We start from the raw sequence: 70,500 nt of genomic DNA on the forward strand, positions 1-70,500 counted from the left end.
ACTAATTTGACAAGCTTGATGGATTTCACAGTATGCATATTTTTACTACCGGTACCAATAACGTTTAAGATTACTGATAAATTTTCAAGCATTTTGCATTTTTTGGAATTTTTTCAATTATTGCTGACTTTGCTGTAAACAGCCCTTTAAGTAGAAAGCAAAATACAAAGTTTGGAATTTTTTATGGTATTTTCATTTGATTTAATTATTTTTCCTACTGCACGTAAGCGGCAGTTAAACTCAATTGGTAAAAGCATCCAACTGGTATCTGAATGTATAATTATAAGCACAGCGGTTACCTCAGTGGTTTGATTCTGGATCAAGAGGTTGAAGATTCGATACCTACTGCCGCTGTTGCGATTCTATTCATGCATAACTTACAAAGTTTTGTCCCTTTACAGTATATTATGTTTGATTTTTCGTCATGTTGATGAAAACAGTTCGTGCTGCATGGGATGGGGCAGCGCTAATCAAGAAAAAAATTATCGTTATCGGACATTATCGGCGATAATTTATCGCTTATCGTTATCGCTTAACTTTTTTTTGATTTATCGTTTATCGTTATCGCTTTAGGCATTTTTCGTTTATCGATTATCGTTATCGCTTAACTGAAAAATGAGTTATCGCGCCCAACACTGCCTACAGTGAATGGAATAATTCTCCTGCAACCACATTTCAACAAAACTTCACTCTGCTAATCTCATTAGTCATTACCTGTTCTCAGGCCCGGATTTAGGGGGGGGGCAGAGGGGGCAGTTGCCCCGGGCCCCCCGACCTTTGAAGGGCCCCCCTATGTGGAAAAAATGTGATTTTGTGTTATTTTTTTCCTTTTGGCCTTTAAAGTTTCTGCAAAATGCTGTGCAGTACTGGACTGATGCTACTGTGGACGTAGAGACCCAGCTAGAAATTTCACGTGTATTACACGTAGATTCTACGTACCTTGGGTCGTGTATTATACGTTAATTTTCACGTATAATACACGCATATGTGTAGACACTATTTCACGTGCATTACACGTATATTTGGTGGTGGATTTTTCGTGTTTTACGCCCGCATTACACCTAATTTCCTCGTATCTGACAACACTAATACACGTGTTTTCCACGTATATTTGGTGGTGGATTTTACGTGTTTTACACCCGCATTACACCTAATTTCCTCGTATCTGACACGTAGATTCTACGTACCTTGGGTCGTGTATTATACGTTAATTTTCACGTATAATAAACGCATATGTGTAGACACTATTTCACGTGCATTACACGTATATTTGGTGGTGGATTTTTCGTGTTTTACGCCCGCATTACACCTAATTTCCTCGTATCTGACAACACTAATACACGTGTTTTCCACGTATATTTGGTGGTGGATTTTACGTGTTTTACACCCGCATTACACCTAATTTCCTCGTATCTGACACGTAGATTCTACGTACCTTGGGTCGTGTATTATACGTTAATTTTCACGTATAATACACGCATATGTGTAGACACTATTTCACGTGTATTACACGTATATCTGGTGGTGGATTTTACGTGTTTTACACCCGCATTACACCTAATTTCCTCGTATCTGACACGTAGATTCTAAGTTCCTTAGGTCGTGTATTATACGTTAATTTTCACGTATAATACACGTATAAGTGTCGACACTATTTCACGTGTATCACACGTATATTTGGTGGTGGATTTTACGTGTTTTTACACCCACATTCTACCTAATTTCCGCGTACCGTATCTGAAATCAACAATTTAACACATTTGTATTTATTTAACACATTTGTATAACACATATTGTTATAAGAGGCTACTGTCCAATTGTGACCCTTCTAGCACTCATCCGGGGAGTTAACGCTTGTTTTGAACTTTATTTGGAATTAAAGAAGAAAAAGAGCAATAGCAGTGGTGGGAATCGAACCCGCGTCAATGAAAGCCAACCAGCTGACAAAACCCCTAAGCCAACCAGCTGACAAAAAAACCATCACTTAATTTGCTTTCTATCATCTTCTTTTCGCCATTTTTACGTCACTTAAACCGGAGCTTATGATTGGTTGGCGGTTTCATTCTAGTCCTTTTTAGTGGCAGAATTTCGACTTGTTAAAGTGGCTACCGTACCAAACCTTAGTAAGTAATTGTTTAATATCAGTAAGCGAGACCACTTAAATTTACACTAAGAACTATCGTTATAAGATCACATTAATTTGCGACTAAAAAATGTCATGAAGTTTTCTTTTTACATAACGTAATAAAAACGTGTAAAGACACCTACAAAAACACATAATCTAACTTATATCCTAAAAAATGCGGAGGAGCGTGGTTGACACCAATCCACTTGAGTGGAGAATTCTTTCTGTTTATACCGTCCTTGGGAGGTAGTTTTACCTAACACAGATTAAAAATTGCCCAAATGAACGAAAGAACTTCAACACGTTTAATATACGTGGAAAACACGTGTTACTTTTCAACAGATGGAAACGTGCAATACACGTGGAAACAACATATAATCAAAATACAAAAAATTCCGATAAAACATCCTTCTGCTCGGGTAAACATTTTTTCTCTTTTGTATGCCCTCTTCTGGGTGTGATTTTACCTTATATACCTAAAAAATTAGTCAAATAATCATAGGATTTTGAACACGTGTAATATACGTGGAAAACACGTGTTATTTTTGCAAGAGTTATATTCAAAAAATAATCCCTGATAAAACTTCTAGAATCATATTTACACACTAGTCATACTAAATGATAGCTAAAATATGTCTCTAAAAAAATGTTTTTTAAACAAGTGAATTTGTGTTGGTGTACACAAACTCCTTAATAACACCTGAATTCTACCTAAGATACCATACTACCTAAAATCAACCAAAAATCAATGTGTAATATACGTAGCTTTCTAGCTGGGGATGGTTTTTCGCGCCGTAGGCGCGAAAAATTTTTTTTGCACGGGGGCCCCCCGATCTGAAAGTGCTCCGGGCCCCCCATCAGCTAAATCCGGCCCTGCCTGTTCTGCGTCAAAAGTTTGTAGGCCGACATGTAGGCTATGCGAAAATACCCAGAATAACATCAGAGGCTTTGTCAGTCCAAGGATAATGGTTCGAACCAATCAACAAACCAATTGTGACTGAAGCAAACGCAGCGTCTCGCACATTAAAAAACAGCTTTGCTACTGCAGTCAATACTTTTTTGTAAGAGCTGACTTTTACAAAAATTTAGCGCTGCTATCGCTTCCGCTGTTTCTACTAAAAATAGCGCAAGTTTGCGGCGCTACGTAGGCTAAGTGGCACGCCACTCCCAGCAGTGCCTATAGCCTACCTGTGCAATTAAATGAGACAAATAATTGCGATGAGCTGTCAAAATGAGCTATCAAATAATAATAATGATAATACATATATTTAATTTTGTAAACCAGAGTGCTTATTCATCTTTCAATTACATATAGGCTACAGGAAACAAAATGAAAAAAAAAATAATAACCATATCGAAGTTAAGAGTTAACTACATCAACAGTGATAGACACACAAAGTAAACAGCTAGGCCTGTGTAGGCCTATTTATTATTATTTACTTGCATCAGACACAAAGTCCATAAAATTCAAAATTTTAACAATCATCACACAAAATATCCGACTAACACAACACCATGTAGGCTACATCAAACAACATACAAAATACTGTTGTAGTGAATACAAAATGTAGAATTGAAATAGTAATCAGAAGTAGGCTAACATTGCGCAAAAGTGGATTAATAGATCTTTTGCAGCGTTCTACAAATGCATAGCATTTTTTTTCTAAATAGAGCATCAAAAGTTAAAACGTCGTTCTGTACCTAATACACTCTAGCACTATCGTATCTCGACAAATCGTAAATAATTCTGTACGAGTCGTTGTAAGCAACTCGTATGTGATTTAAAGTAGGCTACACATTTTGTAATTAGGCCCAGGCCTACACCATAGCTGAGAACCATACATTGGCAGTGATGTACGCGCATTCAAAAAATATTGACGCCGTCGGCGTAAACGCAAACGTTCGAAAAACATACGCCGTGCGTCAACGTAACTTGTAAAAAAAGTTGATGGCGTCGGCGTCAGCGCATACACTAGCGTAAACTCATTTTGTTTGCTAGGTGCCAAACATTCACACAGTATAAACCACTCGAAACAAACAAGTTTTATTTTGAATTTCCACGAAGAAACACAAGCATCTGAAAGAGTTCATCTGACATTTTGCTGCGTTTTGGTTTCAATATGTCTTTGCCCATTGAAAACATGCTTTCAACTTATTCAAAATTTGGAAAGTTTGATAAAAAAAAATACAAACAACAGCTAAGACATTAAAAAGTATGCGTTGACGCTATGCGCTAAAAAGCCGCAAAACTTTACGGCGTAGCCTCAAGCGACAACTATCCAAAAAAATGTGGCCGCAAGCGTTAGCGTAAACAAAAAGTCTACGCCGCAAGTCTACGGCGTAGCATTTGTGGCGCATACGTACATCTCTGTACATTGGCATACAATATGATATTAGTAGCGGAATAATTTTGCTGCAAACATCCTTTTAAAAGCAACAACTTCACTTTGCACGTCTCACTTGGTGACCGCAAGTCTCTCAAAATGTGTCTTTCAAATCTGCCAGGATAAAACCAGAATAAAACTATCAAAAAGGCTTTTTTAGTCTGAAAAAAGTCCACAATAACTTGACTGAAAAATATCTGCAAACTGGCAACATAGCGCTAATTGTTTTTGTGCACAAAAACAAACATAATTATTAATTAGGCTACACAAATCTAAAAGAACTGCTTGCTCTTGATATTTCTTGGTAATTTTTAGTTCATTGTTTTGTGATGTTATAAATAGATACAGTACGCACAAGGTCCACCAATACTACTACGCCTGTAAGTGTAAGCAAGTGTTTAACTTAGGGACAGTGGAATACCGGGACGACTCACTTTGCTGATTTTTTGTGATATGGACAGCTGGCTGCTGGAGGGTCATTGCAAAATTTAAAATTGGCAAAACTGCAAAAAGTTTTCTTTGCTTTTATGTAAATTCATTTTTATCAAATAAAATGCTTTATTTTGCGTAAAAATTTTGGGTGTTAGAACATCAGCAGAATCTTAGCCTACTACAATAAGTGTGAGGCTAACTACCGTTACGGTACCACTGTAGTGTAAAATCTATCGCTGCATTTTTATGACTAGAACAGTATTAAGTAAACATGATATCACATATTTCTACACATTCATTTTTGCAATACACACTTTTTAAACACAGCCAGGTATACATGGTGCACCTGAATAGTGAATAATATGCAACACATAGCATAGCCTAGACAATAGACATCCAGCTTCAATTGCACCAAATTTTGTTATTACACTATGACCCTTCAGTCGTCCATCCTGATTTCGAGTGAGCCCAGAACAATCTCCTACTTTTACCATCCCTAATTTAACTAACAAAATGTTAAGTTTCCAGTGATGTGATTGTGCCTTTAGCTCATATCAGGATATAGAATCAGAATCAGTTTATTTGTCATATAACACAAACATAAGAACAATACCGGTAAGAGATATGCCATAAACTATTATGTGCCACATGACACCAGGAGACAGCAAAAAGACCAGTTGGTCAAATGTGGCGTTTAAACTTTCTTTTAAAAGAAGTTGAAGAAAGACCTTTGTATTCATCTGTAGACCTGCTGAGATGTATATACCTAACTGTTAGCTCCATTAGAAGTGATATGAATGGTTGAAAATGGTAGTTCTGCCTGTTGTTGCATTTATGCTGTAACTTGTTATGTGGGTGTTTTGGTAGCCTGCAGTTATTATTTAGCATTTAAAATTCTTTCACTGGAAAGCAAGTGCCTTGTTTGCTGTGTTATTCTTAAGATATTAAGCTATGAGTTGAGTTGTAAATATCTTTGTATGGTGAATTTATATTTTTTTAATTGTATTAGTCTGGTTTGGTTGGTTGGTTGGTATGGTTTTTGAATCTTTAATCTCAAACTGACAAAGCCTTGATAGGTTATTTCTGGTAGTTTCGCATACTTGTAAAGGGTTTTGACACAGGGCCGGTTACCGAGACTGACAAAATAAAGTTTCTGATTGTTGAAGTGTTGTTGCTGGGGAGTTACTTCATCCATTAGGTGCCGCTGAATGGAGAGAAATTTTTACAATGTTTTGATTAAGCGCACACCCCAAGAGTTGAACCAGCGCTGCTTGATCTTGAAGCTTCATTCACAAAGTCACACGCGCTAACCAACTGAGCTATCGGGGGTAAGTAGTCTGGGATAGATTTAATTTATTATGTTACCATGAATTATTCTCATGGTATATATATATATATATACTTTTTTTAATTCATAACTTTCACACTAATAAGCTGCTCATAAAAGTCTTAACAATCAACATTTCAGCTGAATAAAATTGACTTTTATTTAAGGTATGATTAGTTAAACCATACTTGGTATGATCAATCATTCAGCTGCGTCATAATTAATGAATCAGTATCCACTTCATTCTCAATTTTAATATTATTTGTGTTTTGTTGTGTTGATGGGTTGACTTTCTATTTGATTTTAAAAAGTAGAAAGCTACATATAGGAAAGTGCTATTTTTTATAACATAATTTATTTAACCATAATTTAACAATGGAAGAAATAGATATTTTCCCACTTCCACCCTACAATAGCAAACAACCTGGAATTTCTGACACCTTGCTCTATAATGGTTCACGTTTTAAAGGCTATCAAACAAGCAAAGGAAGTTCATATGATGTTGAGGTACGGTAATTTTGTTTCTATTTCTAGTGATCCTTCCATGCTTTCACTTCTCAATAAAAATATTGTTTTTGAAATCTGTTATCTGAAAAACACTTTAAATGAATGGAAAATATTATGATACACTCTATATTTTTAGATATTAAAAGAATGTAATTCATAAATTGTTTTTAAATATTGCCATCTTGGACTGAAATACTTCCTGTTAAAGCATCAAAACATTGCTGATTTGAATGCTGAAAAATTGTAGTGGTTTATAGATGAAACAATGATGTAAACGTGGAGTATTTTTGCTTTTTTGTATTGACTGCATTGTGTGGTATTTATTTTTGTAAATTTATGATTCATAAACCACTCATTTGATATTCCTGCTGCAGTGCTGCTGGTTGGTTATAAGAAAACCACTGCATTAGCTAGCGTCCTGCAGCTATCTTCGGCACAATATGTACAATATGAGCCAATTATTTTCTTTTATTGTCAACAACTATTATGTTTGTAACTGTTATTATTACTCAACAAAAAAGAAGTTTTCCTGCAAAATTAGTGTTTTTTTTACTTTCAGTCTAACTATTTTTACATTCAGTCCTAAAAAAGTTAAAAAATATAGAAGTTTGTGAGTATATATGCACTTTCGTCACGTCAGCAAATCATCTTGTTCAGTTGTTGTAAAAAAGGGTTAGTGAGCTATTTTCAGTAGGACTTTTTTGCTACATTTTTTGTTGTGCTCAATAATGGAAGCAGCTGACTGGGTGACCATATCTCATACGTCGTGATGCATCTGTAGTTGCAGCGAACTGCATGTTGTCACAAACGCAAAATAAAACATGATTATGACACTGACACTTTTGATTATGACACTGTCTGCTTTGAAAAGCGCTGAGGAGTAACACATTCTGCGATACAGCGCTATATAAAAACCAGCACTATGTATATCATCATCATCATTGTCAGCCATTGTTGTTCCACTGCAGGATGAAGGCCTTCCCCATATCTTTATAATTTGGTCTGTCTTTGCACGTTTCTATCCCGTGTTTGTCGAATTGGTAGAGTTTATCTCGCCATCTTGTTTTCTGTTTTCCTCTTTTGCGTTTATTGTGCATATTATATCCTCTAATTAATGTTTTTTTGTCAGGTCACCTTACAAAAGGTTGATCTTGAAAACTCGTACTTGTGTGGATATTTGAAGATTAGTGGTTTAACTGAGGAATTCCCCACCATGACAACATTCTTTGATGGAGAAATTATCAGTGAAAGATATCCCTTTCTAACCCGCAAATGGGAAGCGGATGAAGAAGTTGACATTAAACACTGGAAAAAATTTCCTTCATTTGTCCAGTTTCTTCAAACATTCAACAGTGATTTTTTTGATTATTCGGAACTGCGCAGCAGTGATTATGTCTTCATGAGGTGGAAGGTGAGCAACTTCTTAGGCCTATATCTGCTTTATTTTAGCTAGCCCAGCTGTTTTACAGATTGTAGTGCTTTTTTGTAGATCAGTATGTACTTTTCAACTCGCGGGATGGTATATGTATTTGTGCAGCTTAAAATTGTAATGTGGATGACAAACTTGGTGCTAATGAGAATTGCGCATCATTTACGTTTTGTTTAGAGATGTACCGATATATCAGTATCGGCAAAATTTGGCTGATACTGTGACCGATACTAAACATGTAAAAAAGGCGTTTGCTACAGATTTTCTACAGAAGCGAAGATATAGATTTTTTAAAGTAGTAACTAACGTCACATTGATGTAGAAAAATCGCAACCTGTTTAATTTTTTGATACTTCACACTCCCATGACTTCTTGCGCGCACCTTTTGGCATTGGTTGGTTGCAGTGATTCTTTCACTCAAACAAAGCATTTTGTTTTAGCAGTTTTGCGTTGTTTGATTCTAAACTTGTGAAGGAGACTCAATTTCTCCAATATTTAACATTTGTGTTTCTTTTTTACTTTCAGGAGAGTATAAAACTTATAAAAGTTTTTCATCCATACGACGTCATGAATGAAATTATATCTCAAATCGGCATAATGACGTGAAATCATCTAAACATTTTATCGAATAAATTAATGAATTAACAAATTCCATCGTCGCAAGTGGTTTGCTGGTTTGGTGGTGGTGAACAAATACGTTCTCACTTTGAAGTTCAGTGGAACAAAATATCCATTAATCGATGTGTAATATATGTAATCAAATCTCATATCAAGAATAAGTCGACATGATTTTTAAGGTTTACATCAGCTACGGAGATCAGAAAAAGATAAGATTGTCATTTTAGGTGCAGCAAGACCAATTATTGTTTGGTTTAGTGAGGATTCGTAGTCCCATTGGTTTCAATTTGAGCCTACTTACTCTGTCATGCCTACTTACTCTGTCATGCCTACTTACTCTGCCATGACATTGTTTAAGCTTGATGAGTTTATTACAACGAAAGGTGGAAATTAAATCACAAACTGATAGAACCAGCTTACTAAAAACAACCAAGTTACATTTTTTTTTAAACGAAAAGCAACGTAAAAACGATGCAAAATTAAACATTTTTGCTACCTGGGTAGTCTTGGCCTGGCAAAAGCATCTCAACCAAACGACAAGTGCCCTTAGGTTGCACATTACTCGTCGATTATTTTTGTACGACTATACAAATGACTTGGTTTACATTTTACATCTCATTATCAATTATGATAGCCTATTTGGAGAGTTTGCGCAAACCCTGTATTAATTTGTCAGAAGCCCAAATTATGATGTAATGTTTCTTCCCTTATACCCCAGTCCTTAATTACGGTGGCCTTTCATTACTAAAACCTACTATTATGAGTATGACACAACAATGCGGTATTATAGAGATTGGATTCTTGCATCTTTAATTAATTATGCCAATTCAAAGCTTTTTTTAATTATGCAAATAAGGTAAAACTTAGCATTTGATTTAATTCCATGCAAATACCAAAATTGCCTCTTTTTGTAACACTAAAGTATCGGCCAAAATATCGGTTTCGGCCTAAAAAAGTGATATATATCTCTATTGGCCGAAATATTGGTATCGGTACATCTCTAGTTTTGTTATATGCAATGATTCAAGTATATATAACCCTAGTAAGGTATTGGAAGCTCTAGCTGGGCGTCTTTTATGCCATCATGCTAATTAAGCCTTTTCATATTCATGACTGATTCCGGTAGCTGGAATATTTTAACTTTATTTGTCTTCTTTAGCAGTTGACCCAATTTTTAGTGACTTACACATTACTGCACAGTCAACATGTGCTGTTTTGCTGCTTGTTGCCTACAGAGTTACTAGTTTTGCGATTTTTCTGCGGAATTGGGCTAGGTTTAATTCGTAGTTGCAGGAAAAATTCTGCAGTTTTACATTCTTGGGCTAGTTTTACTTTTTGGTTGCATTTTTGGGCTTGTATTTTGGATTAGCCATCTGGTTTATTAGTTCATCATTTAGCAGTGTGTTGGTTGCTCAAGTTTGTATTACAAAAAGCGTGTGGTTGTTTTGTAATACTTTTGCTAGTTTGATCTGTGTAGCTGATGATATTTTGCATACCGTACTTCTTTCAAGCAAAAGCATTGCCTGGTGTCTCAAAGTGCTCGAAATGAGATTTTCCTCGGCTGCGTAACCGAGTGGTAAGAACGTCTGCGTGACGTTCGAAAGGACGTGGATTCGACACCGCTCCAGAGCACGCGGCTGTGTCTCAGCGAAAGACACTTAAAGGCAAGCCAAAATAAGGGGAGCAGCTGACTCGAAGACTATATGTCACTTCGCTGCTTCCTGTCGTCTGTTGTATCGCATCTGTGATCGCAGCTTACTGTACGTTATCGCAATGGGCGCAAAAGCATGATTATTATTATTATTATTCCTGGTCGAAAAAACAAAAAAAACAAAAAACAAATTTAAATCAACTTATTTTTTGTTTTGCCAGGCTAACTTATATATAAATTCAAGACAAATGTACGACTAGTCCAATTGATGTCAAGTTATCTTGTTGTGTATCGCGATTTCGAATAATAAATTCTCTTCAGCACAACTTTATAACAGGCATAGTAAAATCTTCAGTAGGTCAGTTTAAGAATGCAGCAGTTAAGTTTAGAAAGAAATCAACAATAGTGTTTTTCGGTTGCTAAGAAACAAATAAATTTAGTCTGCGAGCAGTAGTGACAATATTATGTAAATTATGAAGGGAATTAAGTCATACATTAGTAAAACGGATTGCCTTTTTCATTATTTTTGCATTTAATTGATAGTGACTGTATCAATTTGATCCGTTATAGGGCAATTTTGTGTCACTTTTGTGCGAGGATGGCTTGCCTCCCCAGAATCCCTCCCTGGCGTTGTCACTCCGTTTTACTAATGTATGACTTAATTCCCTTCATAATTTACATAATATTGTCACTACTGCTCGCAGACTAAATTTATTTGTTTCTTAGCAACCGAAAAACACTATTGTTGATTTCTTTCTAAACTTAACTGCTGCATTCTTAAACTGACCTACTGAAGATTTTACTATGCCTGTTATAAAGTTGTGCTGAAGAGAATTTATTATTCGAAATCGCGATACACAACAAGATAACTTGACATCAATTGGACTAGTCGTACATTTGTCTTGAATTTATAATTATTTGGCAGTGCATCCTATGGATCCGTAATTGGGCCTCTCTCTTGCATCAGCTTGCTGGGCGTGCAGTTGTTCTCTTGCGTTATATTGCCTTTTTCATTATTTTTGCATTTAATTGATAGTGACTGTATCAATTTGATCCGTTATAGGGCAATTTTGTGTCACTTTTGTGCGAGGATGGCTTGCCTCCCCAGAATCCCTCCCTGGCGTTGTCACTCCGTTTTACTAATGTATGACTTAATTCCCTTCATAATTTACATAATATTGTCACTACTGCTCGCAGACTAAATTTATTTGTTTCTTAGCAACCGAAAAACACTATTGTTGATTTCTTTCTAAACTTAACTGCTGCATTCTTAAACTGACCTACTGAAGATTTTACTATGCCTGTTATAAAGTTGTGCTGAAGAGAATTTATTATTCGAAATCGCGATACACAACAAGATAACTTGACATCAATTGGACTAGTCGTACATTTGTCTTGAATTTATAATTATTTGGCAGTGCATCCTATGGATCCGTAATTGGGCCTCTCTCTTGCATCAGCTTGCTGGGCGTGCAGTTGTTCTCTTGCGTTATATTGCCTTTTTCATTATTTTTGCATTTAATTGATAGTGACTGTATCAATTTGATCCGTTATAGGGCAATTTTGTGTCACTTTTGTGCGAGGATGGCTTGCCTCCCCAGAATCCCTCCCTGGCGTTGTCACTCCGTTTTACTAATGTATGACTTAATTCCCTTCATAATTTACATAATATTGTCACTACTGCTCGCAGACTAAATTTATTTGTTTCTTAGCAACCGAAAAACACTATTGTTGATTTCTTTCTAAACTTAACTGCTGCATTCTTAAACTGACCTACTGAAGATTTTACTATGCCTGTTATAAAGTTGTGCTGAAGAGAATTTATTATTCGAAATCGCGATACACAACAAGATAACTTGACATCAATTGGACTAGTCGTACATTTGTCTTGAATTTATAATTATTTGGCAGTGCATCCTATGGATCCGTAATTGGGCCTCTCTCTTGCATCAGCTTGCTGGGCGTGCAGTTGTTCTCTTGCGTTATATTGCCTTTTTCATTATTTTTGCATTGATTGATTGATTGATTGACATTTTATTTGTTGCGAGTATAAACACACATATTCAACAAAATTGGATAAAACAAACGATAACGTAAAATGTATTATCTGTGGATACTGCAACGGGTGGCTGCGAAGTGACCTGGAAGGTCTTCTAGTCGAGCAGCCACCCTCAACAAAAGAAAAAGTAACAAATTAAACATCAATGAAGGGAGGCAAAAGAATCTAAAACATAAATTTACGGTATAATTGCTTGAATGAACACAAAATACATCATGTAATATAAGTTCTACGTAGTCCTGAAGCCATCATCATTGGTAAAATGATAGTAGTAAATTTTTATAAATTTTTTTAAATGAATTAGGTGATTTTTTTCTTATTTCTAATGGGATTGAATTCCAAATTTCCACTCCTGTATACTTGAAACTACGTTGAAGTTTTGAAGATGAATATTGAGGAACATAAAAATTATCCTTGTCAATTGCATTTCTGGTATTGCGAGAATGAACATTTTTTGCTTTTTTAAAATAATTAGAAAAAGTACATGGTAGTGAATTGTTTTCATATTTGTGCATTAATTTTGAAGTTTCGAGTTTGAACAAATCTTTTATTTTAAGAACATTTAGTTGTTTAAAATATGGAGTCACGTGATCCGACCATCGACCTCCCGCGACTATTTTTATTGCTTTGTTTTGGAATGTTTGGAGTTTGTCGACATGTGTCTTAAAAGTGGAACCCCATATTGTTATTGCATATTGTATATGAGGATGCACAAGCGAGTGATATAATTGAAGTCTTGTTTTCGGAGGAATGAAAGATTTCAATTTATACAAGATGCCGACGGACCGAGCAAGTTTCAATTTTATATCATCGATGTGGGGTTTAAACGAAAGTTGATTGTCAATAGTTATTCCAAGATATTTAGCGTGGACAACTATTTCTAATTTATCACCGTTGTAGAGAACATTGATTTTATCAAGATTACTGTAGTTTTTTTTTGGCGGAATTACTAATAAATTTGATTTGGAAGCATTGATAGTTAACTTGTTGGCATTTATCCAGCTATTGATTTCGACTAGATCCGAGTTGAGCTTGTTTTCTAACAGACTTAAGTTTTCAGCTTTGACAATGAGACACGTGTCATCCGCAAACAATCTTGGTATTGATGATATGCTATTGGACAAATCATTTGTATATAACAAGAAGAGCAGTGGGCCTAGTGTGGATCCCTGCGGAACGCCGTACTCAATAAGCTGATGAGTGGAAGAGTAATTGTTAATCTCAACATATTGTTGACGGTCATTCAAATAGGATGCGACAAGGTCGTTTGCTACTCCCCGGATGCCATAGTGGTCAAGTTTGCGCAAGAGTCGTTTATGGCAAACAGTATCGAAAGCCTTTTTTAGATCCAAGAAAGCAAGCCCTGTAAAATCGTTGGTCTTCATTTGATCATAGGAAGTGCTGATGATATCGAGAGCGGCATGTGTTGTAGAGCGATTAGTACGGAATCCATATTGCGTAGGAATGAGTACAGATTTTTTACCAATAAAACAGGAAATCCGTTTAAATATTATCTTTTCGAATACTTTTGAGAAGCACGATAACAACGAGATAGGTCGATAGTTAGATACATCTTGTTTGTTACCAGACTTATAAACTGGTATAACTTTGGCAACTTTTAACTTGTCTGGAAAAATGCCATATGAGAATGAATAGTTGATCAAAGCTGTCAAAGGAGGTGCGATAATGCTTGTTACAGGTCGGATAAAATATGGCGATATATTATCATAACCAGACGCTTTATTAGTATCTAGAAGACGTAATTCATAGTCTACTTCGGTTTCATCCGTTGGTTCGAAATAGATGGAAGATTTGACTCGATTATTTAGGTACCTGAGATAATCATCATCATTACTGGGTTCAACATTATCGGCCAAGTGTTTTCCAATTTTACAGAAATGATTATTGAAATTATCAGCTATGATATTTGGCTGGGAGATCTGTGTTCCTTCTACATTAATAGTACCAACAGTGGCTTGGGATGATTTTTTATTTGGTAAAAGCGAGTTAATAGTTTGCCATGTTTTCCTGGCATCATTACGATTTGTATATAGTTTTTGTTCGAAGTAATGCTTTTTTGCTAAAGATTTTACTTTTGTTAGTTTATTAGAGTACTTTTTGTAAAGGAACCTACTTATGTCATTGCCCTTTAAGAAATGAGTTTTATACATCTTTTGCTTATTTTTAATGGACACATAAATTCCTTTAGATATCCAGGGTTTTCTATACAATTTAGCCTTTTTACGCGAGATTTTTCTAAGGGGTGCATGATTATCTATTACATTTTTGATTATTTCAATTAGCTCGGAGAATTTATCGTTTAGACTTACAGATGATATAGCCGTAAGGCAAGGCATGAATTTTTCCACACAATCAGAAATTTCTTGGCAATAACTTTCCAATTCAAAACTTCGTTTGTCGCGTGAGTAGGTTGTTGAATACTTAGATGAGGAATTGCGACTCGTGATGAGACAGAAAACTGGATAATGGTCAGTCATATCGTAATTAATAACTCCCGGCGTTAAACAATGAGAGATGTCATTGGTAAGAATATGATCGATGATGGTCGACGATTTTTCAGTAACTCTCGTGGGTTTAGTTATTAAGGGATAAACTCCGTTGCTTGCAAGCATTGTAAGATAATTGTTTGCAAGGGGACATCTGTTTAAGTCAGAAATGTTTATATTAAAATCTCCGAGTATGAAGTATTTTTTCTTCGAGTTGTTTAGTTTGGACAAAGTAGCATCAACAGCTTCAACAAAGTTAGTTTGACTAGTTCTAGGGTGGCGATAAACTGCTCCAATTATAAGCTTACATTGAGAAGAGTCTATATCAATGCTAACCCATAGGTTTTCACAGTCGTTACTTTCAATTTGATATTCTGTTACAATGTTAAATTTATAAGTATTCGAAATATAAATCAATACTCCTCCTGCCGAGGTATGAGAATTTTTAAACACATAATCATAACCTGTTAGTGATATGTTTACACATGGCACATCTCTAATCCGTGTTTCACTTATACAGATGACGTCAGGGGCTTTCTTAAAGGATTCAAGAAATTCATGTAGTAAATCAATGTTCTTTTGTATTATATGGATCGGATGTTAACGTGCAATACCAGTAGCGATTTTTGTCGATTATTACTGAAGGTTGGAGTATCAGGATCATAGTAATTGCACAATTTAATATTAGAAGTCAATGAGGACGTAAGTGAATCATTCAAGTTAAATCTATTAGGAGTTCGTAGAGTTGCGTTAGCAATTTTAGTAGAGTCTAGGTACATGCGGCGCTCACGCAGAGTGCCTGAAAGTATTACAAAACATAAATAAAAATTGGTGCCTCGAGCGCTAGGCTCATTTATGTCAGTTAGCTCGACTTATGGTAAGAAACAAACAGAACATTATAATACACAAGGAAAAAAATAACAATAATAGCAAACTTGTCAGCTTTCACCACAGCACCCATGTGGTCCAGGCCGGTATAAAAAGAACCAGTAGAACCACACGGATGCCACGGTGAACACCAACAGTTATCAGATATAATACTAAACATAAACATGTGGAAAAATAAATCCTGAGAAAATTAGGTACAAATTTAGTTCGAGGTTTCGTTGGATAGGTGCTTCACACCATTGACATACAAACAGTATTTACCTTCTGTCACTGACCAGTTTGTTTTCTTTTTTTCCGCTTTTGCTTTTTTGAATATCGGCAAAAGTTTCTTTTTTTGTTGTTGAAGTTCTTTTGGTAAATGTTCAGTCACATATACGTATGAATTTTGAGCATCGGTTTTCCTTTTTTCGTTGAAGGTTTTTAGCTTGTAGAGAGACTTCATAAGTTCCTGCTTGTCAAAAATGTTGGTGAGTTTGACAATGATTGGTCTTATTTGTTTCTGCTTGTTAGAATAGATTGGATGCTGAGGAAGCCGGTGTATGTCTGTGAGTTTGAGAGATTCAGGGTTTTTGTAGTCAAGAGCAGTTCTCAGAAATTTTCGAAATATGTCATCAGTTTCTTGTCGGGTTTCCCACGCCTTGCTCTCTTGCTCATTTAAGCCATGGATCAGAATGTTAAAGCGTTTGCTGTAGAGGTCCTTCATGATCAAATCTTCTTTTGTTTGCAGTTCATAACGGGTCACTGAATTGGTTAGGTTTGTAATTTTTTCTTGCAAGAGTGCATTTGTTTCTTTGTCTTTGTCCATAAAGAATTCTAATGTTTCGATTCTCTTTGATAATTCCACTACTAAACTTTTATCAGCTTTGTTTTTGATACTCGTCTCCAGGTGACTGTGTTTTCGGTCAATTATTTCCTCAACTTTATTCAGTCTTTTATTCAGGTTTTGAAATTTGTCACTCATCTCCTCAAATTTGGATGTTAGATTGTTCAAGCTGTACAGAATAGTATCAAGCTTTGCTTCAACTTCTGACATGCTGCTTTGCCTTGAGTAATCGCGTATTCAGAAAAACGAACAAGCTAACTGACGTGGGTTAAAGGCCCAGTCGCGTGAGCGCTACCACTGCTTTCTAGAAACGTCCGCACGCCAGCTTGCAAATTTCAGAATGATCATTTCACTATCATTTCACTATCATTTAATTGATAGTGACTGTATCAATTTGATCCGTTATAGGGCAATTTTGTGTCACTTTTGTGCGAGGATGGCTTGCCTCCCCAGAATCCCTCCCTGGCGTTGTCACTCCGTTTTACTAATGTATGACTTAATTCCCTTCATAATTTACATAAAATTGTCACTACTGCTCGCAGACTAAATTTATTTGTTTCTTAGCAACCGAAAAACACTATTGTTGATTTCTTTCTAAACTTAACTGCTGCATTCTTAAACTGACCTACTGAAGATTTTACTATGCCTGTTATAAAGTTGTGCTGAAGAGAATTTATTATTCGAAATCGCGATACACAACAAGATAACTTGACATCAATTGGACTAGTCGTACATTTGTCTTGAATTTATAATTATTTGGCAGTGCATCCTATGGATCCGTAATTGGGCCTCTCTCTTGCATCAGCTTGCTGGGCGTGCAGTTGTTCTCTTGCGTTATATTGCCTTTTTCATTAACTTATATATCTTTTAAGTTTGGTTTTGAAATTTCATTCTCAGACTAAGAAAGCCTCCGAAAAGTTCTTTGCAGTTTCGCTAACTTTTAGAAGCTTTGAACTACTGACTTCTAAAGCCTGGTTACTGTGAATGGCTGCTCAAGTGAAGTTTTCAATTATTGTTGTATGTAATTTTTTCGTACACCAGTTGCCGGTGAATGGAGAACATTCCACAAAACCCGTTGCTGAAGTGTACACCCCAAAAACTCATCCAGTTCTGCTTGATCTTGTGGCTCAACCTACTGAGTCATCCGGGCAATATCGATATGTTAGGTATTCTTACTTAGGTCAAGAAACTCCACTCAACAAGAGATGTAGAATTAATACATTTGAAGCGACCTCCAAAGTCATGCCATTCAAGCGAAAAATTCAGTTGGGATGAAGAAATCTGCAATAAACAACCTGAAAAGTTTGACGCTGCTGCTGACCTTCGTAAATGGAAAGAAACAGATTGTGGAGCAGCCTATTACCAAGGCACACTTCGCTTGATAATTTTGATAATTACCTTCCCACGCAGCAGAATAAAAATCACTGCTTTGAATGTTGAACCCTTTTGGCAGCCAATAGTCTCCGAGACCGTTAAGTCATCATACAGTACTGTATTCTTAAAAACGATTTCTGTCAACAAGCATTTTTTAACTGTGAATTATAGGTTTAAATTACATTTATTATATTACATTTTATTATTTATATATATATATATATTACATTTTTATACTTTATCATATTTAAATATTACTTCAAGGGTTTTTTATTACATGCATTATTTATCTATGTGGTAGCTACATAAAATGTTTGGGGCTTTTAAACTATGCGTTTACTTCGAACACTGTTCCAGATTTCGAACAAAAAAGTCCATGTGCAAACCTCATCACTGTTTTGCAGCACTCGATCTTTTACAAGTCTGTTATTTTATTTCTAGGAACATTTTCTTGTTCCCAATCACAAGATCGAAAACATCCACGGAGCATCTTTTGCTGGATTTTATTACATTTGTTTTCAAAAATCCACAGCCGCGATCCAAGGTTTTTATTATTACCGGACTTCAGAAATGTTTCAGTCTCTAAGTCTGAAACACGCTCCTGAAAGCACAGCGTCCATTTACCAGTTTAGATGAAGGACATATGTTATGAATTCATTATGACACCAACCTTGATCTGTTCCATGACGTGTTATCATTATGCCGCTAAGAATTTTTTCACATTTGTCAAGCCTTGTCATGTTGAAAGATGTATGGGAGAACGGAGTTAACACGAACCCACCCAACACCACTTCCGAAAATACGTATATTTTCCAACATTGCTTTATTTTATAGTTTGTACGAGTACACACAAAACAATGGTTGTAGGGTTAAACATTCTTCAAGAATAAGCATTTCTATCTTGAAAACTGCTTTTTAATGGTTCATAAGTCAACCCGTCAGCTGTACGTTTAAATAAGTTTTGTTCCAACAACGAGCTTCCTCAAACCACGAAGAAAATAAAAACTTAGATTTATCGACTCTTGTCACTTATTTTGCGATTGTCATTTTTCCTTTTAAACTGCGGCTTTGATTTGCCACTTTTGTGTGTAAGTTGTCGCTCTGGCTTATGGGCGTGTTTTGAAGTCTTTCAAAACTGAAATACTTCCAGTTCAACGTTGTTCTTTTTTTTGTTCACGTCACTCAGTCTTTCCGTATGACAAAGTACAATCAAAGTTATAGGTTTGCAGTTTGCACAAATTAGTTTGACCTAATTTTAACGGGTCTGCTACTATTCGGCGAGTCCGATTCGGCGAGTCCGATTCGACTAGTCCGATTCGGCGAGTTCCCTATTCGGCGAGAGCCCTTTTCGGCGAGTGCCCTATTCGGCGAGGTTTTGAAATTGTTGAAAGGAAATTATCGGGTACCGTAGCCTAATTATAATTGCCGTTTTTACATCGTTTTAACGTCGCTAAACGTTGAAATCGTGCAGAAAGGAATAAAAATAAAATGTTTGAACTATTAAATTAAAATTCGTCATGTCAGTTCAGTTGTTTTTATTTCTGACCATCATATGAAAAACAATACACGTCAACATAGCAAAGGTAGAAGCGACAAAACGCGAACGTTAAAACGTGCTTGAATTCGTCATGTCAGTTCAGTTGTTTTTCTTTCTGATCATGATATCAAAAACAATACGTCAACATAGCGAAGGTGTAGAAAAAAGTAGAAGCGACAAAACGCGAACGTTAAAACGTGCTTGTGACCGAAGTAAGTTATTGAGTTGAAAGAAATTTGGCACGGTCGCAACACTTTCAGAAAAATTTAAGATATGAAGGAAAAATAAAACAAAGAAAATGTTACAAAAAAAAAAAAAATAGATCATGTTTATGTCTATAAGTTAGTACTTTTGAATAGTTAAAATGATTAGTTTGGACCAACAAATGTGTGGCCTACAGCTTGGATTGAAAGAAAATTATCGGGTACCGTAGCCTAGTTATCCCGACCAGCAAAAAATTGTTCCAAGAACACAGTTCATTTTTACATTGTAGTAACAGAATGAAAAGGCTAAACTAATGTGTGGCCTATCGTGTTAACGTCGCTAAACGTTGAAATCGTGTAGAAAAGGGAGCTTTTGCTGACTAGGATACTTTGAAACTGAGAAACATTCACAGAAGCCCTACGATTTGTTCCAAGAACCCATTTAGCATAACATTTCATTTGTACATTGATTCAACGTCTGAATACATTATCTTAAAAATGCAACGTATCGTAGGGCTTCTGTGAATGTTTCTCAGTTTCAACGTATCCTAGTCAGCAAAAGCACCCTTTTCTACACGATTTCAACGTTTAGCGACGTTAAAACGATAGGCCACACATTTGGTTAGCCTTTTCATTCTGTTACTACAATGTAAAAATGAACTGTTAGACTAACTGGGTTCTTGGAACAAATTTTTGCTGGTCGGTATAACTAGGCTACGGTAGCCTACCCGATAATTTCCTTTCAATCTAAGCTGTAGGAGTGTAGGTCACACATTTGTTGATCCAAACTAATTATTTTAACCATAGGCGCCTAAGCCGTGGGGGGCAGGCCCCCACGCATATTTCCGCGTGGGAGCAACTTTTTATGCGGCATTGATACATAAAACAATAGATGAACTAGCGATCGGCAGCAGGAAAACATTTTTAAATACAAACCGCAACAGCTTCGCAGTAAATAATCACTAGAACGAGTAGCGATGCTACAATCCCACCCCAGACAAAAAAATCTGTCATTTTTACGTTGATTTAACGTCTGCAGACGTTGAATCAATGTAAAAATGACTGATTTTGCTGCCTGTGACATAGCAAAAATCTACCATTTTGCGTCGATTCAATGTCATCAGATGTTGAATGCACCCAAAAACAACATAATACGCAGCGTGCGTTTAGCTTAATGCGCTTGCAAACAGCCTCCTGTCGCTTTCGAAAGTCGAAACCTCTGCAGAGAATTGTCGCGGCAGTGAATCGGTTGCTGTGAAAATGAACTTGAAGTCTCGGCCCGAGGTTACCACTAACCAACGTAACAAGGGCTGGTACAAACCGCATTGCGCACAGTCGCACAAGCGGCATAATCAACACAACAACGGACTCGCGCAAACTGCATGGCGCACACACGTCCGTTGCCATAGAAACCCGATCAAAGGCGGGGAATATGCGCATCTTTTGTTTCATCTGCAACACGAAAACGGGCGTATTACAGCGAATTGAAACTTGAAAGCTGGTCAGCCATAAGTTGCGATATTGTAGTGAAAAGGGAGCAATGTCAAGTCGAAAACTTAATCCAACGTCTCCCTGTAACTATTTTTCAAGGGCTGTTTATCGGATGTCAGCAACTTTTAAATTTATTAAAGGTGACGTGCTGTTGAATTGATGTAAACATGAATGATTTTGCTTTCAACAGGTATATTTTCAAGCATATGATCAAGTTAGTATTTTCATTCCATTTACAGTATACCTTTTAGTAAACCTTTTCGTCTCTTGTTTCATGCTAATAAATCTAGTTCATTGCTAAACTTTATGTTGCGCTTAGCTTAAAGAGTCGCAGTCCATCAACCGCTAGCCAACGCAGACGCATAGCATGTGTTTTGGTCGAGCTTTGTTTATAATAATTAACGGTAGGTCGAACGTAGCGATAACTCCGAGCCTGGCAATAAAAGCAATCCTAGTGTGACGACATAATTACGTCATCCATCTGCGTGACATTTCGCTGAATTTACGTTGCTGCTGATGAAACACGCTTTCGCCCCCACGGCCAAAAAAATAGTTAGGCGCCTATAATTTTAACTATTCAAAAGTACTAACTTATAGACATAAACATTATTTTTTTTGTAACATTTTCTTTGTTTTATTTTTCCTTCATATCTTAAATTTTTTTTGAAGGTGATGCAACCTTGCCAAATTTCTTTCAACTCAATAACTTACTTCAGTCACAAGCACGTTTTAACGTTCGCGTTTTGTCGCTTCTACCTTTTTCTACACCTTTGCTATGTTGACGTGAATTGTCGCTTCTACCTTTGCTATGTTGACGTGTATTGTTTTTCATATGATGGTCAGAAATAAAAACAACTGAACTGACATGACGAATTTTAATTTAATTAATAGTTCAAACATTTTATTTTTATTCCTTTCTGCACGATTTCAACGTTTAGCGACGTTAAAACGATGTAAAAACGGCAATTGCAATTAGGCTACGGTACCCGATAATTTCCTTATAAAAATTTAAAAAACTCGCCGAATAGGGCACTCGCCGAAAAGGGCTCTCGCCGAATAGGGAACTCGCCGAATCGGACTAGTCGAATCGGACTCGCCGAATCGGACTCGCCGAAACGGGCCATTCCGAATTTTAACAGTTGGTAACAACTCTTGTGAAAATGGATTTACGGTACCCATATACAGCCAACAAATCGGTCTACTATACACTGGTTCGACGTTTTCAGATGTTGAATTAATGTCAAACAGATTGTTTGTTGACTGGCCTATTGGGCACTTACAGCCACTATCGCTTTGCTTCCCAAGTGGAGCGCCCGGGACCTGTGCCACACACAATGCTGTCGCATACGATCGCGTTATTTTTTTGAGGGGTTTCATTTGCTTGTTATTTAGCATTGATTTAAGATTAATCTGAAGTCGGTGATGTGTTGTTTTACTTTGAAGTTGTGAAGTATTTTACTGCTGGTTGTTGTCACTAAATCATCCGCATTTCAATGCTTTTTCAACTGTACTTCGAACTTGCTTTAATGCTGTATATATAGCAAAGCTGAAAAAGAAATTCTCAATGACGTTTAGTTCCATTAGAAACGTAAAGAAGTTTGCTGACTGACAAGACTTGAGCAGACGTCGTGCGTGAGCAATGAACATGTGTAATTACTGTACTATGAATTGAAATTGTTTCATGGTTATACGTATTTCGATTGATTTTCAAGTAATTTTGTGTCAAAAGCACAATATGTGCACAAAATAATTGTCTTCTGCACAATAACAATATGTTTGGTGGGGTGTCAACAAAGCTCATTTGTTAACGAAAATCTATAGGACCGAGCGGAAGTATCATTGACTTGTTCCTATTGGTCGTTTGTAGCAAGCTGTGACTTACAAGAATTTAAGCTTGAATGTTAGGTATCTTCTAGAAAAATAATTAAAATTGTTGTGGAAGAATCGAGCCATTATCTTGTAGTAATCAACTGTGCTTGTTCGTATAGGATCACAGAGGACCAATCTGGCGTTGTAGAAGATCGCATTTTGACTTTTCATATTTTAAAGCGGGTTATATTAGTCCAGCCTACACTAAGGCGCTGCGTTTTAAGAGGAAAAGATCTATCTTGCCTTGGCCTACTGCAGCTCTAGTGGTTAGTATGTCGTGCAGGCAACAGTATAAAAATAACGTAACCTACGATAACAATTTGCATCAATCTTGGAGAACACGTCAAATGTTTCACTTGGCGCAAGAACGTATGTTGTCTGTATGGCGATGAATAATTCACATTGTATGTAAGAAATATCCAGTTAACAGTAGGTTCTATAATGCTTTTCCATGTTTAAAACAACAATGACCAATTCTGCCTGGACTTGAATAAGATTTTCAGTTGCAATGCGTTTGGTTTCTAATAATGTTGAGTATTTTTTATATTAAAATCCAAAGTTCGATAAGAACTTGATAATGTGATCGTATATTGTGTTGTCTGGTTGTGCATACGAAAATGTATCCGCAGGTTAAGTAGTTACATGTACTTATAAAATGGGAAAGCTAACAAGCTTCTATGTCGCGTTTAACGACAATGCCAATTCTATATACTACCCGGGACAAGTTATTTCTGGATCTCTATTTGTTGTGCTCAGTGCTCCTATGGATATGCGAGGTAAGTGAATATTATACTCCTCTCAATATCTACACTACTGATCCTTTAGTTGTGCATACAAATACACATCCATGGTAGCAACCATAGCGATCTTCAACGTGGCGACCATATATGGCTAACATTTTAGAGGAATACATTTTCGTCTTGAAGTAGATTATCTACGCTGTGGACGCAATTGCAAAGACTTTGTCAACCTTGTTCTACGTTTATTTAAATTTTGTTCGAAACCGCTATTTCGTTGTGATGTTCTTATTCACGCTTTTCTTTTTTTTCACGTAACTTTGTTATACAAATAGAAATAGTGTTGACCAAACGTTTGTTTTTTATCATTCAGCAATTAAGATAAAGTTCCATGGACAAGCTTATGTGCATTGGAGTGAAAGCCATGGCTCCGGGAAGAACAGGAGAACTCGACATTATAGCGCAAGAGAGACATATTTTGATCAAAACATTTACGTTTTTGGGAAAGGTAGTTTGATATTTATGACGAGGTCCAGTTTTGTTGTTTTAATTATTATTGTGCCCATGTGTGGTTAATGACTCGAATTGTATTGGCAACGTAAACACTAACGTATGTTATTATTTTTTTGTGTTAAAGTTTTGTCCAAGATAGCACACAAATGCTTTACATTCCCTGTATCTACAAACTTCATCCATAACTTGGAATTAACAACATTTTGTGCCTTTTTCTTACAACTTGGTATTTGAAATTGAATGAGGCTGTTTACCAGGCATTTAGTTCAATAACATGATATGTTCTTCTGGGTAGAAGAAGAACGTATTACATTACAGTACTGTATTGAACTTGGTACTTGTTGCTTTTTTTAGATCGAAAGTTCAGCTTTTAGTGGACTGCTTGCTAAGTTATTTGTGCTACGATTGCTGGGCATTTTTACAGGGCATCGCTCCATTTGACGAAACATTATTTTCTATAGGTTCGGGTGGACACACGGAAGAAGCCAAGCAAATCCCTGTTGGCCAAAACGTTTATCCATTCAGTTTCCAGCTTCCGACAAACCTACCATCTTCATTTGAAGGTGAACAATGAGCACAGAAGTAAACTGTGCCAACCCATAATTGTTATCGGAGACTTTTCGCTGCAGCGAAGCAAGTCTTTAGACTCTAGATATTAAAGATTATGACAACATTTTCCGTCCAAACTACTTTCTGTATAATGTTGAGTTTTTGACAATACTCGGTGAGCTTATCAATCTTCCCATAATTGACTCATCATTCTACGTCCCGATTTTGCAACGTAACGTAAAAACTTAACGTAACGCACCTACATCGATGTTCATTGTTCAATTGGAGGAATTGTTGCTGGAAATCTGCTCATTGTTGGAGAAATGCTCCTGGCTTACACCGAGTAATTCCTCTTTATGTTATTGCCCCTTTATGCCCCTTATTGCCCCTGAGTATCCCTTTTATGTTATTGCCCCTTTAGCTTATTGCCCCTTTTCATTGATACAACGCTGATGACGTTAAACCTATGTAAGAAGAACCACTATTTCTAGTTCTAAGTGAGAAGTTTTACCTGACATCATCATTGCATCCTTTGAGGAATTGAAGCGCTCAATGAATTGTGCATGTTTATTTTATATTGTTCATCACTTCCCTGCATCAACCTCTTATATTTTGAGACAATAGCTTGTTTGCTAATTTTTATGGTCTTGAAAAGTTTCCGAAATTATTTGTTCCCCTTGATACAAGTGAACCGGCGTTGGTATATTTACGTTTGTGGACTGAGTAAGGTGGCCAATTGGCCATGAAGAACTTTTTGCGATTGACTGTGCAAAGAATATATGATAAAGCTTTGGTAGAGAGTTCACTTTGTTGAACCATAGACAAAACAAGGTAACTTTAGCTCGTCGTCGTTCGTATGAAGCAGAAAGTTTGTGGTCAGCCGAATGGAAGGACTTGGAGCCAACTTTTCGTCAAGTCATCTAGTGTACGGAGGCCTGTTATTCCATTGGGAGGGAATAGATGGGACACCCAATCTAAAAACTTTAGCTAGTTTAACATAATGGATTACACACAAAAATACATAACATAATTGAAATAAATTCTAACGTTTTCGACACGTACTTGTGTCTTCATGAGGAATTACAAATCTGCAATATACGTAAAATGAAAATTATAAGAGAAATCTGACTATGCACTATAATTGTAACGACACTCCAAACTGAAAAGCACAAACTTAGGAAGTGATTCAAGAATGATTACGAGTAAATAACACAGTAGGAAACAGATCACATGAAGTGTAAAATACAAGCATGTGACAACAATTAGAACATACACAGAAGGAAAGACGAGCCACAGACAAATAATTGCCTGCTCAGAGACGGATTGTTACGTTTGATTCTTGAGGCTTCCATGATCTTGGTCTGGAATTCAGATCTGCCTCGAGAGATGATTTTGAACTGATCAATCGAAGCATTATCAGTGCACGTTACACAAGAGACGATGTGCTCTTTGCACTTTTAGTTATTAAATTTGTGTTTAGGTCCCCGGCCTTCGTCAACAAATGTCTAGTTGACATACCAATGTATCTATGTCTGTTTTGCGTCACGCAAACAACTACAGTAAATTTATACACAACATTTGAAGAAAGAGCGAAGAGGGTAAACGACTTCAGTTGAAAATATTGGTGCACTTGGAACGTTATATACAGGATAAATGTCGCACGAAAATTTCTTTTTTACCAGTTTAGCTAGATGTTTTGCAAACCTAAAGAATATATGTTTAGTAAGGCTACTAAAACGCAAAACGATTTGAAAGATTCCTGAGCGATACAGGTGACTGATATTGCCGATCATTTCGAAACATGCTGACGATCATACCTTACCAAGTTGTTTGTTTTACAGGTGGCATTGGCCATGTCAGATACTTCATCAAAGCCTCAATCGACAAACCATGGAAGTTTGACCACAACACAAAAGTAGCATTCACAGTTCTTGACATGGTCGATCTCAATCAGGATCCTAATGCGAGGGTATAATATGCTATTAATTTGCACTTTGTTGTGCATTTTATTGTATATATGACAACGTAACATTTTCTGAGATGTTTTTACTTTTTTTGCTGTCTCTTAATGATATAAAAGCTTTTTGTTGCCTTGGGGAAGCAGTAGCAAATGAGAAAAAATAAGTTGAAAAACGCTAAATCAGACTGTTATTAAAAAATTAACATCACAGTGTAGATTCTAACGATCTGGTTTAGCCTGATGCTGCGAGTACGTTGTGGCAATATCGAATAGCACCAATATCATCATAGCACATGACTAGGGAACTGTGTTCCGAAAGCTAGTGCAATTCGATGTTGCCACAACGTACTCGCAGCATCAGGCTAAAACAGATCGTTAGAATCTACACTGTGAAGTAAGCAACGATCATGCTGCTAAAAGCGAAACTCAATCAATTGCAAAAAATTAACAGTCTGACTAAAATTTTCGAAATCAAGTTGTCTTTTTTTTCAACATATGATGATGTTAAAACCTATTGTGTCATCTGGGAAAAAGAGTAAAGAAGGCGAAGAAATATAATTTTTAGAAAAAATCATTTAAACAGTCGCCCAAAGTTGACAAAATCTGGAAATTTCTGCAAAATGTGACAAATCAGGCCGTATCTTTAGATAGCCATGTATTAATGTATTCTGTTTTCTTGATTAACATCTTACCAGCGCTTTCTGTGTTCTTTATATACAGTAGTGTTGCTAATTTCAAGAATGTCCCCCAGTAGCTCAGTTCCTCAAGCGCCCGACTTCAAGTGCAGGACAAACAAGCAGGATCCAGCAATGCTTATTCGGCTCTCGGGGTGTGCGCTTGAGCAACACATTTTAAGGACTGCTCCTCATTGAGCGGTACCTAGTGGATGGAATAATTTACAGGCAACACTTCAACAATTGCAAAGTTCACTCTGTCAATCTCTGTAACCGGCCCTGCGTCAGTGGTTCAAAGCTTCTACAAGTATGCAAAACTACCAGGAATAACCTATCAAGGCTCTGTCAGTCCAAAGATAGAGATTCAAACCCAAGAATGTACTTCATTTCATATCTTGGTATTTTACATTCATCAAGTGCTGGCATTTGCACAACAATCTAATCTCTTGGCGTAAGCTTGACCTGCTGAGGTTGAGATGACTTAGTTTTATAACTACGGTATTTGTAGGCTGAGCTAGACCGCAACAAGCAATTTTTCCATAGATAATCTATTACCTTATTGATGAAAAAATACTAGGTTGGTAAAAAACATAAGGTTTGTCCATGTTTTTGCAACTGAGTTATTCAAAATTATTTTCAACAGTTGCCGGTGTCAAACAATGATTCGAAAACATTATGCTGTCTCTGTTGTGCCAGTGGACCTATTCAGGCACAAGTTCATCTTGACAAATCCGGTTATGTACCTGGGGAGTTTATAATGGTCAATGGAAGTGTTGACAATGCCAGGTAAATGAGTTCTTTCACTTTGTTTTTAAGCGGATAAGCAATTTAACCGAAATTCTGGGAATAGGCCAAAAAGGCGCCACACACAAGTGCCAACGCCGGAATCTGAAAACTTCATGCATGGATGGTCATAATCAGTTATTTTCGTTTTGTTTAACCTTGTGTTTGTTTGAATATAGACTATACAAATTTTTAATTGGTGTATCTACTTTGCATCATTAAATCTTCCTTCAATAACGTCTAGCATTAAAGTTATATTTTTCAGTTCGTCTGACATGCCCAGCACCAAGGCTTCACTCATACAGCAAGTCACGTTTCGAGCCACAAGCAAGTCACGTACGGTCACAAACAAAATGGCCACCATTGATGGACCAGGCTGCATGAGAGGGCAGTCGATTGAATGGAGGAATGAAAGACTACAGGTCTTGCTTATCTTTCGTAACAAATGTTTGTGCATTTTTGTTTCTTTACTATCAAAATACATGGTATGATTCGAATAAGCTAAGTATTCTTTTTCCACCCGTAAATTAAAATTTGATCAAGACAGAGCCAAGCCAATTTCTTGTCAATGTATTTATGATTTGATCTTGCGGGTTTTGGTTTCCTCTTAGTGAGTTGGAATTACTTTTATCGTAGCCTACTGCTGGTTAGCGGGCAAATAATCTCTAGGAATTCTTTGGAAAACGAAATACCTGCTTAACCGAAGTACTAGTAACCGAAACACCTGATTACGACCGATATGTTTGTTTTCATTCACACCCGTGTTACATTGGTCCTGAACTAAACGCCTTTTTTCCTATTTAGATTCCAGCACTTCCACCATCCTTGCTTCGGTTCTGCAACATAATCATCATCAACTACACGTTGGAGGTCAGTGAACAGCGACTGTTTGAATCGGCCGTGAACATAGTTTAGTGTTAAATGCTCTTTGTTGTTTTATTTGTTAAAACCACAATTCAACATAATTATGGCTCATAGAGAAGCCAGATCCAAATTACATATTTAGTGAAAAGAAAGAGCTCTAGAAAGAAAATTACAATGCAAAGTCACATTTCACAAATATTTTAGACTGAAATAATTTAAGATGCTTAAGTTGTTATATGATAAAACTTTAACAGTAGACTACTTGGAATTTGCTGTTCGGTGAAGGGTATTTCGCTTTCACTTGTAAGGAAATATGAGGTAAGTTTTCGATTCAAGAGTTCAAACTGTTACGTATCCTTCTACAGTTTTGCGTGGTTGTACCGAGCGGTAGCCTCAACCTTCGAGTTAACGCCCCGATCACATTGGGCTCCATTCCTCTGCAAGGACCATCCCCTTATAATGCGGCACCCCCCGATGTCACTGCACCCCCAATCGCACCAACGGCTCCACCAATGGCCGCCCCTCCACCAGCGATGCCCCAACCAGGCGATCAACCTCCTGTTTACCAACGTAAGAAAATGTATTATTTTTTATTATCAAAATTAAAATTATATGTTGTATCAACGTGCAAGAATTACCTTTGAAACACATCCTCACCAACTTCCCCCGTGAATCTTCCTGTGACGACAACGACTTTACCATTACCGACAATGTTCGTAGCCTGCTCCGACACTGGCGTGACAAGCTATGAATGAGCAAGAAATACTTGAAGGATTTTAGTCTTTTTAATGCAATGTAAATGTAATGCAACCACTTGTCGCAACACAACAGACAGATGGAAGCAAAAATAAAAAAACTGCCCATTTCTCGAATCAACTGCTCAATTTGTAATGAAACAAACGATTTTGTTTTTAACGAGTTTAAAATTATTTTATTTTCGTTGATAGCTCCTCCTCCATCTTACGCGTCTGTAGCTGGTGGAGGTGTGAGCATCAGAGATGAAGATGATAATGATCATCTGATGGGGCAGACATCCTTCTCTCCTCAGTATGCTTACTACGATTGGAGTCAATCTGCTTTCACATACTCAAAGTGAAGATCAAATTGAAAAGCGTTTATGACGGACTTTGCTATCCGTTTAACAAACAGTTACCAACTAAACCATACTAATTGTGTGTAAAATGATATCTTATTATTGTGTAAAAAAAAGTTACTTACTCAAATATACTCGTTTTATAAAATTATAATTTATCTGTTAACACTCGATGTTGCTATTAGGCTTTGTATGGGACAATCGTTACGTCTTTTGTAGTAGAAAATATATTTTATAACTGCATGTCTCTTAGTAGGCTATATATTTTTTGTATATTTACTTTCACTTGTTTTTACTGAAACAACTTTCACCAATGAATTGCGTACCTGTAATAAGTGTTGAGTTCTGATCAAGTGGTCGTGAAAAGGCATTTTGCGTGTAAATATCTACCCTTTTGCATCATTCAAAACTAAGCTGGTTTCGTGGTAACGAAGTCAAGTTTTTATTTTGTTAAATTCTCTGTAATTGTTTTTGTCATTCTGTACATCATATCTTTAATTTTGTTCGTAGAATTCAATATGAAAGTTCATGTACGTAGTGACCAGTAACCCTATCGGCTTCATGGGCATCATTGCTGATGTGGTCTTTAGTGAACCAAGTTGAGCTCATGTTTTGCACCAATGTTCCCAGTTGTGTGGTGTTTTTTGGTGCCTGATTAATTTATTTTGAAAAATAGATAGATATATATTTGCACTTTCACACACCTACGCTTTCCAAGAAAGGGCCCATTCAAGCGCCCACGATGACTGAAGTGACTGCTATTGTCACTCGTTCTGATGTACAATTTTTAAACTAGTCGTATTTTTTGCTGTCACTTCTATAAACAGAAGCGATTATTGACTGAGCTAGTAGAAAGTCATCCCAGGCTAGCGATAGCAAGAAGACATCCTTTTGTCTGGAAATGGTTTATTGGTTCCAAAACGTATTTGTATATGAAACAAGCTACCCTTGGTGCTTTTCCAAGCTGCGTATTTTCTTTTATTGGTTGCCGCTAGCGGGCTGGTAAAAGGCCTACGTCTGCTTGGACTAACACAATACTTGCTAAACGTTTGAAGGCATGTCTTGCTGAGTTCTTTAGGCATAGACATCAAGCTTCTGATTGGGTAGAGGAGTGGTACTTATACAATTATACAATGGAGTAATATGCCACAGTAGTATAATAATGCTGCAGTATATGGTATATAGTATAACACATTTCGTGCGATGCGTGCATCAAAATCCAACGTTTAGCCTTCTACCACACTGTCAACAAGTCAGCGCCTTTCTCAAAACTTTACCTTTCGTTGCTCCGTAGCTTGCTTGTATGACTTGATATGCAATAACGTATGAACGTTTTGATCTTTCTAAAACAATGGCAGCAATAATGAGTATGCTACCTTCCGTTTATGCTTTTATACGTGTCATGACGTAATCTTGTTTTGTTTTTAATACTTTGGTGTCGCATTGCGAAGTCACGTTATATATTGCCTTGGTTTCTTCATTTTTAACCAAATAATATTGCATTGAATATTTTCTACCTAACATTTTAGTCTCGTCAACATTTTTGAAATTGTGAAGAAAGGGGCGTTCTTCCCGGCTATCAGCACAAGGCTGAGCACTCACTAGTACAGCGAGCAGTTGCGATTCGCTAACCATAACGGTGTAGCTTCCACGCTAGCCATTCAGACCATCCAATCAACAATATGTTTCTCGGCAGCCGATTTGTAGCAAGAATTGACAGCGATAGACACCGTGTTTCGCCCATGAGGCTGGGCTCGTCAGTATCGCACCACTAGGTGTTAAACTGTTTTATACGCATCAACAGCGCACGGGTACAAATAATTGACACGGCGAGAGAGCACAAACAAACATAGCCAGGTCTAAGACTTTCATTTTTTTTTCTTCACGCAACGCTCAGAGTTCAAGATGGATACCACTACATCTTGCAGGTTTACAATTTTCCATATAAAATGGATTTGTTTCCTGTCTCATCATTAGTGCGTCCGCTCCGGGAGCCGTCCACACACCCAAACACTCAGCAGGCACACCATACTTACATGGAAGATACCTACCAGGGAGGCGAGGGACTCACTACGACCGAAGGGACCCACCGCGGTAGATGGTAATCTGTGGATGTAAATGTTTGGTTAGGGGCTGCCTCAAGCTGATCTGCCTGTCTCGACTTTCCTCTTGCTGATCTTGGAGCAGACTAGGAGATGGCGGGTCAAGCATGAGAACTAGCGCGTTTTGGTAGATAATTCATTTTTTAATTTTATTTGAGTTTGTGTGTGTGTATCTTCTTGTTGCCCGCTTGAAGAAGGGCACCTGTTTGGAGAAAACGGGCCACTGCAGTCTGACATCTCATTTGGCGGAGATGCCAGAGAGGAGCGGCCAGATGGAGGGTAGCTTTCGCTGACCCCAGAGTCATCTTGGAATGGGCCGCTGCAATCCTGTCATCCCAGGGCGAGTGGGACGACGGAGAGGGACAGTTGAAGATCCCCCGCTGCAATCACTCTTTCGGCATCAGGCCGTTGCAGATGAGTGAGAGGGACGGGTTAAAGGTGGGTTGTTACGCCCTTGGCTGTCTAAACTTCTTCAAAGATGATCTACGACCGTACTGTGCTAGTGAGACCCACCGCTGCAATCAGTCATCCCTACCACCGAGGACGACTGAGAGGGCGGTTGAAGAGAGGGTCTCGACTGGTTCTTCTTTCTTCTGACCGTAGGAGGAGGTTTAGAAGGAGTAGAAATGTCAGCTGACAAAGGAATGTTATGCTTTTGTGTTATGTCTTTCGTTTTTGTCATGATGACCGACAGGGCTTGAATGGTGGACCGTTTTGTGTCCTGTATGTATGTGTCGCCTATGTCCAGAGATATCTTCTTTTGGATGATGGTGTGTTTGGCGACATTCATCATGGTCAAAAGAATCGGGTTGTTCTTATGTCCGTCAGGGATTTGGTTGTAGAGGATCATGTCCTTTGTTATTTCCATGTCTTCGTTGGTTAGGTCAAGGTATTGTTGTTTCAGGCGCTCCCATATTCTTAGCGCAAAGGAGCACTTGGTGAGGACGTGGGCCACATTGTCTTCTGGTTTTCTGCAGAATTTGCAATTTGTTGTTCTGTCGGAGTGTATTGATCTATTAAAATCTCCCCATTTGTATCCACCATGTGCAATCCGAAAGGACATGGAGGATAGGTGAGGTGGAAGGAGGAATTTGATTTCTTTATTTCTTAGAAGAATTTCGTTCCATGGAATCTTCTTTCCGTTTTGGTCAATCTTGTTAGTCTTCTTTTCATTTTGCGTTTTCAGATTGAGGTAGATGTTTTTATAGGAAGTATTTTCCCAGTCGTGTTTCAAGCCTTTGAGTTTGCAAAAGGACTTGAAGATGTACGCATACATTTCGTTTGGAATTGGGGCATGCGAAATGCTGTTGGAGAACAGATGAGGATTAATGTGTCTCATTCTGTAGCTCAAATTGAACATGGCCCATTCGTGCCAGATTTCGGTGGCGTCTTCTAGTGGGAAGAGGTGCCGAATTCTGTCTATGCGACTAGTTTGGAATTTTGATTGGATGTCCACCATGTTGATGCCTCCATCTTTGACAGGAGGAAATGTCTTGCTTTTCTGGAGCTGTTCAAATGGCGAAGGATACCAGAGGAAGTCGAAGAGGATTTTGTTTAGTTCTTTGATGTGTTGTTTCGTTGGCATCAGCACTCTACTGAGATGCAAAGTGACGGGTACCAAGAGAGTGTTGATGATGGAAATCTGTCCATAGAGGGAGAGTCTTCGTGGTTTGTGGATGTTGGCGATCGTTTGAGTTTTCCTGATGGCGGTCTGCCAGTTCATCTTGTCGAGTTCTGTTTTGTTTGTTCCTAGCCAGATGCCCAGGATCTTGACGTTGTTCAAGATCGCAGCTTCTGGAAAGAGCTGCTGAGCTCTTTGGGCCAGGTCCGATTTGGACGCCAGGATCTGGGTCTTTCCCTGGTTCACTTTCTGGCCGGACATCGTCTGGTACAGTAGATGGCTAGTTCTCTGTTGATTTCTTTGAGAGATGGAATGTCTCTTGTGATGAATGTAGTGTCGTCCACATATTGCTGGATTTTGATTGTCAGCTTGGAAAAGCGAAAACCGTTGATAAGATGGTTTTTCTCTATGCGACGGGTCAACACGTCGGCACAGATTATGAAATAGAGCTTGCTGAGGGGACAACCTTGTCGAATGCCCCTTTTGACGTTGATTCGTTTTGTTAAAGCTCCATTGATTTCTATTTTGCTTTTTGTTTTGTGTACACCAAAGACAGGTAATTCACCATTATTGGTTTTACTTCGAGTTTCTTCAGGATTCCATAGAGGAAGGAGTGACTAACTCTATCAAATGCCTTTTCAAAGTCGGTTATCATGATGTACAAGTCCCTGTGTTATGTTTGAGATGCTTCCAGGGCAGCTTGTATGTTCATAGTGACATGCTCTATTCTTCGGTTTGGCAGTCCACATTTCTGATTCGGACAAATCAGGTTTGTGATCATGGGTGTGAGTCTGTTGGAGAGGATTTTACTCAAGATCTTGTAGTCTGTGTTGAGCAGAGAGATCGGTCTCCAGTTTTTGAGCTTTTCTTTTTCACCTTTTTTAAAGATTAACTTCACTTTTGCTTCTCTCATTGAGGGAGTCATCGTTTTTCTCAAGTAGCAATTTGTAAGCATCTCTAGAATGTCGTGTTTCAGGAAGTGCCAGCATTTTTGGTAGAATAATGAGCCGAGACCATCTGATCCAGGTGCAGAATCCTTGTTAAGAGAATCGATGGCGGTTTTTACTTCTTTTAGACTGATCAGCTGTTCCGCTTGTTCAGCTGCGTCTTCCTCAATTTTGGCCTCTCCAAGAATGTTCAGGTAGTTGTCTTGTTCTTGAGGGTTGATGTCGTCTTCCACACCCCATAGGGAGTGATAGAAGCTGTGTACTTCTTTAAGAATGTCTTCTTTTTTGGTTAGAGTTGTGTTGTTTGTGCTATGCATCTCAGTGATAGAGCTACTTTTACAATTTTTTTCTTCTGCTTTGAAGAAGCTTTTGGAGGACTCTTCATCGCTTGTTGGAGTTGTTCTGGATCTGATTTGAGATCCGATTGCTTTGTAATCGTAGAAATTTTGGATTTTCTCCAAGAATTCCGGTCGACGTTCTTCCAAGACGTGGTTTGGATGAGCGTTCAGAGTGAGGAGCATATAATGATGAGCTGTTTTATTTTGATCAACGACGCACGAGTACAAAATAATTGACACGGCGAGAAGAACACAATAAACATAGCCAGGTCAGAGACTTTAAAGAACCGGCCTGCCACGCCCCGTGGAGGCGGGGAGCGGCGTGATTATGGGGTGGCGATGCACCCGGAAGGAAGTCCACCAACTTAGGTCGCGGGGGCCAGGCTGGGGAGTCTAGGTACCTGTGGAAGGAAAGTGTGGATCGAGAATTTTGTGCGACTTGTCCGCAAAAGTTAGAATGGCGGAACGGGCCAAGGAGACGGGTTTAGCTTTCTCGATGCCCCTGAATGTCATGGATAAACCGGTCCCAGAGATTTGTACCCATGTTTTAAAACCAACTTCATACATTCACCCGAACCTCCAACCCTCTGGGTTGATGAATGACTTTACAGATTGGTTGCTAAGTCCCTTGGAAAAAATTAAAAACAAAATTAAAAAACTTTATTCTTCACTCCTTAAATTCACTGAAGGTCAATCGTCGTTGAAACAATTCGCACGGCAATTCAAAGCCGTTCCAAACCGGTAAGGACATAATGAAAAGTCGTTTCTCTCAGCTTTAAAAAATGAAGCAATCAAAATTATTGAAAACAACTCTGAAACAAAAGTCCGGATGGTTCTAAGATGTCTTCTGGAACGGAATGATATTGAACAAGAATTTCCATTTTCTTTGAATACTGAAAATAATCTACCAGGAACAAATAGTCTCGAACTCTTTGAAAGAATGAAAACAAGAATTTTTGAAAATTTTGTAAAATCTTTACAAGAAGGAAGTGGATGGAAACTCGATTATCTTAAAAATGAAGATAACCAATGTTTCAAATTGTCTGTTACTCGGGGATTGAACCCAGTAGAAAAACATGGAAAACGAATCTTCAAAGACCTTCAAAAACAGTCTGAACAACTCGATTTCTCTAGAATTTTCTTCCCGGTTTCTTTGAAGGACATTTCAAGGTTTAAATCTCGAAACAATGACATCTTAGTCAACGTTCTCGGATTTGAGCGTGTTTTTTACCCTTTACGAACTTACAAAGGTTCTGAACGAAAACATAAAATAAACTTGTTCTCCTTCACCAACGAAAGTGGAACCCATCATTATTGTCTGATTAAAAGCCTCAGTAGATTGTTGTCAACAGTGAGCTCTAAACAAAAGTGTCAACAACATTTCTGTCTGAGATGTCTCAACTCTTTCCATTTTGAGGGATTACTTAAAAAACACAAAGAACTATGTAACACTAAAAATCCAGTTAAAATTGTGCTCTCGTAGAAAGGTAACAACATTCTCAAATTCAAAAACGTTAATCACTGCATGAAAGTTCCGTTTGTTGTCTATGTTGATTTTGAGTCATTCGTTGAAAAAATCGATACTTGTCAACCAACCCCAACCCAAAGTTACACAAATTAATTCTAAAAACGCACACATGTTTTGACAACGCACTTTTTGAACCTAAACTAGTCAATTTCACAAAAAAAATCAGCAGACCAGAATGTAGCCCAAATATTTGTTGAACGACGAGAAAAAGATGTGACTGATATCTTCCAACAGTTTAAATTCCCAAAAAAGATGATTTTTACTACCAAAGACAAACAACAGTTTGAAAAAATCGAAGAGTGTCATATCTGTCGAAGCCCTTTCAATTCCAACGACAACAAAGTAAGAGATCATTGCCACCTTTCATGGAAATTTCGAGGAGCTGCACACAACGAATCTAACCTTAAGTTCAAAGTCCCTAAATTTATACCTGTTTTATTTCACAATCTTTCTGGATATGATAGTCATCTATTCATCAAAAACCTCAGCGGGAATATTAACTGCATTCCCAACAACGAAGAAAAATCCATGTCCTTCACAACAACAATAGTCATCGACCAATTCGTAAACAAACAAGGCAATACCGTAGATGTAAAACGTGATTTGAGATTCGTTGATAGTTTCAAATTTATGTCAACCAGTCTAGCAAAACTCGCTTCAAACCTTGACACAGAAAAATTCTTCATCTTGAAAAAATATTCACCTGAAGAAAAGAAACTTGATCTGGTGCTCAGAAAAGGGGTGTACCCATATGACTACGTTGATTCCTTAAAAAAACTAAATTAAACATCTCTACCTCTTAAATAACCATTTTACTCAAGGTTGAACCATGAACACATCTCTCTGACCAGGACTATCTACATGCACAGAAGGTTTGGAAAGAATTCGGGTCGAAAACATTCAGTGGGTATCACAACCTTTACCTTCGAATTGATGTATTCCTTCTTGCCGACGTCTTTGAAAGCTTCCGGGAAACCTGTTTAAACCATTATCACCTTGACACCGCTTGGTACTACACAGCCCTGGGATTAGCATGGGATGCGGCCCTGAAGAAAACTAACGTTAATTTTAAACTATTAACCGACCCTGATATGATACTCATGGTTGAGTCTGGAATTCTTGGTGGGATTTCAACAATTATTACCCGACATGGAAAAGAAAACAACCCTTTATGAAAGGTTTTGACAAGTCACTTCCAACCAAGTATCGGATGTACCTTAACGCAAACAATCTGTATGGTTGGGCGATGAGCAACCCCTTCCGACTTGTGATTTTAAATGGATGGACTCTACTGACAGCTGGAAGAACACCTTCTGCAACCTCGAGGTTGACTTGGAATACCCGACTGGTCTTCATGACTTGCACAACGAATATCCATTTGCTCCTGAGAGAATTGAGTTAGGTAAAGTAGAAAAACTAATACCGAATTGAAACAACAAAAGAAATTATGTTGTTCATGACTTAAATTATTCCAATCCCTTGGGTTGAAAATTACAAAGATCCATCGGGAGATTCAATTTACAGAATCCCCTTGGCTGAAACAATACATTGATCTCAACACATGCCTCAGAGCAAAAGCAAAGAACGACTTTGAGAAAAACTTCTTCAAATTGATGAATAACAGTGTATTTGGAAAGACAATGGAAAACATAAGAAACAGGGTTGATGTTCAATTGGTTACTTCTAGAAAGCGAGCAGTGAAATCAGCAGCTAAACCCAATTTAGATCGCGTGACTTTTTGATGAAAATCTGCTTGCTATGAAAGAAATAAAACTGTATTTTTCTAAACCAATTTATCTAGGTATGAGCATCTTGGATCTCTCCAAAACGTGAATGCACGACTTCCACTACAATTACATCAAACCAAAGTACTCAGGTAATTTCTAGAAATTATATTTACTGACACAGAGAGTTTGTTATACAAAATCGAAACAAGTGATCTTTTCAAGGACATCAACGAAGATGTAGAATCCGGGTTCGACAATTCTGGGTATCCTAAAGATCACCTGAGTGAGATAAAAACAGGAATAAACAAGAAAAGACAAAAAGTGTAAAGGGGTCTAAAAGTCAGTTGTTAAAAAATCAATCAGTTTTGAAGATTACAAAAAATGCTTACAAACAAAAGTAGAACTACATCGAAAAATGAATGTAATTCGAAGTCATCAACATGAAATTTTCACAGAAGATATAAACAAAATTGCGTTGTCTGCAGAAGATGACAAACGGATAATTCTTGAAGAAGACAGAGTTCATACACTAGCTTATGGTCATTATTCATGGTGCAAGGTCGTTTGGTCGACAGACATTTGGTCGACAGGACGTTTGGTCGACAGGACGTTAGGTCGACAGAACGATTTATTTTAGGGTTAGGGTTAGAGTCAGGGTTAGATTAGGGTTAGTTAACTAACCCTAACCCTAAAATAAATCGTTCTGTCGACCTAACGTCCTGTCGACCAAACGTCCTGTCGACCAAATGTCTGTCGACCAAACGTCCTGTCGACCAAATGACCGGGTACCATTATTCATTGCCTCTGTAGTTGGTTTTTTTTTCATGATAAGCCTTGGAAACTTCTTGAAAATTCCAGGACATAAATCTTTTACTTGTTCATCAATCCAATTGAGCTCTTTCATTCTTTTCACCCCTGGATCAACCGGATCTATGAGCACTTGAATAATAATTTTATTTCCAACTTTAACAAATTTTCTTCCCCCCTGAGTTTATACTCAGGATTGTTAGATCTTTTCCTTCTTGAGTTAAGAGATTCTCAAGCCCTATGATTGTATTTCCTAAAACGTTTAAATTAGTTGAAGTTACAACTTGTCTGTTTAGAATTCAATCCAACTTTAAAGACTTCCAATCTTTAGTGATTCAACAAATGTCCCGTCTACATAGGCTACTCTTTTGTTGTAGCGTCAGTAGAATGAATCGGATCCGATAAACTGGAAATTCTATACCCATTCATGACTAATTTTCCTTCCATTGGTAGGGGAAGGTGGGGATGGTTCGGACAAGGGGATACCCCGGACAAGCAACTTCCGGTTTAATTTTCACATCGCCACACAGTTTGCACGCCAATTTTCACCATTGGTGAAAGTTGCCAGCTGCGTTAGGACTGCTTTAAGAACTTCAGTTGTTCAAATTTAGAAGTTCAGATTTTTTTCTCAAAGAGGTAATATTTTCAGTGAACGTCGTAAGCTTTTATAAAAAAGTTTGTGCAATAAGGCTTTTAACCTTTAGTGTAGTATATACGTTGTAGATAGCAGGCTCTTTACAGCAAAAGAGTTTTCTAGCAGAGCATTTTGTACTAGTAGAAATCCGCCATTGTTTGCTGCACGTGACCATGGGGATACCGCGGACATAAATATCTAAGTGTCCGGGGTATCCCCTAGGCCAGGGTTTCCCAAAGTGGGGTCCGCGGACCCCTGGGGGTCCGCAAAGATTGCACAGGGGGTCCCTGACAATATGACAAAATGGCGAAAACAGGCTTGACATTGTACGGTACCGTACTTCCATTGTCCCAGATAAATGCCGCCGTGATTTGTAACTAAAATGAATTATTTAATGAATGTTAGGCCGTGTCAATCTTAAATATTTGAAATGAATTATTAGTTATTAGTACGTCTTGGTAATTGCTCTACCTTAAAAATTGCATTCGGCGTCTATGATGCAACAATTAAACGTACGGTGTATAGCAGTCGGGAATGTTTGCTCTTTAGCTACAAGGCTAAACTGTTTTTCGGTTAGCTACCTGTAGGTCTATGCAGTCCGAGCATTAAAATAGATAATCCCATAGGTGGTAAGGTTATGAAGTTCTGAAGTTTCAATTTTTGTTCGAATTGGCCTTTAGGCCTAGCTTAATAATTCAAAATAAAATAAAAATAATAGATAAAAACATAGAAATAACTCAAAGCGAAAGGGCGGTGTTTCTGCGCAGCTTTTTCTCCGGTAGTCTACAAAGTCAGTAGGCCTACAACAATTGAGGCTAAGCGATAACCTGTTGCAAAAGTTTGTGCAGAAATAAATTTGTCAAACATGTAGGCCTACCGGTAGTCAGCTGCAGTGCCACCTCTGCGATTTTTCTAATATCCTGACTGACACGGATATTTTTTTTCTGTTTTTAAATTTTAGTGTTATAGTTCAAATCTTATGGATAAATTTTTGAAGCGAAAGGATAAGTCGAATGATTCGGAATGTGAAGCCCAGCAATCTCAGGATGTTTCATCCCGAAAGACGAAGAGACAAAAAGTTCGAACATACGATGAGGAGTATCTTAAGCTCGGGTTTATTGAATGTTCTTCAGATGTTACTAAGCCTCAGTGTTTAATATGCTACAAAACATTGTCGAATGAATGTATGAAACCAGCCAAGTTAAAGCGGCATTTGATGGCTCAACATCCTGAGCTAGCTGGAAAGCCACAGGCTTTTTTTGACAGAAAGAAAAAAGAATATTTAAAGCAAAAAGAAACTTTTACACAATCTTTGGTGTCGAACGAAAAATTAATGAAAGCATCTTATTTAGTGGCGCTAAGGGTGGCTCGAGCCAAGAAAGCTCACACAACTGCGGAAAATTTAATTCTTCCAGCAGCAATTGACATGTGTGAAGTAGTTTTGGACGGCAAATGTGCAGCCAAGCTTAAAGAAATTCCATTGTCGAACAACACGATTTCAAGAAGAATCGATGAACTTTCGAATGACATAAAAGCACAGCTGCTTGAACGACTGAATCAAACTAATTTTGCAATCCAATTGGATGAAAGTACGGACATTGCCAGCCAAGCACATCTCTTGGTTTATGTTAGATATTCATGGGGAGACGAAATGATAGAAGATTTCATGTTTTGTCATCAAATGCAATGCAGAACAACCGGTTTAGACGTTTTCAACGTACTTTGTGATTTCTTTTCACAATCAGAACTGTCGTGGGAACGATGTGTGGCTATATGTACCGATGGTGCAGCTTCAATGACCGGCAAGCACTCCGGGGCTGTAGCTCGTATCAGGGAAAAAGTACCGAACATTATACGAACGCACTGCATGATTCATCGCGAAGCGCTTGTTGCGAAACATTTAGGAAAATCTTTGTCTGAAGTCTTATCTTTATGTGTCAAAGTTATCAACTCTATCAAAGCTCGCCCACTGCAGTCCCGAATGTTTTCGAAACTTTGCGATGAACTAGGCTCAGAACATTCAAGTCTTTTGCTCCATACGGAAGTTAGATGGCTGTCGCGAGGAAAGATTGTAGAACGCCTGTTTGAACTGCGAGAGGAGGTTTTAATTTTCTTGCAAGCGCACAATGCGGACTTAGCTTCACTAGTAGCCGATGAAATTTGGCTTGGGAAACTTGCATATCTGGCAGATATTTTTAACCTTCTCAATCAACTGAACTTGTCACTTCAGGGAAGAGATGCGAACATTTTACTCAGTCAAAACAAAATAACAGCATTCACAAAGAAACTCAACATATGGAAAACGAGGAAAAAATGAAAATGTTGTGGATATGTTTCCTGTTCTGTGTGACTACATTGCCAACAAACCTTTAATAAATACAAATTTGATTTTCTCTGACATTCAACAACATTTGGAATTGCTTTCTGTACATTTTACGAAGTACTTTTTAAAAGAGACATATGAGAATCTTGACTGGGTTTTAAACCCTTTTGTTGTTGCAAAAACTGATCTGTCAGGACGCAAAGAAGAAGAATTGGCTGAATTGTCATCTGACCGAACTTTAATGATTAGTTTCAATCAAAAACCTCTTCCATCTTTCTGGTTAAGTGTTGAGAACGAATATCCACTCCTCTCACAAAAGGCTACCCAAATGTTATTACCTTTTGCCACTACCTACATGTGTGAGACAGCATTTTCATCTCTTACAAATATGAAGACAAAATACCGGTCCAGACTTATCGTAGACTCTGAATTGTGAGTTTGCTTGTCACAAATTGCTCCAAGAATTGACAAGTTGTGCAGTAAGAAGCAATCACATCCATCCCATTGATGTTGTCATTTCGATTAATAAACATGATTCAGTGTTACTTATTTTTATTTGTATTAACATTTATCGCTGGTTAGGCGGAAAATTGATGCGACATAAGATTGGGGTCCGCGAAAAAACACTTTGACAAATAGGGGTCCATTGCCCAAAAAGCTTGGGAAACCCTGCCCTAGGCTATAGACCTTCTGTAATTTTTTTGATATCTTGTTATTCCCTTCAACATGAAACAATTACAAGATTTCTTTGTAAATATTATTGGTACAATACATGTTATTCAAGACTATTTTCAACCATATTTTGGTTTGTCCGACGTAGCCCATACCTTGTCCGAACCTACCCCCTCATTGGGGTAGGTTCGGACAATTTAGTTATGTCAGCATTTTAGGAAAATTAATAAGAAAACAAATGTTGAGAAATCTATGCTGTGCACCCTTTTTTCAAGAAAGACATAGCTATAAGTTGACATAAAATTTAAGCTTCAAAAAAGTTTAAAAAAATTTTTACGGCCAAATTTCAAAAAAGTGTCCGAACCATCCCCACCTTCCCCTATAGCACCGTCTTTTCTTATCGTTCTGGTATCAACATAACCATTTGTAGCAGAATCATCATCTTCAACTGGGGATTCAAGCTTTTGATTATAGCTTTGTTTCCAACATTTAGGCTACAAACCCTTTGTCTGATGAAGTGAAAATTTGTACATAATATCCAATTAACCCAATAATATTCTGAATGCTAAAAAGGCTACGATCTCAGAAAAAATAGTGGATTATGAAATAAACTGTCTTGAACCATTTAAAACAAATTTTGGCAATCTTGCTGACCCTTGGGCCTCCTCAGAGAATTTCACATGTTGGTCGACGTACTCTTTGTTGGTGACATCTCCAAGGTTCTCTGGGGATCCAACATTAGTTATTTTATACTTATTCATGTCAAGTTCACCAAACATTTCATCTCCTGTTTTGGATAGCCTACTTTTGTTCTAACCTGGGGAGCCTGGGTAAAAACTTCTCCGGATATTGTACCAAATTTTGTGACTGTCATTTAATAAAAAGATGGAAATAACTAATTACAATGATGAAGTACCCTCCAGTGGACAAGAGGATATTTGTAAGCATCACCCGTTGATCCCAGACTGTCATTTTATAATTGTTGAGTCTAGCGGTCAGGGAAAAACCAATCCTCTTTTGAATATGCTAAAAAATATATGAATTATGATGAATGTTCTGTGTATACAATTAACCCTGAGCAAGCAAAGTACAATCTAGTTGAATTTTCCGAAATATTAAACCCTGATAATTCGATTCCAGTAGAACAACTTGACAATACAATCCACATGGTGTTGGTTTTTAATGACATAAAAATTGATTCAGAGAACATGAACAACATTAAAGAATATTTTTCGCTGTCTCGGTACCAGAATTGCAATTGAGTCTATTTAACGCAATCATACTACGACGTACCAAATACATTCGAAGGAATACTGCAGTAGATGCTTTGTCTTTTTCGGTAATTTAGATAATAAAGACGTCAGACACATTGCCGACGATCACGCAAAAGGTATTACCCCCGACGAATTTAACACGATTTACCATGAAGCAACTGAGGAACCCTTTAGTTTTATGGTCTTGGATAGAACGGCCAAACATAAGACTTTGATGTATAGGAAAAGGTTTGATAATTTTTATCTTGCTTAGCTGATTTTAAAGAAAGCTTAGCTTAAAAAGATGCTTATTTTTTATGCTTAGCTTTTGTAACTAAAAAAGAATTAAAAAACTGTGATAAAGTGCTTGCTCATGCAGTATTTAAAACAACGCAAGAGCTTAAAAGATGAATTTCTAGCTCAAAAACTCAGCAAAGAACAGTTGTACCATGATGCTGTGAGCGGTTTAAACCAATATTAGAAATACTGGATGACCCTCGACAGCCTCCAGCAATTGCATGTTCCGAAACCTCAGCTAGCAATTGAAGAAGGCCCTCCGAGACCACCGAGACCCCTATTGAGGTTGATTTTGAAAAGAAATTCAACTCAGAGTAAAAGATCTATAGTATCTTGCCTTGGTGTACTGCTGCTCTAGCGGTTATGTCTTGCAGACAACATGTATGATTACGAGTCCAGTTACTTCCTATAAAGTTTTCTTCTTTATTTGCAAGATACCTGACAGTCATTCTTGTTTTCTTGTAATGGTTGCATAAAAATAACGTAACCCCGCTAACTATTTGCATCAAGCTTAGAGAACACATCAAATGATTCACTAGGCGCAAGAACGTATATGGCGATGAATAATTCACATTGTAAGAAACAACCAGTTAACAATAGGTTCTAATGTTTTTCAATGTTTAAAATAACAATGACCAATTCTGCTGTGTTTTGAATAAGATTTTCAGTTGCAATGCGTTTGGTTTCTAATAATGTTGAGTATTTTTTATATCAAAATCTAAAGTTGGATAAGAACTTGATGATGTGAACGTATATTGTGCTTTCTGGTTGTGCATATGATAATGTATCCACAGGTTACGTAGTTACATGTACTTATAAAATGGGAAAGCTAACAAGCTTCTATGTCGCGTTTAACGACAATGCCAATTCTATATACTACCCGGGACAAGTTATTTCTGGATCTTTATTTGTTGTGCTCAGTGCTCCTATGGATATGCGAGGTAAGTGAAAATATACTCCTCTCAATATCTACATTTCTGATCTACACTATTGATTCTTCATAGATGTGTATACAAATACACATCAATGGTAGCAACCATAGCGATCTTCAACATGGCGACCGTATAGCTCTGTAAGCTCTCCATAGTACAGACAACAGTAGTAACATTTCAATGAGAAGAATACATTTTCAGATTGAAGTAGGTTATGATCTACGTTTGTGGTCGCAATTGCAAAGACTTTGTCAACCTTGTTCTACGTTTATGTAAATTTTGTTCAAAACCGCTAATTCGTTGTGATGTTTTTGTTTACGCTTTTCTTTTATGTCACGTAGGCTAACTTTGTTATACAAATAGTTTTCGCCAAACGTTTGTTTTTTATCATTCAGCAATTAAAGTAAAGTTCCATGGACACGCTTATGTGCATTGGAGTGTAAGCCATGGTTCCGGCAAGAACAGGAGAACTCAACATTTTAACGCAAGAGAGACATATTTTGATCAAAACATTTACATTTTTGGTAAAGGTAGTACTTGCTATTTGTGACAAGATCCATTTTTTGTTGTTCTAATTATTATTGTGCCCATGTATGGTTAATGGCTCAAATTATATTGGCAACGTAAACACTAACGTATGTTCTTTCTTTTTGTGTGAAAGTTTTGTCCAAGATGACACACGAATGCTTCACATTATGCCTGTATCTACAAACTTCATCCATAACTTGAAACAACATTTTGTGCCTTTTTCTAACAACTTAGTAATTAAAAATTGAACGAGGCTGTTCACCAGGCATTTAGTTCTATTACCTGATACTTTCTCCTGGATAGAAGAACGTTGTATATTACTGCATTGAAGTTGGTACTTGTTGCTTTTTTAGATCGAAAATTCAGCTTTTGGTGGACTGCTTTCTAAGTTATTTGTGTCACGATTGCTGCACTTTTTTTTACAGGGCATCGCTCCATTTAACAAATCGTTATTTTCCTTAGGTTCCGGTGGACACACGGAAGAAGCCAAGAAAATCCCTGTTGGCCAAAACGTTTATCCATTCAGCTTCCAACTTCCAACAAACCTACCATCTTCATTTGAAGGTGAACAATGACCATAGAACTAGAAGCAAACTGTGCCAACCTATAATTGTTATCAAAGAGACTTTTCGCAGCAGCGAAGCAAGTCTTCAGATATTAAAGATTATGACAACATTTCCCGTCCAAACTACTTTCTGTATAATGTTGCGTTTTTGACTATACTCGGTGAGCTTATCAATCTTCCCGTAATTGCCTAATCATTCTACGTCCCGATTTTGCAACATAACGTAAAACATCTACATCGATGTTCATTTTTCAATTGGAGGAATTGTTGGAGCTGGAAATCTGCTCATTGTTGAAGTGATTATCCTGGCCTACACCGAGTATACTAAGTAGCCCCTTTAGCTTATTGCCCCTTTTCATTGATACAACGCTGATGACGTTAAATCTATATAAGAAGAACCACTTTTTCTAGATGTGAGAAGTTTTACCTGACATCACCATTGCATCATTTGAGGAATTGAAGCGCTCAATGAATTGTTTATGTTTATTTTTTATCATTCATCTCTTCCTTGCATCAACCTCTTATGTTTTGAGACGATAGCTTGTTTTCTAATTTTTATGATCTTGAAAATTTTCCGAAAATATTATTTTCTCTTGCCACAAGTGTACAGGTACTACAGGCGTTAGTATGTTTTACATTTGTGGATTGAGTAAGATGGCCATTTACTGTGCAAAGAATATATGATAAACCTTTGGTAGAGAGTTCGCTTTGTTGAACCATACACAGCCAAAACAAAGTAACTTTAACGGGTTTAACATAATGTATTACACTCCAAAAAAATTAAAAAAACATAATTAAAATAAATTCTAATGTTTTCGACACGTAGCCTACTTGTGTCTTCATCAGGAATTACAAATCTGCAATACACGTACAGTAAAATAAAAATTATAAGAGAAATCTGACTATAACTGCAACGACACTCCAAACTGAAAAGACAAACTCATTAAGTGATTCAATAATGATTACGAGTGAATAACACGGCGGAAACACACCACATGAAGTGTAAAACGCAAGCATGTGACAACATTTAGAACATACACAGAAGGGAAGATGAGCCACCGACAAACAATTGCCTGCTGAGAGACGGGTTATCTTGGTCTGGTATTCAGCGTGACGCGACAATTTATCAGAAGACAATTTATCGAACGACAGTTCATCGAACGACAGTTTATCGAAAGACAGTTTATCTAACGACAATTCATCGAAACGACAGTTCATCGAACCGACTTTTTATCGAAACGACAGTTCATCGACCGACTGTTTATCGAAACGACACTTTATCGAACAACGAAGCACATATGCAATCGAATACTCAGGGGTTAGGGATTAGGGCTTAAGAGTTAGAGGTTAGTGGTTAACGGTTAGGATTAGGAGTTAGAGTTATAGGGTTAGGGGTTAGGCATTAGGGATTAGGGGTTAGGGTTAGGGGTTAAGGGTTAGGGGTTAGAGATTAGGGTTAGGGTTTAAGGTTAGGTTTTCAACTAACTGTCGTTCGATAAATTGTCGTTCCGTGAACAGTCGTTTCGATAAACAGTCGTTTGACAAATTGACAAATTGAGTAATGGCCAGTCACCTCGAAAGAGATTGGAGCCTCATCAAGTATTTTTCTCCGTATTGTACAATGAACGTTAGTAACAATGAAGTGAGATATAAGGATAGATCTGTGACTCCTGCAGAGACATCCTCTAATTGCTACAGGGAAGGAGCATCTCCAGCTACCAGTATGGACAGCTATGATGACGGCACATACCCAAAGCCCTATGGACGGCATGAGCCTGACGGAATATGTCTGAAAACTAGAGGAAAGATGCTCACACTGAGAACATGATTGAAAACCGATGGCATGAAATACAGAAGAAATTGAATGATGCAAGCAAAAAGTATTGAAAAAAAAGTCTTTAAGCAACCATGAATGAATCAAGAGATTCTTGACTTGATGATGGAAAGAAAAAGAAACAAAGACAATAACATCCAATATTTTAAACTACATAAAGAAATAAATCATAAGTGTCAAGCAGAAAAACAAAAGTGGTGAGATGAACAATGTGAAACTATTGAACAATTAGAAGCTAGGCACAAGTCACGAGATATACATCAAACAGAGAAACGACTGGTAATAGAACGTCATAAGCAAGACAAAACATTATTGTATCAAGAATAAAGACGGAAAATGATTTTTGACCGGGATGTGGCGACGCGAAGATGGGAAGAGTATATTAGCGACCTGTATGGAGATGAGAGAGGAAATATTTCTGCTATTAATAATGAAGGTGAACCAATATTGAAGTCTGAATTTGATGAAGCCATAAATGAATTGAAAAACCATAAAGCTCCAAGTAAAGATCCAATAACAACGGAAATGATAAGAGCTCTGGATTGTGAAGGTCTGAAACATATTTATAACTTATGTAGTAACATCTACATGAAAGGTCACATACCACTTGAAATTAATAAATCCATTCTTGTCAAACTGCCGAAGAAGCCAAAAGCCACACAGTGTACAGAATTTAGAACCTTTAATTTGATGAGTCATGTATTAAAAATTTTGCTGAGAGGTATTCTCAGAAGAAATAGAAAAATCATCGAAAATGAAACTCAAAGTGGTTTTATGCCTGGAAAGGGAACACGGAAAGGAATTGTCAATATGAGAACTATATGTAAACGCTACAACCACATCAATAAAGACGTTTTACCTGCTTTATAGATTATGAAAAGGCCTTTGACCGAGTTAAACACGAAAATTTGATGCAATGTTTGGCTGATATAGGTTTAAATGGAAAAGATTTGCGACTGATAGCTAATCTATATTGGACGCAAAAGGCGTATATTTAGATGGAAGATAGTTTATCTGGTGCAATGGACATAAAACGTAGAGTTCGCCAGGAATGTATTCTATCTCCATGTCTATTCAACCTGTATACTGAAATGATCTTCAGACAGATTGATGGAATGGAAGGTATCAGCATAGGAGGTATGAATAATTGAATACATCCAACGTACGGTGTGCACTGTGCAGACGATACTGTTGTGTTGGCTGAATCGGCAGAAGCTCTCCAAACAATAATAAAAAAAAGTGAGCAATATTGGAAAAGAATATAACATGAAAATCAACACAAACAAGACGAAAACGATGATTATTACAAGAAAAGAAAATGTACCAAGTTTAAATATTACTATTGACGAATGCTGGTCGAGCAAGTCAAAGGCTTTACCTATCTGGGACACACAACAACTGAAAATGCAGATGCGATACGGAAATATTGAGACGAATAGAAATATCGAATCACAAACAAAGATGTACGATCTAGAATACAAATAAATAAATCAAGAAAATTGAAATATTTTGGCCACATTATTCGCAATAGGTCAGGTCATGATCATTAGTAGATCTGCTACAGGTAAAATGTAATCCTGTACCATCTGTTGCATGGCCCTGCTGCTTAATCAAGTTGCAGGCACTTACTAACCCGCATTGAACCAGCGTGGTGAGTAAAGGTTCAAACCCACAAATGAAAAAAAATGAACACACATTCAAAAAGGTCCTTAGTCCCCGGCAACCGAAAGACAGAGGGTGGGAAGAATCTCCGGGTTCCCCAAAAGGCATTTGATTCCACACACCTCTGTTTTTAATGCAATTCAAATTCATGGTATATCAGATAAAATAGTAAACATTAACAAAAATAATACACAAATGGCACTGCACAAATCAGAACAGAGAAATTAAGTGATAAAATAAAGATTCAGAAATGGTGCGCCAAGGTGACACTCTTTCGCCTGTTATCTTTACAGCTGCGGTTGAAGAGATATTCAAGAGGCTGAAATCTGAGACTGGACTTGTCATTAATGGACAACTGTTGAGCAATCTCAGATTTGCAGATGACATCATCCTTTTTGCACAGTCAGAATGTACTCTGCAACAATTGCTTGAGGAACTGAATCGAGAAGGGAAACGAGATGGAATGAAGATGAACAAGAAAAAGACAAAAATAATGTGTAACGAGATAGCAGGGAAACAACCAAAGACGGGTATTTTGATAGGTGGAGAAAAGATAGAGGAGGTTGATCAATACAAATATCTAGGGAAAATGATAACACCAGGAAACGATATCGAAACTGAGATCACCCAAAGGATAGCTTCAGATAACTCCTCCAGCCATAGGAAGGAACTTAATGAAGATGATAAAAGAATATACAGTATGTTTAGTAACGTTGCCAAAACGCAAAACCATTTGAAAAATTCCTGAGCGATGCAGGTGATAGATATTGTCGAATTGCTCATTTCGAAACATGCTGACGATGATAACTTACTAAGTTCTTTGTTTTACAGGTTCCATTGGCTATGTCAGATACTTCATCAAATCCACAATTGAAAAACCACAGAAGTTTGAACACAACACAAAAGTGGCATTCACAGTTCTTGACATGGTCGATCTCAATCAGGATCCTAATGCTAGGGTATGCTATTGTTTTGCACTTTGTTGTGCATTTTATTGTATATATGACATCGTATAATATACGTAAATATTTATTGTCTCCAGTAATAGCTGAGTGGTGAGAGCCCTGGTTCGAAAGGGCGCCGGTTCGACACCGCTCAAGAGCTTGTGGCTGTGTCTCCAGCAAGACGCTTAAAAGCATGTCTGAAGGTGGACACGAAGATTGACTTCCTCGCCTTCCCTTCCACTTAATCTAAACCTTCAACCGCCGGGCGTAAGCCTGAATGGAACAAAAAATATCTTCTCATTTTTAATTCATCATCCTTATGCCTTTGTTAGGTTGCGTTATATCAATGTATTCTGTTTTCTTGATTACCATCTTACCAGAGCTTTCTGTGTTCTTTATATAGTGTTACTAATTTCAAGAATGTCCCCCAATAGCTCAGTTGCTCAAGCGCCCGACTTTGTGCAGGACAAGCAAGCAGGATCAAACAATGCTTATTCGGCTCTCCGGGTGTGCGCTTGAACAACACATTTTCAGGACTGCTCCTCATCAAGTGGCACCTAGTGGATAGAATAGTGGACGGAATAAATTACAGGCAACACTTCAACAATTGCAAACTTCACTCTGCAAATCTCTGTAACTGGACCTGCGTCAGTGGTTCAAAGCCTCTACAAGTATGCAAAACTGCCAGGAATAATCCATCAGTTCGAAGATAAAGATTCTAACCTAACCAAGAATTTAGGCTACTATCAGTTCATATCTCGGTACTGCTATGCACAACAATATAATCTCCTAGTGTAAACTTAACCTGCTGTGGTTGAGATGACTTAGTTTTATGACTCTTGTTGGCTGAGCTAGACCACAATAAGCAATCCTTTCATAGAAAATCCATTACCTTATTGATCAAACAATACTAGGTCGGAAAAAACATAAGGTTTGTCCATGTTTTTGGAACTGAGTCATTCAAAATTCTTTTCAACAGTTGCCGGTGTCAAACAATGATTCAAAAACATTATGCTGTCTCTGTTGTGCCAGTGGACCTATAGAAGCGCAAGTTCATCTCGACAAATCCGGTTATGTGCCTGGAGAGTTCATGATGGTCAATGGAAGTGTTGAAAATGCCAGGTAAATGAGTTCTTTCCTTTTGTTTTTAAATGGATAAGCTATATTTAACCGAAGTTTTGTAAATAGGCCAAAAAGGCGCTACACACAAGTGCTAACGCCGTAATCCGAATACTTCATGCATGGATGGTCATAATCAGTTGTTTTCGTTTTGTTTAATCTTGTGTTTGTTTGAAAACAGACTCTCCAAATTTTTAATTGGTGTATCAACTTTGCATCATTAAATCTTTTTCAGTACCGTGTAGCATTAAAGTTATATTTTTCAGTTCGTCTGACATGCCCAGCACCAGGGCTTCACTCATACAGCAAGTCACGTTTCTATCCACAAGCAAGGCACGTGCGGTCCGTAGGTACAAAATAGCCTCCATTGATGGACCAGGCTGCATGAGAGGGCAGTCGATTGAATGGAGGAATGAAAGACTACAGGTCTTGCTTAGCTTCTTAACAAATGTTTGTGAATTTTTGTTTTTACTATCAAAATACAAAGTATGATGCAAATAAGCTAAGTATTCTTTGTCCACCTGTAAATTCAAATTTGATCAAGACGGAGCCAAATCAATTTCTTGTCAATGTATTTATGATTTGATCTTGTGGGTTTTGGTTTTCTCTTAGTGACTTTGAATTACTTTTATCGTACTGTTAGTTAACTGGCCAATAGTCTCTAGGAATTGTTTGGAAAACGAAATAGCCTACCCGCTTAACCGAAATACTAGTAACCGAAATACCTGATTACAACCGATGTGTTTGATTTCATTCACACTCCGTGTTACGTGTTGTGTTGATCCTGAACAAAACGCCTTTTTTCCTATTTAGATTCCAGCACTTCCACCATCCTTGCTTCGGTACTGCAACATAATCATCATTAATTATCAGTTAGAGGTCAGTGAACAGCGACTGTTTGAATCGGTCGCGAACATAGTTCAGTGTTAAATGCTCTTTTTGTTAAAACCACAATTCAACATATTTCTCACAGAGAGGCCAGATCCAAACTACTTATTTAGTGAAAAAAAGAACTCTTAAAAGCAATTACAATACAAAGTTACATTTCACAAATATTTTAGACTAAAATAATTTAAGATGCTTAAGTTGTTATATGATAAAACTTTAACAGTAGACTACTTGGAACGTGATGTTCGATGAAGGGTATTTCGCTTTCACTTGTAAGAAAATATGAGGTAAGTTTTTGATTCAAGAGTTCAAACTGTTGCGTATCCTTCTACAGTTTTGCGTGGTTGTACCGAGCGGAAGCCTCAACCTTCGGGTTAACGCCCCGATCACATTGGGCTCCATTCCTCTGCAAGGACCATCCCCTTATAATGCGGCACCCCCCGATGTCACTGCACCCCCAATCGCACCAACGGCTCTACCAATGGCCGCCCTTCCACCAGCGATGCCCCAACCAAGTGATCAATCTCATGTTTATCAACGTAAGAAAATGTATTATTTTTTATTAACAAAATTAAACTCATGTGTTATATTAACGTTCAAGAAATACCTTCGAAACATATCCTCACCAACTGCTCCCATGAATCTTCCTGTGACGACAACGATTTTACCATTAGGCTACCGACAATGCTAGTAGCTGGCTCCGACACTGGCGTGACAAGCGATGAATGAGCAAAAATACTTGAAGGATTTTAGTCGTTTTAATGCAATGTAGGCCTAAATGTAATGCAACTACTTGACGCAAAACAACAGACAGATGGAAGCAAAAATAAAAAAAAAACTGCCCAGTTGTCGAATCAACTGTTCAATTGGTAATGAAACAAAAGATGTTGTTTTTAACGAGTTTCAAATTCTTTCATTTCGTTGATAGCTCCTCCTCTTTGTTACGCGTCCGCAGCTGGTAAAGGTGTGAGCATCAGAGATAAAGATGATAATGATCATCTGATGGGGCAGACATCCTTCTCTCCGCAGTATGCTTACTACGATTGGAGTCAGCAGTCTGGTTTACATACTCAAAGTGAAAAAGACCAAATGGAAAAGCGTTTATGACGGACGGACTATCCATTTAAACAGTTACTAATTAAAACATACCGGTACTCGTTTTATAGAAGTATCATCTATCTGCAATTTATCTGATGTCGCATCATGTAGCTAAGCTTCGCATGGGACAATCGTGACGTCATTTGTAGTAGAAAATATTTTTTATACTTCATCTTTCTAAGTAGGTTATAGGTTATTTGTATATTTGTTTTGTCATTCTGTGCATAATATTTTTCCCCAATTTTGTTCGTAGAATTCAGTATGAAAGGTCATGTACGTAGTGACCAGTAACCCTATCGTGGGCATCATTGCTAATGTGGTCTTTAGTGAACCAAGAGCCTCTACAGTCTACAAGTATGCGAAACTACCAGGAATAACCAATCAAGGCTTTGTCAGTCCGAGGATAAAGATTCAAAACCAACCAACCAAGTTGAGCTCATGCCTTGCACCAATGCTCCCAGTTGTGTGGTGTTTTTGGATACGTGATTAACTTTTTAAAAAAATAGTTAGATATAACATTCGCACTTTCACACGCCTACGCCTTCCAAGAAATGGCCCACGATGACTGAAGTGACTGCTATTGTCACTCACTTTGATGTAGAGTTTTTTAAAGTACCGGTAGTCTTATTTTTTACTGTCACTTCTACAAACAGAAGCGATTATTGACTGAGCTAGTAGAAAGTCATCCTACTAGACGTTTGTAAAGGCAAGTGATAGCAAGAAGATGTAGGGTTTTGCCTTTATGAATCTTCTTTTTGTTATTAAAAAGAGTTATTAAAAGGATATATCCCGGACGACCCCCAATGTAGGGTTTTGCGTCTCTATAATTGTCGTATTGTTTGTTTATAAAAATAAAAGGGATAATTTAGTCTGTCTGCCTTTTGGTTATTTAGAGACTCTAAGTCTCTAGCTACAAAAGGATAATTTAGACTTCTGTCTAGTCTAGGGTATAATTTCCTACAAAAAATTAAACAAATTAAATGAAATATTAAATATATTTTATTATTAATCAAAGTTACAAGTTTGCTATTCGGGGAATTGAGAAATATGACTAACCAATTTAGTTCATTGCAAGAGACGGGTGTCTGAAAAGCGACATTCTCCCGTCGTGAAATTTACCTTCTCGTTCTGGTGTTCAGTCCGTTCGCTTTGCAAGTCTATTTCTGAGTGTGAGCATTTTTCAATTCCCCGCTTACTTCATAATATACCGGTAGAGCCTTTTAGCTATCGTAAGAATCAAAGGAAAAGCGATACCGGTTACATAGATATGTCGCATTAGAAATACAGATGTGTTTAGCTAAATTCTGTGTGAGTGACATTTGTTAAACAGGAAGCGTGACCTAAGTTTCGTGAGAACAGAGCTTGTGTTTTGAATTTGCAGCGTTGAAATGCATTTTGCAATTCTGATAAGTTTCGGTTAAAAATGTAAATTTGTTGGTTAAAAACATGGTAGGCTACATGTCACAAAGACATCCATTTATCTGGAAATGGTTTATTGGTTCCAAAGCGTATTCGTATATAAAACAAGCTACCCTGGGTGCATTTCCAAGCTGCGTATTTTCTTTTACTGGTTGCCGCGTGCGGGCATGTAAAAAGCCTACATCTGCTTGGACTAACACAATACTTGCTAACCGCAGGCATGCCTTCCTGAGTTCTTTAGGCATGGACAGCAAGCTTCTGATTGGGTAGAGGAGTGGTACTTATACAATGGAGTAATATACCTCAGTAGTATATTAATGCTGGTATACACGCCTTACGTGCGTACGTATGGTATAGTATGATACATTTCGTGTGATGCGTGCATCAAAATCCAAGGTTTAGCCTTCTACCACGCCGTCAACAAGTCAGCGCCTTTCTCAAAACTTTACCTTTCGTTGCTCCGTAGCTTGCTTGTATGACTTGGTTATGCAACAACGTATGAACGTTTTGATCTTTCAAAAACAATGGCAGCAATAATGAGTAAGCTACCTTCCGTTTATGCTTTTATACGTGTCATGACGTAATCTTGTTTTGTTTTCAATACTTTGGTGTCGCATTGCGAAGTCACGTTATATATTGCCTTGGTTTCTTCATTTTTAACCAGATAATATTGCATTGAATATTTTCTACCTAACTTTTTAGTCTCGTAAACATCTTTGAATTTTATATAAATTTGACGTTTATCGTAGATGTATTGTGCTTAACAATATAACACAGTATGTCAGTGGCGTACGCAGGATTTTCTCAAAGGGGGGGAGGGGGCGTTGACAGTAGCATAGCCAGAAATTGTGATGACCGGCGGACGAAGCCCGACGGCATTTTCGCGCGACACCCAGCGGCGGGGGGTCTGGGGGGCCTCCCCCAGAAAATTTTGAAAAATTACTTTGAATTTGGTGCATTCTGAGAGCATTTGGCCCAATAGCCCCCCCCCTGCGTACGCTAGTGCAGTATGTAATTTCATGCTGAGCACTTTTAGCAATGAAAAAAAGAGTTAAGATATCAGTTTGAAAAGGCTTTGTTGTTGAATGATTCTGTACCGACGGGAATGATTCTTTTTTGTCATGAGTCTGACCTAGCAAAAAACTAGCCCGCTTCGGTGTTTTTCTAACAACAAAACTTGCCCACTTGTATATTGTGAATCTGGCAGCTGAACTGCAAGCACAAACGTCACTCATTGTCGGAGAAGTTTTTATTTCCTAATGAGAAATTTTCTCCTCTTGTTAGAGAGGTTTGAATGGCTTGGTGCTATCTGATTGGTCAATTCTGCCTTATGTTGGTGCCAAACTGCAGTAGGTTTTACAAGCACGCGCACCGGAAGAACAACAAACCTGTAATGACGTATGATAGTGAGACATGATGTTCAGCATAACTGGAACCAAAAGAATGGTTAGCTAATGCTGCATGATAACCAATAAAACAAGCAACATATCTTATTCTTAAAATCCCACAGCCTAACTAGTTTTATAGCATCGGGTGAAAAGTAAGTTACTTTAGAGTTTAGAGTAACAGATAACAACTTATATTTCTCGGCAGTGGAGTGTAGCAAGAATTGACCGCGATAGACACCGAAGACACGTGTTTTGCCCATGAGGCTGGGCTCGTCGATATCGCACCACTAGTTCTTGCCACATAGTTCTCAACCGCGGCTGTTGTTAGACGAGTGTCTTGTGGACATATTTGCGCAAACTTTGTCATTTTCGTGTCACACGATCAAGTGATTTTATGGACAACGTTGGAGCGAAGAGACTGGGTAGAGGGAGATGTAAGTGAAACTGAAAAATATTTAGTAATAGTTTTGAAGGTTTTGTATAGAGGGACAATGTCGACGTAAGATCTGTGTTTGAAGAGTTTCGATAGTTTTTAGCGTATTTTAGTGATGCCTTTCCTAGAAAAGGTATGGTTCTGAAATTATGGAAATTGATGACGACTTTATTTTTTAAATATTTTGAATTAAAACGTTGAAAATCTTGATCAAGGAAATGCCCAGAATAGCCATTAGCACATAACATACATTTTTGTTGGTTTCATGTGTGTAGTGACATTTCTGGAAATAGAACGTGGTCAGTTAAATAAACGCGAGACCAAGCCAAATTTCCATCAGTTCTTAACCATTTTTCAAAAACCACTAAAATCCAAATTCAATAAAATTTTAATTGCGTTAGTTTCTGTCACACAAATACATTATGCTAAGTGGAGAAGCCACAAAATTATAATATGTCCATCGGTTCATCATAGGCTACGACGTAACAAAGCGGCCTGATATGGTTGGCCATTCCATTGCACATAAAAGCCTACAATATAAGCTTACGGTAGAATCTATGCTGTGTTTACTTGTTGAGGCAGCTACGGAATGGATCAAAATTTCATAAAGTACGTACTCGTTGTATTCATTTATGGCTTTTAAAACTTAGCAATAGGTAACTAATTTTTGTAGCTACATATATAAAATTATTTACGAACCTTTATGCATCTCTGCAAACAAAAGCCCAATATCATACTGCAGTTGAAGAGCTGTAAAGTAAAGCACTACACGTATAGCCACCATTTTTACTACCAGCAGCTTCTATATGAAACAGGAACATATTTGTTTTAGCCTTTGGCTACTTAATAGACTACAGTGCTGACAATTCTACACTTACACAGTACACAATTGATAGGCATCAGTTCTGGTACGGTATTCACATATTAGTAAAGCGGCAAAGAAAATTGGCCACATCTTTGAAAGTATATTGTAGTATGATTGCATCTACCTGAAAATAGGTTTTCTACAAATGCCTTATTTGGTCTTCTGTACAAAGGACATATAGTTAGCGTATAAGTGCAAAGTTTCAAACAGTCAAGAAACAGTGACCCTGTTTGTAGTTATAATTTATATATGATCTTAAGTTCAGTAAACAGATGTTTCGATACTGAAGACTTCGTTATTAGTGCTGTATGTTATGACAGTTTGTAACAAATTGGGTAGGGGAAGGGTAGAACCTCCATCATTGTGACGATTCTACAATGGGACACTTAGTCTCCCACGCTTGGTTGATCAAGCGAGCACAACGTATATGACGAATTTCAATTTGCCATGTAGTCTATCAAGTTAGAGAGGGCTTTGAGCAACGCTTTGAGTCTATAGCTTGTACCAACAGTGGGATCCTTCAATTTGCATGCATGGCTGGTTTGTTAAAGAAAGTGTGTTCTTTGATACCCAAAGTAAAAAAAGATAGGTCACTTGTCTTGAAGATATTTTTGTACATACTTGGCGAAGCAGGTTGAAAAAGCATGGTAGCATAGTCTATATGTCTGGCAGTTCTTAGGACAAAACGTTGTTGTCAGTGAGTTAGTCTTTACGAAAATAGCTGATTTTTTGCATTTGCGGACGGCATCTTACAATGGGACAGCAGGTCTTGCCCATCAATGGGACACTGTAAATCAACTCGACTCATTCGTAAAAAGAGAAACACAGATCCTTTAACTATGAAAACTGCAGTTGAAAAAGCAATACAAACCGGAAAAAATAGACCTGTAGCAAGAACATTTGACATACTAAGACAAACATTGAAAAACTGAGTTGACACATACAAAAGAGCCCAAGCAAATAATGATTAAGGCAATCTACGTTTTCAACCTCATCATGGTGTCAAAAAGATTTTTAATGATGAAGATGAGAAAAATTTAGAAAACTTTGATAATGCACTACAGCAAACATAATCAATAACAAAGTGAATGTCAAGTTTATAATATGCATTTACACAGTTAATAAATTGTGTCCCATAGTTAGAAATTGCCTGTCCCAATGGTGGAGCCTTAAAAAACTGCGCGTTATTTCTAAACCACTGGAGATAATAAAATCAAACCATGTGTCATTTGAAAAAAAAAATGCATTGGCATAAGTGTTGTAAAAAAAGCACTGCATTTCTTTACAAAATTAATTTTTTTTAGCAAAACGCAAAATTTGTCCCATTGATGGAGGTTCTCCCCTATATTTGGGCAATGTGTGATTTTGCTTCCCTCAATGTTTTGATCGCGTACAGCTAGATCCATCGTGACAACGTTCTTTGATGTGAAATCTTGGGAAGGGGATGATGAAGGTAATAACTAATTAACCAGACTTCAGAAATGTTTCAATCTTAAAGTCTCAAGCATGCACCTTTCGTCTGTTTTACTCAAACGCATGATGGTGTGTAGGCTACCTGACGGTTTCTTTTCGTCTTTTTGAACCGTGTCGCAGAAGCACGTAGGTACAAAAAATGTGAGATCATCTGGAGGCAAGCGCGAGACTAATATAGTTTCGAGCTGTAGTGATTGAAGCCAAACGTCACAAACACAGCATCCATCTACTGTACCAGTTCGGTGAAGAATGTAGTTTTTACAGCCTCATTCAATTTTCAATGTAGTTAATGTTAACATTTCATTATTTTTACAGTTTACAGGAGTGTATGTAAAGCAATAATTCCATGGGTAGGCTAGGCATTCTTAAGAATATCCATTTTCATTTTGGAAATTTTGTTTTGTAGCCTACTGGTTTAAAAAACAACATGTCGTTTGTAGTTTGTTACGTTTAAATGAGTTCTTGTCCACTAACAAACTTACTCAAACAACAAAAGGAGTAAAAAAAGCTTAATTGTACCGACTTTAATTTGTCTCTTATGCTGCGATAGACTTTTTCCTTCAAAGCAGTAGCCCAAGGGCCGTTGGGATGATACTTTGGGCCCAGTATCAATGAGATCCTTGCGTGCTCCAAATTAAGACATTTATGGAAAAACGCACTGTATCCAAAAAATACGCTATGGCTTCTTCATGTTTTTTGGACTCTCAAAAAGTTCTGGCCCTTAAAATTATCTTGGGCCCTGGTTCAAAAGTACTCCTGGATTCCCTTGTCAACGCTACTAGTGGTTCCCAATCACAGACCCCAAGACCTTTGTAGCTTATGTCATGCATAAGGGTGTTGTGTGTGACTGCGGCAGCGCCGCAATTTCTTAATTTTCATTTGTTTTCGATGATGCATCAATTTAAAATGAATCCTAAGAGTGGATTGGTTAAAACAAGCGGTTTTATAACTTTTTGGACTGTGGCACACTAAAAGAATTTCGGAATCTACCGCAGCACATTGACTCACTACGACATTGTTTCTCAGAAAGATTGCTCTTCACTAACTTTTTGATTGAAGCTGCTAAGTTGAATAAATTATACATGATAGATGTTACTAAACGTTTGCTGTATTTTTCTCACTGGGCTATAAGCTTTAGTTTAGATCTACTAGTAAAATCACGTACTTTTACTGCAATGTAAATAATGGAATCGCCACACGTGAATCTATATTGTAATTGTCGCTAACTCGCTATGCTGTCGAGTAGCGAGTTTAGATTTTTTTAAAGCACTTCTATTTTACAAACATCTGCCTCTCGTCTATTATTGCTCCACTTTAATTATCCATACACATAAACTCGCTGATTTTTGAGTAAATTTTCATTGCGGTCTCTACAAAACGTCTGGTGAGAAATCGAAAGCTGTGATGGTCTGGTAGAATGAAAAAGGTAAATGATTATCATTTATTATTTTGATGTCGAATACTGGGTTTGGTTTAGTTTTGAATTTTTATCTTCGTACTGACAAAGCCTTGTTAGGTTATTCCTGGTAGTTTCGCATACTTGTTGTAGAGGCTCTTGACGCAGGGCCGGTTACCGAGATTGACAGAGTGAAGTTTTCCGATTGTTGAAGTGTTGTTGCCAGGGAATTATTTCATTCACTAAGTGCCTCTGAATGGAGAGCAGTCCTGAAATGCGTTGCTCAAGCGCACGCCCCGAGAGTCGAACCAGCGCTGCTTGATCTTGAGCCCGGCGCGTAACCACTGAGAAAACGGGGCGGAATTATTGGGAAAAGTTATGCAAAACTTTCATAACGCAGTTAATTGTCGACAATTTATCGTGAAGCTGCTGTTACACGAAAAGAAATGCGTTCTTTTGAAGTGAACTAATTAGACACTTCACAGGTTTGCACTATAGTTGCAACATTCAAATCACCAGATATTTCTGGCACACTTGAGACTCTTTCGCGGTGTAATACTGTTTAAAGCAGGACACCGGTGTGTTGCGGCACACAGTTTGGGAAACTCTGGTTTGCGGTAACCGTTTGCATCACATTTAGAAGCATCCAGGCATGGACCGAACTCGATTCGGCGACACTGGGTGAGCTAGTTCAAAACACGTGACTCATAGAGACAGATGACCCGTGTTGATGCACACTTTGCTTCCGGCGGAGATGATGACTCAATATTAAAAACAAAACACACCAAAATTTTCTTTAGGCAAACTTGTTTTTTATGCATATTAATCCTGTGGCGATAAATAATTCACACTGTAAAAAACAACCAGTTAGTAGCCTAATAATTTGTAGTGCTTTTTAAGGTTTTTAAACTATCGATGACCAATTCTAATGTGTTTTGATTAAGATTTTCCTTTTCAACGCATTTGGTTCCAAGCAACGTTAGAATATTTTTTTTTTATACAAATCAAAGTTTGATAAAAATTTATGCGTTGATCATAAATGTTGTGCTTTTCAGTTGTGCATGTGCAATGTACAGTATTTACAGGTTTGTTAGTTGTATGGTTAGGTATGTAGCCTGCTTATAAAATGGGGAAGCTAACAAGCTTCTACGTCTCGTTTAACGACAACGACAATGCTATATACAATCCGGGACAAACTATTTCTGGATCTCTATTCGTTGTGCTCAGTGCTCCCATGGATATGCGAAGTAAGTGAAAAAATACAGTTTTGCAATGTCAGTATTTATCATCTACACTACTGTAGCTCACTTATGATCTTTAATTTGTGTGATGTGAATAGAAGTGAATGGTGGTAACAATGTAATGAAAGACATAAAATTTGACTTAACGTAGCGTATTCACATTTGAGGTCGCCAATTGCAAAAAACTTTATCAACGCTATTTAGTGTATTTAAATTAAAACTCCTTTTTCCAATGTTCTCTAGTTATATCCTTTCATTTTATGTCATCTTCTTCTTGTTTATGAGGCAACGATTCAGGCAACACCTCCCTGACTTGAAGTTTTAATACGTTACTAGAGTTTGTGAGGTTTAATTGCCGTGTAGATCGAAAAACTGCACAATGATGTATGATGTGCTGTTTGAGGTTTGCCACAAGTGCACACTGGTGTATCACACAAACCCAAGTGAAACATAATTATGTTTAAAGCGACTACAGTAACACCTGTGTAAAGACAAATTAACGTCATTAATTCATTCTATTCTTGACAGGTCTGAGCCAAGTAGCCTAGTAGCTACTTTAGTATCCGCTATGACGAAGCTAATCCACTCGTCATATATTTTTCCAGTAATCTCTCCATGGTTGCATAAGGTTGAAGTGATCTGCATGAAGCGCCACAGTGTGTCTGGAGAAAAAGTTTTAGTTTATGTCATCTAACTTTTAGTGTACACATAACGTTGGTCAAATTTGCATTTGTAATTGTTATTCAGCAATTGAAATAAACTTCCACGGACAAGCTTCTGTGCATTGGACTGCAAGGGAAGGCTCCGGGCAAGAACAGACAACTGTCCATTACAAAGCAAAAGAGAAATATTTTGATCAAGTTATTTACGTTTTTGGAGAAGGTAACTTGTTAACCTAAGTATTATAAAACTTTAAAAGACTAGATCCATATTTTTGCTATTCTAGTTGTCATTAAATCAAAGTTGCTGTCAATGGCTCCAACTATTCTCAAGATTGAATGCACCAGCAACGTTAGCACTGATGAATGTTCTTTAACATAGAAACTGTCTTTTTGTCTTGTTTTTTTTTGACTATCACGATATCTAAATTGTTAAAACAAAACAAACTTTACTAGCCTATTTTCCTCTCTTTTTCTTCTACATTAAAAAAAAAATTCTGTTAAGGTGTTGCAATCGTGCCATATTTTAAACTGGTTATTCTGCTTTGGTATCATACACGTTATGACGACCGCGTTTTGTCGCTTCTATCTTTTTCTAGACCTCTGCCATGATTGGCGTATATTGTTTTTTCGTTGTGATGGTCAGAAATAAAAAACTAATTGAACTGAAAAAAAGCTCTGAAATGCTTTACATCACCTGTATCTACTAACTTTATCTATAACTTGAGATATTAAAAACAAGTCATGTCTTTTCTTAATAATTTGGTACTTGTTAAAAAAAGGTTGAAAAGCACCGGTCTGACTTTATTAACGAAGAAACGTCAAGGTCGAAGGCCCTGTTTGGACTATCGGGGTGTGCGCTTGAGCAGCGCATTCCAAGAACGGCTCTCCATTCAGCGGCACTTAGTTGATGGAATGATTCACAAGCAACACCACTTCAATATCAAGCTCCAACTTCATTCTGTCTATCTGGGTGACTGGCCTGCGTCAATGGTTCAAAGCCTCTACAACAGCGGTCGGCAATGTCGCCACTCTCTTGTCATGGAAAAGTACAAGATTTGACTGGAAAAAAAAACACTAAAACGCTGGTATCATAAATACACGATCATTTACATGCATAATGTACAAAAATGACAGCCAATTGCGTTAGTGAGTGTTAAAAGTCCTTAAAATTTCAAAATAGAGCTGAATTTCCTTGAAAGTGAGAGCCCTGAAGTTATAGCCGTAGGAGAGAAAAGCAATTTGGGGGGCGAACAAAATTTGCCTAAATTTTTCCTAAATTTGGCCTTTGCAAATATATTGTCAAAAGCGCAATATTACTCAGTCTCTGAGGTAGTGTAGTCTAAGAACTCCACACTCATCAAATGTAAGCCGACGAAATGCAAGCCTACCATTAGGTAGGCTACGTTACCTACTTTAATCTAATTTGAACACTTTTCATAGTTATTTGTGTGTATTTTTAAAGTATTTATGCTAAATATCTCAAGTTTGGTCATCATTGGGTGTAACCAGACAAAAAACTCGCTGTCCACTTTGAAAAGCACTACAAACACATTGATGCAGCTAAACAAAAAATAGGTGGGGCTACTTTGAACACTGCCCAAACTTATGCACACTAATAGTGACACTAACATAGCGCTAAATCGCTAAAAAAAACACTAGATAGTAAAAAAAACACTAGAACACTAGATGCAATCCAAAAACACTAGATCTAGTGGAAAAACACTAGGAGTGGCACCATTGGCGTTCGGCAACCTGCGGCTCCGGAGCCGCATGCGGCTCTTTTATCTCTGCGCTCTGGCTCACGTGATACACTTTGTACTAAATTAAACCATTGTGGTGCAATAATTGAGGTGACCATGAACCGATTAGTTGTGTTCCCCACGAAATTCCCAGTCATGTTAAGAGTTGACAACTGTTGGAATGGTAACTACAAATCAGTTCTACAGGGTGCAGCCGAATAACTCGAACAAAAGGCTTTCCTGTAAGCGTTAGGTTATTGCTGTAAGCAGTCAATTAGATGGTGCGGCTCAGAGCAGGTTTTAGTTTGATGGAGACGAGACCAAATGGCTCCGCCTCTTTCGATGCTAAAGGTTGCCGACCCGTGCTCTAAAAGTACCATGCGAAACTGCCAGAATTAAGATATCAAAAAAGGTTTTTCAGTCCTGGAATGAAGATTCAATCAATCAGAGCATCACACCATTTAAAAAATCAATATTTTTCTGTAGGTTCGGGTGGACACATGGAAGAAGCCAAGCAAATCCCTGTTGGCGAAAACGTTTATCCATTCAGCTTCCAACTCCCAATCAACTTACCATCTTCATTTGAAGGTGAACAATGAGCATAGAAGCAAACTGTGCCAACCTTAAAATTGTGATCAAACAGATTTTTTGCAGCAGCAAAGCATTTTAGAGTTTAAAAATTATGACAACATGTTTTTGACTGTGCTTGACGTCCTTATCAACCTTACCTGAACTGATTAAATATTCGATAAGCATTCTGGGTCAAGAGTTTGCAACGCAGAATGAAAACAACTGCATGAAAAATGTTCACCATTCAATGGGAAGAATTGATGGAGCTAAAGAATCGTTCATTGCAAGAGAAATGCTCCTCGTACGTTTGGATAACTTTACTGAGTAGCCCCAAGCAAATTATCATTTTTACATTGATGCAACGTTGCAGACGCTAAATCTGTCTATAAAGATAGAAGAACCATCTTTTAGATGTGAAACAATTTGCATGCCATCATCATCTCATAGTTTAAGAAATTGTAGCGCTTAGTAAATTATTAGTTCTGTTCATTTCGTTTCATATTTATTACCACTTTCAGGCATTAACCTCTTCCCAGACTGCAAATCAGTCGTTTTTACATTGATCCAACGTCTGCAGTCATCGAATCAATGTATACAACGACTGATTTGCTGTCTGAGTTATGCTTTCAAACGATAAATTGTTTACTAATTTTTGGATCTTGAAAAGTTTTCAAAAAATTATTTTCTCATGGCACAAGAGAACGTGGATTTTGTATATTTTACACTTGTAAAATAAAGAAGATGTTCAAAGAGAATAGTTGCTTTGTGAAAGCGATTTTACAAACCAAACATATTCAGCAACACTTCCAAAACCCAAAATCATTTCAAAGATTCTCAAGCGATGCAGGTGATTGATATCGTCAAAGCATTCAGTTCCACACATGCTGACGATAATAACTTAGGCCTACTTAGTTTATTACTTGACAAAGTATCCACTCGATAACCTCACAACCAACTTACAGGTGCTGTTGGCCATGTCAGATATACCATCAAAGCAACAATTGAAAGACCACGGAAGTTTAACCACAACACAAAAATAGCATTCACAGTTCTTGACATGCTGGATCTTAACCTTAATGCTAATTTGAGGGTATGCAATTGTTTTGCGCTCAGTATGTACTGTATTTATGTATGTTTAAAAACGTATAATTTAAGTAGTCGATTTGGTATTACTTCTTGTCTCTTCTTCGTTTTCAGGTTAACTTTCTGATATGTTTGTAATACTATATACGTTATTCCAACGCAATCTTCTTTCTTAATTAACATCTCGCTTGCGCTTACTGTGTTCTTTATAGCGTGTTAATAATTTTAAGAATAGCCTACTCTCCATATTTTAATTTGACTTGGTGTTGCTGCAGTTGAGACCACCTAGTTATGTGACTCATATTGGATGAGATAGAATATAACACAACAAACAATCTTACCATAGAAAATCTATTACGTTATTGCTAAAAAAATAGTGGTGAAAAAATATCAGGTTTGCCGATGCTATTGGAACTGAGTCCTTCAACACTTACTTTTTTTTTCAACAGTCGCCTGTATCAAGCAATGATTCAAAAACATTATGCTGTCTATGTTGCACCAGTGGACCTATAGAAGCGCAACTTCATCTCGACAAATCCGGTTATGTGTCTGGAGAGTTTATAATGGTCAATGCAAGTGTTAACAATGCCAGGTAAATGAGTTTTCTCACTTTATTTTTAAATGGATAAAGCTAACTCCTTCCAGTTTTAAGAAAAAGTTAAAAAAGCGCAAAAAACACGTCTCAACCCAAAAGTCTGAATACTTTCAAGCATGGGTTGTTATGATCACGTATTTTTATTGTGTTTAACCTTTTATTTGCTTGAATATTAAATTGCACGAAATTTAGATATGAACATTAACTTTGCACATGGCTTAGCTTAAATGACTTTGCGAAATTAACCCTTAGAAGGGTGGGCTCCTGGAGTCTTGCTCAGTTTGGAAGGGAGGGGGGGGGGGCTGTCGATTCTTCTTATGTTTTAGGAGTAATATCTCTGTTATTTTTTAAGGCACGGTTTCAAAATTTGGGATTCACTTTGTGAAATTATTCACGCTGAGCATATCCGAAAATTAAAACTATGTGAATTTTAGAACTGCTCATACACGTTGAAATGTTGAGGTGATTTATGATTGTAATTGTAGAGTGAGTTTACACATTATTTTTTGGTAGAGTAATGAAAAACATGCATTGCAGTGTTGTGATTAAAATTTTTTTACATAATTTTACATACAGGCAATTCCCTTCACGCTGTGAAACAGTAGGATTAACGAGACATGGGCCACATTAATTACTTTCATCCAGCTGGTGGGAAAATTTTGAACCATAGAATATGAAATATTTCAGATGATGTGCTAAGAAATGCCTTATATCTCTCAATTTATAACCTTTATTCGCTCAAAATTTCAGCCTAATAGAGATGAATAAAAGTTAAGAAAAGTCAAGAAATCTCGTAGTCGCAGCCTCAGTGGTTTAGAGATACAACTGTTGATACAAAAAGTTAAATTGACAGCTCCTCCCCCAACCTTCAAAGGGTTAAATCATTCTTCAATGACGTAGACTATAATTTCAACTATTTATCTTTTAGTTTGTCTGGCATGTCCAGCACCAAGGCTGCACTTGAACAGCAAGTCACTTATCGAGTCCCACTTAAATCATGTACGAGAAAAAAGAAAGTGGCCTCTGTTAAGGGACCAGGATGCAGGAGAGGAGGTTCGATTGAATGGAGGAATGAAAGACTACAGGTGTTGCCTCACTTTCACAGGAAATGTTTGTGAACAGTTTTTTTAGTAAAATAAATAAGTAAAAATATATAATTTGAAAAAACTTAAGTATTCTTATTCCGTCCATATCGTAAAATTTCGTTTAAGAAGAGGTCAAACCAGAATCTTGGCAAAATATTTGCAGTATGATTTGACCGTGCGATTCTTTGCTGCTTTCCAGTCTGGTCGAGATTTTGCACAAAACCGCCGGTTAGCTGGAATAATCTCTAGGAAAAAAGCGAAGTATCTACTTATTTCGTACACGATTTAACCAATATTTTTGTTTCATTTACACTCCATGTTACGTGTTAATTTGGTGTTGAATTAAACCTCCTTTTTCTTACTTAGATTCCTGCACTTCCACCATCCTTCCTTCAACACTGCGGCTTAATCATAATCACCTACAAGTTGAAGGTTAGTAGACAGTGATTGCTTGAATCGATCACAAAATTATAGTTTAATATGGACAGCTCCTTTTTCTCCATTGATAGAAACCATAAATCGACATTTGGTTTAAAGAGAGGCCAAGTATAGCAAAACTATATTTCGTGTAATCATTAGAATACCACAAAAATTTCAATATAAAGTTACATTTCACAAATAATAATTTACGCTAAATTGTCTTATTGAATTGTCCAAGATGCTTAAGTTATTGCATGAAGGAAGTGTAACAACAATCTACTTGAAATTTTCTGGTTTGGTCAAAGCTATTTCGCTTTCAGTTACAAGGAAATATGAAGTAGGTTTTGATTTAAGAGTTCAAACTTTTACGAATTTTTCATCAGTTTTATGTGGTTGTTCCAAGCGGCCGAAACCTCAAGGTCAGCGTCCCAATCACATTGGGCACCATTCCTTTACGAGAGCCATCCTCCAACAATGCTGCGCCTCCCGATGTCATTGCGCCCCCAATCGAACCAACGACTTCTTCAATGGCTGCTTCTCTCCCAGGGATGTCCAAACACAATGATCAACCTCCAACTACTCATCGTAAGATTTTTTTTTATCAAGCTTACAGTACCGGTATATGTTTTATAGTCAAAACTTATATGCTCCAATTTAGGTTTTGCAATGAAATCATTTTACTTCATATCAGTTGTGACAACATGCAGTGCAATTCGGTTACTGATCTAACACAACAAACAACTCAAAGCAACAAAAGTCTAGTCAAACTAAAACCAAGATAGTTGTTTTCCATTTGGTCCCAAATCCCAATGAAGCAAAATGTCTTGTTTTAAACGTTTCATTTCAAATTGTTCTATTTTGTTGATAGCTTCTCCTCCATCTTACGCGTCCGTAGCTGGTGGAAGTATGAGCATCAGAGATGGATGATAATGATCATTGGATGGGACAGACATCCTTCTCTCCACTGTATGCCTATTACGATTGAAGTCAATCTGCTTTAACTGACTCAAAGTAAAGATCAAATGGAAAAATGTTTATGAATGATTCCACAATGCATTGCAATATAGTTTCTTACTAAAACATATTAATTTTGTGAAATCATATTTTACCTGTTAATACTTAATATCATGTTGCTGAGTAGTTGTAAGTTTCACATGCGGAAAGCATGATGTCATGATTAAAAAAGATTTTTTTTGTATGTCGCTTGGTATATACTGTAGGTTATTTTGTACATTTTCTTGATCTGTTTTGGTTTAAGGTAAAACAACTTAACCATTTAAATTGCGATTCTGCGATGAGTTTTAATCCCAGAGTGGTCGTTAAAAGGCAAGTTGCACTTTGCGCGTAAATAGCTACTCTTTTGCACCATTCAGAACTATGTTGTTTCCTGGTAATAGTGTCAATTTTTGTATGTCATTCAATTTTCTGAAATTCTATGTCATTGAGTGCAAAACATTTTGCCACGTCATACGTTGCTTATTTCTCATGATTTTGTTTTTGGAAATCGATAGCAAAATTTATTTGCATGGTAATCCCTGACCCAATCGTCTTCTTGTGCATCATTGTGCGGTTCTTTTGTAAACTTGTGCGGTCTTTTGTAAACCAAGCAAACTAGTTTTGTAATTCCAGCTCCTCCATTATGATGTAGTGTTCTGAAGTGTCTTCGGTTGATACACGTAGGAAACATTTTGTCGGCAGGCCGTGGCTTCAGGTCTTTAGTAATATCTGCTTCATAATCAATATTCCAACCGAGCGGATGTTGGTACACCACTCTCACCAGGCAGTGAAGCGGTTATCAACCGCTCTTTCAAGAAGGTGTTTAATAGCAATGCTTAGGGTTCTTCAGAAAGGTCCACTTTTGGGTAGATTTCAAATTTGGCAATGTTTTCCATCCGCCCGATTTATTATTGTTTTT

The 70,500-nt window shown here is 37.4% G+C and overlaps 4 protein-coding genes across 7 annotated transcripts; all 4 read left to right on the plus strand.

Moving 5' to 3' along the window:
- Positions 1-6,641: 6,641 nt before the first annotated feature.
- LOC145783032 (glucose-induced degradation protein 4 homolog) lies at positions 6,642-20,228 on the plus strand. The gene is made up of 3 exons (XM_082594801.1): positions 6,642-6,775; positions 7,905-8,186; positions 18,566-20,228. Exons 1-3 carry the CDS (start codon positions 6,644-6,646, stop codon positions 18,758-18,760), a joined length of 609 nt encoding a protein of 202 aa, XP_082450927.1. The 5' UTR covers positions 6,642-6,643; the 3' UTR covers positions 18,761-20,228.
- A 7-nt stretch (positions 20,229-20,235) lies between these two features.
- On the plus strand, positions 20,236-31,942 carry LOC145783022 (arrestin domain-containing protein 3-like). The gene is made up of 9 exons (XM_082594789.1): positions 20,236-24,000; positions 24,335-24,469; positions 24,936-25,037; positions 26,865-26,992; positions 28,301-28,443; positions 28,706-28,862; positions 29,245-29,310; positions 29,670-29,874; positions 30,252-31,942. Exons 1-9 carry the CDS (start codon positions 23,880-23,882, stop codon positions 30,398-30,400), a joined length of 1,206 nt encoding a protein of 401 aa, XP_082450915.1. The 5' UTR covers positions 20,236-23,879; the 3' UTR covers positions 30,401-31,942.
- A 13,524-nt stretch (positions 31,943-45,466) lies between these two features.
- On the plus strand, positions 45,467-54,225 carry LOC145767212 (arrestin domain-containing protein 3-like). Its single transcript, XM_082578996.1, has 9 exons — positions 45,467-45,587; positions 45,974-46,108; positions 46,569-46,670; positions 50,999-51,126; positions 52,091-52,233; positions 52,497-52,656; positions 53,044-53,109; positions 53,453-53,657; positions 54,047-54,225. Exons 1-9 carry the CDS (start codon positions 45,467-45,469, stop codon positions 54,223-54,225), a joined length of 1,239 nt encoding a protein of 412 aa, XP_082435122.1.
- An 8,039-nt stretch (positions 54,226-62,264) lies between these two features.
- LOC145773185 (arrestin domain-containing protein 3-like) lies at positions 62,265-70,106 on the plus strand. Of its 4 annotated transcripts, none has more exons than XM_082584788.1 (9): positions 62,265-62,437; positions 63,179-63,313; positions 65,319-65,420; positions 66,365-66,492; positions 66,935-67,077; positions 68,009-68,190; positions 68,532-68,597; positions 68,969-69,170; positions 69,454-70,106. In XM_082584788.1, the coding sequence occupies exons 1-8, from the start codon at positions 62,317-62,319 to the stop codon at positions 69,148-69,150; spliced, it is 1,059 nt and encodes a 352-aa protein (XP_082440914.1). In that variant the 5' UTR covers positions 62,265-62,316; the 3' UTR covers positions 69,151-69,170; positions 69,454-70,106. The 4 variants fall into 4 exon arrangements, with proteins under 4 accessions (XP_082440914.1, XP_082440913.1, XP_082440912.1 ...); XM_082584787.1 differs by having other exon boundaries at positions 68,989-69,170; XM_082584786.1 differs by having other exon boundaries at positions 68,009-68,165.
- The last annotated feature ends 394 nt before the right edge of the window (positions 70,107-70,500 follow it).

Source organism: Aplidium turbinatum, chromosome 1 (genome assembly GCF_918807975.1).
Source record: "Aplidium turbinatum chromosome 1, kaAplTurb1.1, whole genome shotgun sequence".
Classification (NCBI taxonomy): domain Eukaryota; kingdom Metazoa; phylum Chordata; class Ascidiacea; order Aplousobranchia; family Polyclinidae; genus Aplidium; species Aplidium turbinatum.

What these genes read in the sequence shown, in the direction of transcription:
- LOC145773185 (XM_082584786.1), top strand. Translation starts at nt 62,317, where the DNA reads ATGGGGAAGCTAACAAGCTTCTACGTCTCGTTTAACGACAACGACAAT. An exon ending in GCAAGTGTTAACAATGCCAG is followed by an intron (nt 67,078 to 68,008) that starts GTAAATGAGTTT and finishes TTTATCTTTTAG; the next exon opens with TTTGTCTGGCATGTCCAGCA. An exon ending in TCAACCTCCAACTACTCATC is followed by an intron (nt 69,171 to 69,453) that starts GTAAGATTTTTT and finishes TTTTGTTGATAG; the next exon opens with CTTCTCCTCCATCTTACGCG.
- LOC145767212 (XM_082578996.1), top strand. Translation starts at nt 45,467, where the DNA reads ATGGGAAAGCTAACAAGCTTCTATGTCGCGTTTAACGACAATGCCAAT. An exon ending in CATTTACATTTTTGGTAAAG is followed by an intron (nt 46,109 to 46,568) that starts GTAGTACTTGCT and finishes TATTTTCCTTAG; the next exon opens with GTTCCGGTGGACACACGGAA. An exon ending in CCTACCATCTTCATTTGAAG is followed by an intron (nt 46,671 to 50,998) that starts GTGAACAATGAC and finishes TTTGTTTTACAG; the next exon opens with GTTCCATTGGCTATGTCAGA.
- LOC145783032 (XM_082594801.1), top strand. Translation starts at nt 6,644, where the DNA reads ATGGAAGAAATAGATATTTTCCCACTTCCACCCTACAATAGCAAACAA. An exon ending in GAAGTTCATATGATGTTGAG is followed by an intron (nt 6,776 to 7,904) that starts GTACGGTAATTT and finishes TTTTTTTGTCAG; the next exon opens with GTCACCTTACAAAAGGTTGA. An exon ending in ATGTCTTCATGAGGTGGAAG is followed by an intron (nt 8,187 to 18,565) that starts GTGAGCAACTTC and finishes TTTTATTTCTAG; the next exon opens with GAACATTTTCTTGTTCCCAA.
- LOC145783022 (XM_082594789.1), top strand. Translation starts at nt 23,880, where the DNA reads ATGGGAAAGCTAACAAGCTTCTATGTCGCGTTTAACGACAATGCCAAT. An exon ending in CCTACCATCTTCATTTGAAG is followed by an intron (nt 25,038 to 26,864) that starts GTGAACAATGAG and finishes TTTGTTTTACAG; the next exon opens with GTGGCATTGGCCATGTCAGA. An exon ending in TCAACCTCCTGTTTACCAAC is followed by an intron (nt 29,875 to 30,251) that starts GTAAGAAAATGT and finishes TTTCGTTGATAG; the next exon opens with CTCCTCCTCCATCTTACGCG.